This window comes from Trachurus trachurus, assembly GCF_905171665.1.
Source record: "Trachurus trachurus genome assembly, chromosome: 11".
In the NCBI taxonomy this organism is placed as follows: domain Eukaryota; kingdom Metazoa; phylum Chordata; class Actinopteri; order Carangiformes; family Carangidae; genus Trachurus; species Trachurus trachurus.
Window position 1 is genome coordinate 10,053,567 of NC_139904.1, and position 60,948 is coordinate 10,114,514.

At 42.0% G+C, this 60,948-nt stretch overlaps 1 protein-coding gene across 2 annotated transcripts; it reads left to right on the plus strand.

The window, feature by feature from the left end:
- Positions 1-40,192: 40,192 nt before the first annotated feature.
- On the plus strand, positions 40,193-56,687 carry LOC310993620 (uncharacterized protein). Of its 2 annotated transcripts, none has more exons than XM_083982025.1 (15): positions 40,193-40,441; positions 42,342-42,657; positions 42,819-42,923; positions 43,014-43,124; positions 43,603-43,668; positions 43,770-43,910; positions 44,001-44,325; positions 46,158-46,443; positions 47,354-47,587; positions 47,761-47,846; positions 48,170-48,274; positions 49,547-49,740; positions 50,464-50,628; positions 51,058-51,179; positions 55,592-56,687. In XM_083982025.1, exons 2-15 carry the CDS (start codon positions 42,428-42,430, stop codon positions 56,617-56,619), a joined length of 3,198 nt encoding a protein of 1,065 aa, XP_083838151.1. In that variant the 5' UTR covers positions 40,193-40,441; positions 42,342-42,427; the 3' UTR covers positions 56,620-56,687. The 2 variants fall into 2 exon arrangements, with proteins under 2 accessions (XP_083838151.1, XP_083838150.1); XM_083982024.1 differs by lacking the exon at positions 40,193-40,441 and adding an exon at positions 41,641-42,195.
- The last annotated feature ends 4,261 nt before the right edge of the window (positions 56,688-60,948 follow it).

Consider the following 60,948-nt stretch of genomic DNA (forward strand, 5'->3'; position numbering starts at 1 on the left):
ATATTGCTGAAAACGTCCCATTTCTCAGAGAAAACATTTCTGTTAAATGACTAATGTAACCACATTCTACCTTGCATGTTTATTGTGTGTTTAATGTAAAAGAATGCTTTCAGAATTCACAATAATTAAATAGATAAATAAATAACACTCTGCGGCATTATGCTAACAACCAACAATGGAGATCAGTCCTTGAATGGATGTATAGCTAATTATTTTTCTATTGATAAGTTATTGCTTTTTGTTTTACAACCCTTAACCTGTATCTTAAAACGTCGTTATTTTGTGGTACAGTAAATAAGATAATGAAACCGTTTGCATATGAAGTTTGCATGTACCACGTTGTCAAATTGCTGCGGTTTCCATGGTGATCAGCACCACGGACAGTCCCGTCCCCCCCCCCCAGAATATCAGAATACTTTGTTTTGTTTCCTCTTTTGTACTGTTTTTCTATCTTGAATGTAATAACTGAAAACATATAACTACGCCCTATGTCTATGGTGCATGTTCGACTAAAACTTCCTCACCTGTTGACCGATTTTCAAACGGTTTGGTTTTTATGAACTTTAGAAATGCAGTTATGATAGGCTACAGCATACCCTACTTACAATCACGATTCACTAATGATTTAATCATGTACTAACGCTAAGGTAACATTCACAAATAGTTAAAGTAATATACGGACAAAAGTAGTTATGAAGTTATGAATTAAAGTTATGAATAGTTTTTTTTAGTGCAGATGACTGGATCCATGGACGAAATTTTGATTTTAGAAGTGGGGGGGACATATTTTTAATAAAACCCAAACTCTTTCAGTTTCTTACAGTTTTCTAGCAGTTCTTTTAGTTTTCTACTAGGGATGCACAGATACCATAAAACAATGACTGAACAATGACTATGGCTGTGACTATGAACACTAGAACCGCCAACTGCAGTTCATTGGACGACTTTGATTTTCATTTGTGCATAACTTTATTTAAAAAATACATTGAAGTCCACCAGTCTGTGACTTTTCCTAAAATGATGTTGGGCAGCACCCCGTTTTGTTAAATACAATTAATATTACTCACACAAAAAAATATCGATCATGTTTTCTCATTTTTACCTATAACCGCCACATTCGTTCATTGGACGACCAGAGAATTCACCGATTTGCGCCGGCATTATTGGGCTTATGCGCTCTCTCTCCCCCTCTCTCTCTCTCTCTCTCTCTCTCTCTCTCTCTCTCTCTCTCTCTCTCTCTCTCTCTCTCTCTCTCTCTCTCTCTCTCTCTCTCTCTCTCTCTCTCTCTGTGTGTGTGTGTGTGTGTGTGTGTGTGTGTGTGTGTGTGTGTGTGTGTGTGTGTGTGTGTGTGTGTGTTAATGTGTATCTCTGTGTGTACACGTGCGCAGGCTGCGCAGATGCACACTCACGTCCACACTTCACACACGCACGGTGCAGAAATTATTTTCCAGACTGGACAGACTGGTTGTTGAAGAGGTGTAGCCTACATTCAGGGGGGAAATATCAATATGATATCAAAAGAAAACGAAATTCGTTTTATAAAGCCAGTATTTAGGAGCAAACTAGTGTAAAAACAGAGTCGCTGTGCTCTTCATGTAAAGCGCCGTTGGTATGATGGGCAGCTCCACCTGACATATCAAACAAAGATCGCTAAGGACTATGGATGTTGCGGTAAAAGAGAGAGAGAGAGAAAAAAAAGGTCGTTTATACGGTGGAAACCTGGTGGAAACCCTGCCTCGCGGAGGCTGCGGGGTGCAGCCTACTTCATGGCCCAGAGTAGCTGTTAAAAGACTACGACAAATGTAACACCTATACAGCTCTAATTAACGCTTTATTACAGTTCGTCCAATGAACGACTCATGGCGGTTATAGGTATAGTGTGCAATGGCGGTGCTAGTGTTAATACAGTGTAACATAGTTTGTGGACGGTAAAAACAGCGGGGGACAAAAACGGCGTTTTGAAAAAGTGGGGGGGACATGTCCCCTGCGTCCCCCCCTAAAATTACGTCCGTGACTGGATCACCCATTTGCTGCAGTCAGACCAAGTTGCCCGACCCAATATGGCCGCCGCCTCTGAGTTACACGTGCGCGTAGTCCGATAATTCATCCCCTTGGTCCAAAAAACCTAAACACCACCAACATTTTTCGCTACGTCAAACAGAGACAACCTGATTCTTCGTTAATAACTGACCTGTTCTCTGTAACAAAACCCGAGGGTTTAACAAAGCGTCCAGTTGTTTCCTCTGTCGCTGCTTCTCCTGCTCTGACCGACATAGCTCCTCCTCGTACTCCGCCACGATTCTTTCAATCAGGACAAAGATCTCTTCGACGGCCGAACTCAGTCGCTGCTCCACCAGCGCTCTCAGCACCTGGACTTTAGCCATGTTCACTCAGACACACACATACTCACTTTTTTTTTTTTTTTTTTTTTTACACACTCACTCCCCCCGAAACAGTTGCGAGAAGGAAGAAGAAGATCCACGACGAGTCTGTTTCCTGTAGTGTCACATGGGTGTCACCGTCACCACCACTCAGTCCGCACCAGTCTTTAGTGCACTCTAAACGCAAACACCAAATCACTGGTTAAAACTGAATACAGACATGTTTATGCCCTCTGAGGTTTGAGGCCATTTTCTCGACTTTTACATATTTTCTTAAATTTATCTTTTTAAGATACTTGCAGATGTAACAATACTCAAGTGTTTTATGTCTAAATATTAGAACCTCCGCTGTAAGCACACTGATGCCAATTTGTCCTAGAACACTGTATAAAGAAATAATTTAGGCCGAATGCTGGAAATTTGAGGTCTGCTTTTTGAAAAATTTCAAATCCCTTGTGAAAACACACTTTCAGTCATGAGAATGAACTGTTTTGGTGCTTGAAATAGGATATGAATACAGTAATAGATAAGTGTAGAAAACAAGACCTAAAATGACATTTTGTAAGATTGCTTTTTGAGCACAAATAATAATAATAATAATAATAATAATAATAATAATAATAATAATAATAATAATAATAATAATAATAATAATACATTTTATTTATAAGCGCTTTTCCAAAAGCTCAAAGACACTTTACATACAATAAATGCAGTTAAGAACACAAGACATTCAATTAAAAGCAGCAGAGACAGTATAAAACATAGAGAACAATATAAAACACACACAGAAATTATGTATTAAAAGCTGATTTAAAAAGGTGTGTTTTTAACATTGTCTTGAAAGTTGGGAGGTGAGTGCAGGTGCGGATGGGTTTGGGGAGTGAGTTCCAGAGGGAGGGGGCAGTGATGGAGAAGGCTCTGTCCCCCCAGGTTCGGTGCTTGGTCCGTGTGGGTAGTGACAGGATGTTTCCTTCGGATGAGCGGAGGTCGCGGGAGGGGGTGTGGTGATGGAGCAGGTCTGTGAGGTAGGGGGGGGCCAGGTTATTAAGTGCTTTGTGTGTGAGGAGGATGATTTTGAACTGTATGCGGTGAGTGATGGGCAGCCAGTGCAGGTCACGGAGGACGGGGGTGATGTGATCTCTGGAGCGGGTGTGGGTGAGCAGGCGTGCGGCTGAGTTCTGGATGTATTGTAGTTTATTGAGGAGTTTGGATGGTGAACCATAGAGGATGCTGTTGCAATAGTCCAGTCTGGATGTGATGAATGCATGGATGAGGGTTTCTGCAGCAGAGAAGGTGAGTGAGGGGCGGAGACGGGCGATGTTCTTGAGGTGGAAGAAGGCGGTCCTGGTGATGTGATTGATGTGGAGGTCAAACCTTAGCTTACTGTCGAAGATGATTCCTAGGTTGCGGGTGTGGGATGAGGGAGACAAAGTGCAGTTATCAAAGGTGAGGGAGAGGTTGTGGCTGGCTTTAGTGCGGGATGTGGGGTCAATGATGATTATGTCCGATTTGTCACTGTTCAGTTGAAGATAGTTTGTTTGCATCCAAGATTTAATTTCTGTGAGACAGTTGCTGAGGGTGGAGTGGGTGTTGTTGGTGATGGCTTTGGTGGAGATGTACAGTTGGATATCGTCGGCGTAACAGTGAAAATGGAGTCCATGTTGACGGATGTTGTCATTCTGCCATTCTATTTTCACCAAATGTCTCAAATGTGAGATAAAAGAAGCTGAATATTGACTTCAAATTACATATAAAGCTCATAGTGTGCGTGCAGACCTCAGGATGTTTAAAATGACTTTATGAGCCCCGGTACCTTTCTGATCATGTGGCCCCCCACCTAACGGCTGTGGCCCTAAACAACCGCATAGAGTGTTTATGCCAGCGGCCGGCCCTGCTTTAGTGTATTGACTCCAATGGGAGAAGTGAACGTGAACACAGATTATGGTCGATTATTCGCTCCATAGTCAATTAATTTAAATACTGGAGTCATTTTACACAAGCCACATCTCTTCTGAACATGTCGTCACGAAAATAGTAAATTTCAGACGGACAAATCAGGACAAAATTAAGTTTGTTTAAGACCAGTCATCTCAACAACACACTCTCGCGAGATTTGGCACAGATCTCCTACGCCCATGCTAAATAATATTTGCAATGCTAAATAAGACTGTTAGCTGTGTAAATATTCAATCACAAAAAAATATGAATACTGTAGCTCGCTTTCCTCCACCGACAACTTTCATAAGTCCATTGGCGCAGCTTGTAGCCATCTTGTCATAATAGAGTATCTTTGACAGTAGAAAATGATAAATAAAGAAGAGAAAATTAAATAAAAAGATAAAGATGACACCTGCAGTTCAAATCACTTACTGTATCTGCGTCACACGAGGTTCACCACAGCGGGAGATGCCTCTATTTATCACAAATTATCACAGATTCTCTCTCCACAATATTCAATAGAATAACCATTGGGCCAATATTAACAAGCCACAGATCCAGCAAACAGTTTGATATAAATTTACATTTTTCAGACTTACTGATCAAGTACGTAACTTGATTGTGATCCATTTCACTCGGCAGCAAATTTTCACATGATCTGAAAACATCTCTGTGGTAGTATCTTTAATCACATCAGAATGAAACATGTGCATCTTAAAGAGAGCAGAGTTATCAACTCTTCATTTAAACATAACAGGAAGACAAAATACATAAACCAACAGGTTCCTGCAAAATAACATCAGTTATGGAACTGACTTTTCACCTGCAAGAGGACAAATCTTAACACTAATTAAATCTGTACCAAGACTCAAATCATTCCAACAATATACTATATTTACGACCTAGCAAAAATCTATCAAAATGGCCAAACTTATGAACACCAGACATAAAAACATCTACAATGTTTTCTAGAACCAATTAACAAATTAGTGTTAGTACTTACTACAGTGAAAATATATTCCTCTCTTAAGTTTATTTCTCAAAGTTAAACCTTTTGCCAGTTTTGGATTCATATGACAACATTTCCATTCAAAAGCAGTGCATTTAATTCTCCAAACTGATCTCCTGTCGCTGCCAAGACAGTGCCTCCAACGTCATTTGTTTCTTGATCATCTGGAAACCTTTTGGCTTCGCACAATTGGCAGCTAAACAGTTTCTCTTCTGCATACGCTCAGGAGAAAAGTTAGACCGTCACTCCAAGTGAAGAATCAGTTCGCGGTGGACAGAAACTATCAAGCTGTTCAGTTTGTGATTGTCATGTGCAACCTCAGTCTCTCACCACACACAGAGCAGCTAATTTGTTCCTGTTCAGTTTGTTTCACATCCAATAATTTTTGAATGTAACGTGACTGAGGTTCTCTGGTCGACCTCTGACCTGTGAGGACTCACCAACACACCTGTGGTTTTTGACCTGATGAAGCCCGTTGAAACTTGTGCCACAAAAGATGCACTTTAGTGATGTTTCGTCTCTATGTGTGGCCAAGTGTCTCGTCAGATTTCCGCTCTGTGTAAATCCTTTACTACAAATTGAGCAGCTAAATGGTTTCTCTCCTGTGTGAGTTCTCATGTGTGTCGTCAGCTTTGACTTTGTTACACATATTTTATTACACTCAGAGCAGCTAAGTAGTTTCCTGTTAGTATTATAGCCATTATTTTCAGAGTTCAACCCAGACTGATGTTCTTTTTTCTCTCTCTCCTCATCTCCACTGTCTTCAGTCTCAGATGAATCGGAGGTCTTGTCATTAGTATCTGGTTGTAAATGTCTGTCTGAACATGTGTTTCTGCCTGGTTCTGGTCCTCCATCAGTGTCTGTTTCCATGTGTTTAGGGGAGCTGCTGGCTGGAGGCTCTGCTCCTCCGTCCTCCTCAGTCTGACCCTGTTGAAGCTGTGAGAGCGGAGGTTTCCCTTCATTATCATCATGTTCACTTTTCACAGGTAAAGGAATGACTTTCAACTCCTCTGGTCCTTGAAGCTGCTCTCCTCCATGAGTGGTCCAAGCGTTCTCCAGTTCTTCTTTTACACGAGGAGGCTCAGAGTCCCTCTGGTCCTGACTGGAGCTCCACTCCTGCTGCTCTGTGGGAACTTCCTGCGCCCTCACACACTCTGAAATAAAAACATTATATACAACTTAAAACCTACATGAATTGTATGGTCACACGTCACAGTTTATGTATTGTTGTTGTTTTATTGTGAAAGTCATTGCTGAAAAAAATGAAATCCCAATGTATTAAAAGGAACCAAATTGTCAATTGTTGTTGTCATTTAATAGAGTGCGATTGCCTCCTGTTAGTTATACTAAAAAAACTGAGCTCTAGCTCAGTTGGTAGAGCATGTTGAGGCTATAGTCCTCACTGTAGGCGGCCCCGGTTCGAATCCCGCAAAATGACGAAACTTGGTCCAAAAATTGTCCTACCAATCAAATTAGTCTCAGACAACTTTGGTTGGATGGCCCGTCTGTCAGTCAAACTTCCAAATAATGGGGGGCTTATCAGATGTGGAGGAGAAAACTTTTCTCGTATCCTACAAGTTTTATCCAATGAGGAGAGAGAACGGCATGAAGGGCTGTGTGTGCAGCCAAGGGATGCGCCTGAATGTGGTGACGTAGGGACGAGGACCAATAGATCCATGACGAGGGCGGGGGCTAGGGATGGGCATGATTAATCGATGATCGATTATTGATCGTTAAGAATTTTATCGATCACGTTAATTTTTTATCGATTTATTATAAGGGATCATGTAGAGGGCAGATGTTGTTATGTAGAAATATTTCTTTTCATAACAACCAATAAACTCTATATTATTATTATATATTATTATTATTATTTTTCTTACATGGTTTAAGAGTGAAATCATTCATTAAATATGAAGGGGCGCTTGTGTCGCGGACTCGGTGCAACAGAGACGTGAGCTGTGACACCGCGGCTCCGCCCGCTCTGATCAACAGGTTTGGTTTTCAGCAGCAGTGTGGAAGGAGCCTCCACTCTCTCTGTAAGTTACAAGCTACAAGTCATTTATCTAACATCACAATTAGTCCGAAGCTGTTTAAAGCAGAAGTAAGCGATCCGGTCGTTTTGGCTAATGCTGCGTTCCAGGCAGGCTTTTGAAACCGTAAATTACAGCTTCAAGTCACAACTTACGACTTTGTAGCGTTTCAGGCAACCCACTCGTGTTTTTCCGACCTGTTTTACCTGTGAAAGTCACTATAACGGCCACTCGTAACTTCCGACCCGTGAACTCGTACCAGATTGAACTGGTATGACTTCACAGGTCGGAAAAACACGAGTTACGAGTTTCCTTGAACGCACCATAACAGTCCTCGTCCCTACGTCACCACATTCACGGCGTCCCTTGGCTGCACACACAGCCCTGCATGCCGTTCTCTCTCCTCATTGGATAAAAACTGTAGGATACGATAAATGTTTTCTCCTCGGCTCAGAGCAGAGCAGATTGACTGACAGACCCGTGATTCAGACCAAACACTCTATGTAAGTGATTGCTGTCGGAAGATATAACTATTTAAGACTTATATTAACACAAATATATCACTTACTTCTGCTTTAACTACGGTTAAAATGAAACTTAAGGTAAATATCCTGCATAGTTAGTTTCTCTTTTCTGTGCTCCTGATCATCTGTTGGCTACAGAAATAACAATAAAACACACGCTTTCACATTTTGAAAGTGCTTGCGATTTCTTTCGTACAAGTGCAGCCAAACACGAGGCTGAAGAGAGAGGGACAGCAGAGCTGCTCTGACGGCTCAGCTGCAGGTGAGCCAGGCAGCGCAACGGTGCTTTTTTTTTTTTTTTTTAAATGCCGGTGTCGGCACTGTCTCTACAGGTGAAGCACAAGCACAAAGACGTCCGTGTACGTTGTTGTCTGACCTTCCTAAACGGGGACTGCCCTGGATTACTGGCACACGCCATAGCCGCACGCATTCTGTTATTAAATTGAAAATTAATATTCATATTAATATGAATATTAATATTAACGATTAAATCGATAATTGATCGTTAATTTCCCCGATGATCGATCAAAAAGATTTCTTCAAATGCCCATTCCTAGCGGGGGCTGCTAACTCCATCGGCTGACAAGACGTTATGGTGCGTTCAAGGCAACTCGTAACTCGTGGTTTTCCGACCTGTGAAGTCGTACCAGTTCGATCTGGTGCGAGTTCACGGGTCGGAAGTTACGAGTGGCCGTTATAGTGACTTTCACCGGTAAAACAGGTCGGAAAAACACGAATGAAATGCCTGGAACGCTAGAAAGTCGTAAGTCGTGACTTGAAGCTGTAATTTACGGTTTCAAAAGCCTACCTGGAACGCAGCATTAGCCAAAACGACCGGATCGCTTACTTCTGCTTTAATGTGTAAAAAATAAATAAACACTGCATTATTGAGCTCTCATTTCCCCAAGCTTTTGAATTAATTCATTATCAATTTATAACCCTTTTTTTTTTTTTTTAATTGTGGCACAGTAAATAAGATACAACTGTTTGAAGTAGCAACTTGTCAAACTGCTGCAACGTTGACGGTTTCCATAGTGATCAGCTGCAACTTTGACGGTTTCCAGTGATCAGCACCAGGGGCAGTCCCGTCACCTCGCAACCGTCAGTATACTTTCTGTTTTGTTTACTCTCTTGTACTGTTTTTGTGTCTTGAATGTAATGACTGAAACTATAACTATACCACCCCAAAAAATCTAAATTATATCACGGCCATAGTGTCTTTATCGTCTGATGGCGCCTGTAACGGCTGGCGTGGTTTTGATTTAAAGCAGAAGTAAGTGATATATTTGTGTTAATATAAGTCTTAAATAGTTATATCTTCCGACAGCAATCACTTACATAGAGTGTTTGGACTGAAACACGGGTCTCTCAGTCCCTCTGCTCTGCTCTGAGCCGAGGAGAAAACATTTCTCGTATCCTACAGTTTTTATCCAATGAGGAGAGAGAACGGCATGCAGGGCTGTGTGTGCAGCCAAGGGACGCCGTGAATGTGGCGACGTAGCGACGAGGACTGTTATGGTGCGTTCAAGGCAGCCCGTAACTCGTGTTTTTCCGACCTGTGAAGTGGTACCAGTTCGATCTGGTACGAGTTCACCGGTCGGAAGTTACGAGTGGCCGTTATAGTGACTTTCACAGGTAAAACAGGTCGGAAAAACACGAGTGGGTTGCCTGGAACGCTACAAAGTCGTAAGTTGTGTTTCGAAGTTGTTTCAAAAGCCGGCCTGGAACGCAGCATTAGCCAAAACGACCGGATCGCTTACTTCTGCTTTAACGGCGGATTATCCACAAGTTTACGAACGTCATCTAATGGTCAAAACCAGCTTTCGGTTTTGCCGGTTTTGGTGGAATTGTACGTTTACGTTTCCATGGTTTTCAGTCGTTGTCATAGTTGGGGTAAACACATAGACCAGAGCGGCTTTTTTATGCAAATGAGAATGACTGATGCATCCTGGGTAATTTAGGGGCAGCACCCGGCATTTTTTACATTGCACTCAGTGGCTTTTTGTGTTTTGATGGAGCGTAGACTAACTAACAATCAATTTGAATGTTTTATTTTGTGTTTCTTTTGTAGCACTATGTCTCATAATTATTTTTGACACCCTCTTTGAAACCCACCGTTCACGCTATCTTGAAAAATTACAATTAATTAATCTACCGGTATGCTCCTTTAGCCTCCCACAGTGATCAATGACTCCACACAGTGGCCAGAAATGTCTGACCCAGACATCTACACGTATTTGGTGGAATCACCAGGTAGGTTTTGGCTAAGTGTTGTCTGTAAATAGCCTGTTAATAGACAACTTGTTGCTAGTTAGTTTGTCAAGCCAGTTAGGCTGAACTTTTCAAGTCATTCATGCCCAGGATGCATCAGTCATTCTCGTTTCCATGGTTTTCAGTCGTTGTCATAGTTGCGGTAAACTTAACGCTGGCTTTTAACACGGATGTCAATTGTGATATCCACTGTTAAAAGCTGCTGTGATGATCCATGCGTTTTACAGATTTTCATTGAAAAAAGAAAGAAAGAAATCCATGCATTTACCACGACTACCGAAACCATGGAAACGTAAACATAAAATTCCACTGGAAGAGCAAAACCGGCAAAACAGGCTTACGTTTTTGACGTTCGGGAAAAGGTGGATAACGGTACGTTATACGCTACGTCCGCTACGTCAAACAAACAGAGACAAAATGTGTCAAAGCAAAGCCAGAACTGACCTGTTCTCTGTAACAAAACCCGATGGTTTAACAAAGCGTCCAGTTGTTTCCTCTGTCGCTGCTTCTCCTGCTCTGACCGACATAGCTCCTCCTCGTACTCCGCCACGGTTCTTTCAATCAGAACAAAGATCTCTTCGACGACCGAACTCAGTCGCTGCTCCACCAGCGCTCTCAGCACCTGGACTTTAGCCATGTTCACTCAGACACAACCACAACCACACACATACACACACACTTTCCTCCGAGACAGTAGCAAGAAGCTCCACGACGACGAGTCCGTTTCCTACATCCGTGTCACATGCCACAGCCAGCCAAGTACCCGTATGCAGCCTGCGGAAAGGGGCGGGAAGGTCGCCTGTGATTGGTTGGCGGGTCTAAAGATCGCCTGTGATTGGCTGAAAGTCGAATGTGGACGGTGCTAATGCTGCGTTCAAAACAACTCGGAGGTCGGAATTCGTTTTTTTTTTTTCGACTTCCGAGTTGTCTTGAACGCAGCATAAAGGTCGGTCACTGAAAACTTTTTTAAAATGTATTTTTATTGAATTAGAGTCATTGTGAATTGGGAAGTACATTGTGGGAATGAGGGAGGAGGGGGTTACAAATCAAAGTGGATTAATGCCAGCAAGTTCAGTTACATACATAGTATCATGAAAGGCAGGAGAAGACAAAAAAAATAGGTACATTTCATGTTAGGCAAACATAGGTCTATTCAAAAACGTGGAAACAGAGAAAATAGTAGGCTACTATCTTTATGGCTTTCTTATTTTCAGATTGACTAATTAGGTTGATGTATTGATGATGATGGATTTTGTTTTTGAAATGGTGTGTGCAAAGTATTTGATTTGTAAATTTGTGGTTGTGAATATGAGCTTTGGTTAAAAATGGTATCAAATTAATTACATAATATTGGTTTAATTGGGAAGCCGAGACTGTAAAGAAACCAAACAATACATTTTGATAGTCCAAAGCAAAGTTTTTGTCGAAATGTTGACGGATGAAAATGGTTACATTTTCCCAAAAGGACTGCAGATGAGGACATGACCAGAAAATATGTTGAAAATCTTCTGGAGCCTGTTTACAGAATGAGCAGAGTTCGTTAATTTCTTTTTTATACCTTTGCATGAATAAATTGGAAGGATAGATACGATGGATGAGTTTAAGGGATACTTCTTTGATTTTATTTGTGATAAAATATTTGTAGGGGAGGGACCATATGTTTTTCCAGATCAGGTTTGTGAATAAATTATTCCAGTATGAGACAACATTGGGGGTACTAACGTTTCCTTTTTGAAGTAATGCATGTAAGGCAAGGCAAGGCAAGGCAATTTTATTTGTATAGCCCGTTTTTACAAACAGTTTGTCTCAAAGGGCTTTACATGGCATCGTAGCAACATCCTCTGTCCTTAGACCCTCACATCGACTGAGGAAAAACTCCATGGAAAACCCTTTTAACAGGGAAAACCAGGAGAAACCTCAGGGTGAGCAACAGAGGAGGGATCCCTCACCCAGGACGGACAGACGTGCAATAGATGTTGTTACAGACAAGAAAACAGTTTACAGTTTGTCACAGAATGTGCGGAATATGGAAATGTTAGCAGGGGTTGATGAGGGCAGTCTCTGGTGAGGGGAGGGGGGGGGCAGGGAGAGCCGGTCAGCTCGATGGGAGGACTGGGTGGTAGACTGGACCATGGGAAGGGAGGGGATGGTTTGTTTTGCTGAGAAGCAGATTCGACCAATTTAAGTCTGTACAGGCTCCAGAGGTAAGGGGTCAGACTCAGGTAACAAAACATTTTTTAATAACATAATCACTCCAGAGGGTATCGCATCAAATACTATTGCATATTCTTTCAGAGGAATAGGAAGTGTATATTTATTTAAAAATTCTGAATATGATAATAGTGTGCCATTAGAGTTGAAACGCTGACTAACCAGAATAATGCCATGGGTGAACCAGTTCTCCAGAAAAAGTGATTTGTGTTTATATAGTACGTCCCTGTTATTCCAAATATAATATCTATGGGGGGGTGAAGTTATGTTTGTAAATCAAAGACCAGGAAAGAAGTATCTGTTTATGAAAGTTGGCTAGTTTTATGGGAAGTTTTTCAATATTGTAGGTACAGAGTAACAGAAAATTAAGGCCAACGACTTTGGAAAATATATAGTTGGGAATGAAGTTCCAGATTGAAGTTGCGTTTCTGATGAATTGTTTGATGTCGGTCACTGAAAACGGTTGGAGTAGAGCAGAGCGATTGATATAACAGAGTGGCGACAGCTTTTGATGTTTTTTTTTTGTCTTTGTCATATTAGGTTATACTTATAATTTGTATATTTCAAAATTTAGATTGTAATGTAGACGACAGTTTTTTTTCTTACTTTGTGTTAATATTTATCTGTAAGAGGTCCATGATTATGCTATTAACATGGATGACCTAGAAATTTCCTTAATCAAAATACCTCACTTCCTCGTTCACCAACAATGCACAATAGGGGTGTCACGATTTCGATTTTTTATCGAAATCGATCGAAATTACGTCATGGTCTCGAGCATCTAAATCAAAGAGAGGATCGACTTGCCACTTTTTGTCGATGTATTATTTGCGGGGGCTTCCGGGGGATCTGGTGCCCCGCTGTCTGTCACATGACTCTCCGTATCAGCGCAATCTCGTTTACATTACATGAAGTCGACATCAGGAGATGACGCGACGGTAAATTAATGAAAATAAAATTATGATAATGTACAGATATAAATATATTTGTTTCAAAACCTTGGGGGCAATTTTGGCCCCTGGATCATGATTTTGGGGGCATTCTTGGTAAAATTGTTACCTTTATATTGTAAATAAATTATTTAAATGTGACCATTAATGCCTAATGTGATACAGTATGGAAATGGCATCATTTATACGTAGCCCATCTTTTGAAATAAGATTTAATGTACAAAATTTGATGAATAAAACCAATGATCTTAGACTAGACTAGTCTGAAAATGGCATAGACCTCTGTGCTGTAAGAAAAAGAAGAAAAAAAATCGAGAATCGAATCGTGACCCTAAAATCGAAAATCAAATCGAATCGAGGATTTGGAGAATCGTGACACCCCTAATGCACAGATGTCAAGTCACACCTGTGATTTATGACCTGAAGAATCCAATTGAATTTTTTGCCACAAAAGATGCACTTTAATGATGGTTCATCTCTATGTGTGGTCAAGTGTCTTGACTTCCCGTCTGTGCAAATCTTTTACGAAAAAATTGAGCAGCTAAATGGTTTCTCTCGTGTGTGAATTCTCATGTGTTTTGTTATGTGTGACTTCCTGCCAAATGTCGTATCACACTCAGAGCAGCTAAATGGTTTCTCTCCTGTGTGAGTTCTCATGTGTCTTGTCAGATGTGACTTCCTGCCAAATATTTTACCACACTCAGAGCAGCTAAATGGTTTCTCTCCTGTGTGAGTTATCATGTGTCTCGTCAGATGTGCCTTGGTGCGAAATGTTTTATCACACTCAGAGCAGCTAAATGGTTTCTCTCCTGTGTGAGTTCTCATGTGTATTTTCAGATGTGACTTCCTGCCAAATATTTTACCACACTCAGAGCAGCTAAATGGTTTCTCTCCTGTGTGAATTCTCATGTGTTTCATCAGGTCTGTCTTGAAGCCAAATGTTTTACTACACTCAGAGCAGCTAAATGGTTTCTCTCCTGTGTGAATTCTCATGTGTGCAATCAGGTTTCCCTTGAAGCCAAATGTTTTATCACACTCAGAGCAGCTAAATGGTTTCTCTCCTGTGTGAATTATCATGTGCCTCGTCAGGTCTGTCTTGTTGCAAAATGTTTTACCACACTCGGAGCAGCTAAGTAGTTTCCTGTTAGTATCACAGCCATTATTTTCAGAGTTCAACCCAGACTGAGGTTCTTTTTTCTCTCTCTCCTCATCTCCACTGTCTTCAGTCTCAGATGAATCGGAGGTCTTGTCATTAGTATCTGGTTGTAAATGTCTGTCTGAACATGTGTTTCTGTCTGGTTCTGGTCCTCCATCAGTGTCTGTTTCCATGTGTTTAGGGGAGCTGCTGGCTGGAGGCTCTGCTCCTCCGTCCTCCTCAGTCTGACCCTGTTGAAGCTGTGAGAGCGGAGGTTTCTCTTCATTATCTTCATGTTCACTTTTCACAGGTAAAGGAATGAATTTGAACTCCTCTGGTCCTTGAAGCTGCTCTCCTCCATGAGTGGTCCAATCGTCCAGCTCTTCTTTTACATGAGGAGGCTCAGAGTCCCTCTGGTCCTGACTGGAGCTCCACTCCTGCTGCTCTGTGGGAACTTCCTGTGCCCTCACACACTCTGAAATACAAACATTACACACAACTTAAAACAACTCACATCACTTGAGAAGCAAGGGACTGCTTTTCTAATACGCTTTGAGAGCACAAACATGACTGCAGTGTTCTCAGTCTGACTTGTAATTATGGCCTTTAATGCATGTTTGGTCTTATGGTTTATCAGTTCACTCATCAGAAATATATTGTTTCATATTACTGAAAACATCCCATTTTTCAGAGAAAACATGTTTTGTTAAATGGCTAATGTAACCATATTCTACCCTATGTATTTTGTAAAATGTAAAATAAAGTAAATAGATAAATAAATAACACTTTGCCACAATACTGAGCTCTCATTTAAGCTAAACTAACGCCCCCAGAAATAAAAAAAAATCTTAACCACTAGTATCTTTAACGTCCAATCACTACATTCAGGGCTTAAAGTATTCCGGCCCCGTGCCGGATCTCCGGCGTTTGAAAATTTCAGAAAAAAAAAAAAAAAACACACACACACACACACAATATTTGGCTGCACACAGAGAAGTTCATGGCTGGAGAAGACGGAGGACAAAGACAAAGCTAAATGTGTCGTATGCAAGACAACCCTGGCCTGCCTGCGCGTAGCTACTGTATGAGCCTGGAGACGTGACTCAGTCACTCGCTGGAGGCAGTGATACGCCAGGTAGCGTCGGGTCTCTTGCCGCTGTTGACGTCGGCACAAACGAACCTGGTGGTACGAGCGGACGTAACGGCGCGCATTCGATTTCGTTTTTTTTTTTTTTTTTTTTCTCCGTGCATGTCCGCAGCGCAACGCTGCACGGACGTGCCCCCCCCCCCCCCCCACACGCCCCATAACAGAGGAAACAGGCCCTTGAATGGCTGGTCCAGACCCCTAGATTACAATTGTAAGGCAACAAAGCTATAGGACCCTCAGTCAATACTCAATGTGCTTTTTTTTTTTTTTCTTTTTTTTTTATCTGAAACAAATTTTCCCTTCATGTTCTTCTCAGAGTACACCAGAATGCTTCAATGTGTTAAAATCACATTTAATTTTTTTTCTGGGGGGGAATGACCATTGTTGTGAGGTCAGACACACCTGGATTTATCATACCCCTTTCCCACTGGCCAAAAAACCCGTTTAAACCCGCTAACAATCGGCTTTTGGTGGCAGTGGGAAAGGCGCACCGAGCCGCGTCGACGCGGACTCGGCAAGCGACGCGGGTTAAAATCGCCTTTAATCGGCTCGGCTCCGAACGGCTTGCAGTGGGAACGCCAGACCCGCGTCAACCCGCTAATTTACGTGATGACACTGAACGTTACGTGACGCTACGTCATCGCGCCGGTCGCGTCTCATATCACGTACCAAAACAAAGCTCTGCTCCGCTCTGCTCTCATCCGAGACTGGGATCAAAACATCAGAGAACACTGACCAGAAACGATAGAAAAAAAGAAAAGAAAAGAAAAGAAGTGACAGTCTGTTTAACTGACGTGTTGTGCCGCGGACGTCCGTCATCCGGCCGCAGCAGACTCTCTGTCCTCCGCGGTCCTGGTGCTCCAGGTCAGCCAGCCAGAGAGTCTGCCTCGGCGGACGGACACTCCGCGGCGGGCGGCTGTGGCATGACTGTGTGTGTCTCTTGCACCGCGGATGAGAGCGGGGCGACTGGTTTATGCTCTGTCTGATCCCTCAGCGGGGGGGGGGGGGGGGGGGGGGGGGGGTGTCAGACTCGGCTCATTTTGGTCAATGGGAAAGGGGCCAAATGCCGATTGTTAGCGGGTCGACCCGCGTTTAAAAAACCCGCGTCGACCCGCTAATTTTAGTGGGAAAACGGCTTAAGTTTGTCTGTATGTAATAATGAAGTGGGCTTGAGCTCAGGAAGTAGTGGAAAAAGGATAAAGCCCATTGTCATTAGATCTATTTTTTGACATTTCCACTTTTTACACATAGTTTTCATACATTTCATGCATATATTGATGTTTTAGAGGTCTTGTAATGTCATGGTAACTTGTTGCCAAGTCATGGGAAAGTCATGGAAATTTGTACATCACCAAGCACAATGCCAAAAAGTTGTTTTCTAAATTGCCTATAATGTGTAGGCTATGCGTCGGATCCACTGCACCCCCGCTCCTTGGAAAAAAGTTCAGGCTCAGGATTTTTTTTTACTTTAAGCCCTGCTACATTTATGAGCATCCGCACGCACCGTAAAATTCTTTGACCGGCGCAAGACAGACTCATGTTTTCATTCATCAAGAATTAAAGTCAGAGGTTCGAAGACGATCAGATACCGTCGTAGTCCCGACCATAAACGGCGATTCGGCTGCTTCTCATGACTCGCCGGGCAGCTTCCGTGAAACCGAAAGTAAGGAAACGCTGGTCGGCTCGCCCAGCATTTCCGCCACCACTAATAATAACAAAATAACGATAGAGACAAAACGATATATTTATCGAAAATGGGCCCATTAACAAGTGTGGGTAACGTAGATTCATCCACATTAATATGAGACTTTTTTTTATTGTCGCGGAACTTTTCGTTCTGCCGATGGAGAAACTCCTCGTTGTCCCTTTAATAGGCCTACAGCAAAAATCACGCATTAGTGTCCCGGGCTCTTATTTTGAAAGTCGAAGGTCTAACATCCGGTCGTAGCAGCTGCAGATGGCTAAAACTGAAGCTAAGTGTTGAAGCTAAGTGTTAGCCTCGGGTCTGTCACACTGATAAACTCAGCGCTGTGAGTTACATATGCGCGTAGTCCGATAATTCATCCCCTTGGTCCTCAACGCCGCCAACGTTTCCCCGTTACATCAAACCGAGACAAACCGATTCTCCGTTAATAACTGACCTGCTCTCTGTAACAAAACCCGAGGGTTTAACAAAGCGTCCAGTTGTTTCCTCTGTCGCTGCTTCTCCTGCTCTGACCGACATAGCTCCTCCTCGTACTCCGCCACGGTTCTTTCAATCAGGACAAAGATCTCTTCGACGGCCGAACTCAGTCGCTGCTCCACCAGCGCTCTCAGCACCTGGACTTTAGCCATGTTCACTCAGACACACACAGACACACACTCACTCCCCGTGAGACAGCAGCGAGAAGCAAGAAGCTCCACGAGGAGTCCGTTTCCTGAAATTCCTGTATCCCGTGTCACGTGCAAGCCTAGATGACCCCCCCGCCGCTGCTGCTGCCCAATGACACGGCGTAGCCAGAGAGATGGATATTATATCTATCTCTCTGCTTTTATCTAAAGCAGAGAGGGCTTAAGTTATCCCGGCTTACATACACAGCAATATCTCTGGAAGTAAATAAGCAGACCACCACTGCCATTGACAAAATTCTTTATAACTTTGTGTGGAAAAACAAAATCCATTAGGCTACATTAAAAAAATCAAGTTTGGATTTCATTCATTGAGAGCAGACTTTATTTGATCTCACTGGTAATGTTGCTTTGCAATTCGCTCATTTAGTTTCTGACTTGTTTCTGACTAATATTTATATGACGGCGGCGGCTCCCATGGGTTCTGTGTATAGTTACCTGTTCTACTCTTTATTAAGCTGTACGAGAATTTTCCCTAAGTGGCCTAAAGATGATAACTGTGCTCCCGCTGATGTGACTATAACACCAATCTCACATAGTTTATGTTACTACTGGAGAGTGGGACCTGCAGACCCCTGATTTGCGCTTGTACACTCTTTGGACTTATAAGCCCTGTTTGACTGATGTTGCACAATTTCTGTATATAGGCTAAAACAAAAACTGGAATGGCATTTATTTCTGCTTTACTGTTGATGCCATGTGAATGTCTACCTCTGTCCATTCCAAATAATGATACAATAAAAAATAAATCAAGTTTAATGAACTCATATGAGAATGGAGGTTTTTTTTTTTTTTAGATTTCTCCACTCTTAATAACACATTCAAAATCAACTGGATCAAACAATTCATCAGAAACCCAACTTCAATCTGGAACTTCATTCCCAACTATATATTTTCCAAAGTCGGTGGCCTTAATTTTCTGTTACTCTGTACCTACAATATTGAAAAACTTCCCATAAAACTAGCCAACTTTCATAAACAGATACTTCTTTCCTGGTCTTTGATTTACAAACATAACTTCACCCCCCACAGATATTATATTTGGAATAACAGGGACGTACTATATAAACACAAATCACTTTTTCTGGAGAACTGGTTCACCCACGGCATTATTCTGGTTAGTCAGCGTTTCAACTCTAATGGCACACTATTATCATATTCAGAATTTTAAAACAAATATACACTTCCTATTCCTCCGAAAGAATATGCAATAGTATTTGATGCGATACCCTCTGGAGTGATTATGTTATTAAAAAATGTTTTGTTACCTGAGTCTGACCCCTGACCTCTGGAGCCTGTACAGACTGAAGTTGGTCTAATCTGCTTCTCAGCAAAAAAACAATCGTACTGTACGTGCATTACTTCAAAAAGAAAACATCAGTACCCCCAATGTTGTCTCATACTGGAATAATTTATTCACAAACCTGATCTGGAAAAACATATGGTCCCTCCCCTACAAATATTTTATCACAAGTAAAATCAAAGAAGTATCCCTTAAACTAATCCATCTTATCTATCCCTCCAATTTATTCATGCAAAGATATAAAAAAGACATTAACGAAGTCTGCTCATTCTGTAAACAGGCTCCAGAAGATTTTCAACATCTTTTCTGGTCATGTCCTCATCTGCAGTCCTTTTGGAAAAATGTAACTACTTTCATCCGTCAACATTTCGACAAAAACTTTGCTTTGGGCTATCAAATAGGGATGCAAACGGGTCAGGACCAAAAAAGAGAGGAATTTCCCGGGGGTGGGGGTGCTCACCATTAACAAATAATTACATTACAATATCATGGAAAAGTCCATTTCCAGTAGTTCAACCCCAACTAAGTATTGAGTGCAAATAGATGGACATAGTTTTCAGAAGGCCAACATTTCTATAATAAAAAAAATCCTTTGCAATATTTCCATTTTGGAGATGCTGAATTTCAGGTCTTCACTGAATGTTAGTCATAATTATTACTATTAAAATAAACTGAATAAATAAAGACATGGGATGTTTCATTCAGTGTGTTATGGACATATGGGCCTATATAATGTGTTAGTTTCACTTTAAAGCAGAAGTAAGTGGTCCGGTCGTTTTCGCTAATGCTGCGTTCCAGGCAGGCTTTTGAAATCGTAAATTACAGCTTCAAGTCACAACTTACGACTTTGTAGCGTTCCAGGCAACCCACTCGTGTTTTTCCGACCTGTTTTACCGGTGAAAGTCACTATAACGGCCACTCGTAACTTCCGACCGGTGAACTCGTACCAGATCGAACTGGTACGACTTCACGGTCGGAAAAATACGAGTTTCCTTGAACGCACCATAACAGTCCTCGTCCCTACGTCGCCACATTCACGGCGTCCCTTGGCTGCACACACAGCCCTTTATGCCGTTCTCTCTCCTCATTGGATAAAAACTGTAGGATACGATAAATGTTTTCTCCTCGGCTCAGAGCAGAGCAGAGGGACTGGGAGACCCGTGTTTCGGTCCAAACACTCTATGTAAGTGATTGCTGTCGGAAGATATAACTATTTAAGACTTATATTAACACAAATATATCACTTACTTCTGCTTTAATTACACACACATAGTGCGAAATATTAAAAAACAATTTTGCATCTGACAGAGAATTCTGGCTCTCTTGGGATGTGATTGCAGCTGACTGCTTGCAGACTGCGATTTCCTGAACAGGAGAGTTTTTTGTATCTGATTTCCTTTAATGATCCAATTTAATAAATAGTTAACCGGAATGTCGTTGTTTGTCCTCTCTTGGAATAAAAGAACACGCAATGTCAGTTTTCCTGTTTTTTCAACCTGACACTATGTAGGGTTTGCAAGTGCAGACTATATTAAATGGTATCAATTAACTGTTTAACTACACGATCGTGGATCCACAATGTAACAAAACAAACCCCATAATGTTGCTACTGGCTTTGCCTCTGGTACATGAGACATTTATTTTAATCACTTTTAAATGTAATATATTCGTTTTATACACAGTTCTCTGTAGTTTTCTACCTGTTGGAGGGCCGCGTAGTAAGCTACGCGACGAGGAAATAAAATAGACCCGGCGCGAAAAAGAAGAGAGACGCCGCGCGACGGCCGCTGGAGTGCGCGTCACTCACATGGCCGGTGGAGGAGCTTCCATTGACTAAATGGGCTCGAGCTGCTGCGGGTGTCGCGCGACACACATTTCGCGTCGCGGCCGTTCCCAGTGTATTTCAGCCGTAAGGGCTGGGAGAAGTTTCAGAGTCCTCCGTGCCTTCTCTGAGCTGCAGCAGTATTTGTCCATATGACGGTTGCGAACGGAGCTCACTTTTCTTCGTCCAAAAAGACACACCAAAAAAACATCCAAATACCTCCATGCTGCTCGTCTGTAATGTCCCTCTTGTATTGAAGCCCCAACATGAGAAATTGTTCCGAAAAAAATTAAATAAGTCTGTATTTCAAGCTTGAGACACTGGGAGCTTCCGCTACAAACAAGCATGAAATACAGACTTATTTAATTTTTTTCAGAACAATTTCTCATGTTGGGGCTTCAATACAAGAGGGACATTACAGACGAGCAGTGTGGAGGTATTTGGATGTTTTTTGGTGTGTCTTTTTGGACAAAGAAAAGTGAGGCCCATTCGCAACCGTCATATGGACATGCAGTGCTGCACAGAGCCCCGCTGTAACTCAGAGAAGGCACGGAGGACTCTGAAACTTCTCCCAGCCCTTAGAAATTTGAATTTTTGGTGAACTATCCCTTTAAGCCTATGGCGCATGTTCTGCTATAATGACCAGAACTTGCTCACTGTTTGTCCGATTTCCAAACGGTTGATTTTTTATGAACGTTTATGCAGTTATGATGTAGCATACTTACAATCATGGATAATTTTAATCATGTAAAAAAAATAAAATAAAAGTAACATTATAGTAACATTATGCAAATAGTTAAAGTGGCCTAATAGCTACTGAGTTATTTTTCAGAGTTATGAATAGTTTTTTTTAGTGCAGAGGACAGGATCACCCACCTGAACTAATGCAAGTGTCTGTGCGAGTTGCCCGTCCCAATATACCGTGAGTTAGGCCTGCGTGTACTAGTCCAATCAAATTTACTCTAGTTACCAAGATACCCCAGAGGCTGGTAGACATATGGCTCCAATGATAGAAATGGTATACACTTCCTGTCTCCTAAATGGGCGTGGCCAACCTTCCCCCCACCTCCTTCTGAGAATGTGTGTGGATTTATAAAATTTGTAGGTAGATTAAAGTGAGATATTTATATTTTCCTACATTAAATATTTACACTACTAACAGTCATATTTAGCATGACGAAAATTATTTAAAGACCCCCTCTGATGAAAATAGTGTTGTTTTTGTGCTTTTCACATGTTCCTGTGGCATTTTTTCTGATGTTAGAGGACATATCAGCAGAAAAGTAAGTGCAAAATTGCATTTCCGAGTTTTTCTGCTTTCTAATTGCTGTGAACCAATGGCAGACACAAACTGGCAGTTTCAGGGAGACTGGGGTTGACAGCGTCATAACCCCAGGGCGGGGCAAGCTGCTTACAAGCTCCCGCCCTGCTCTGCATCTGGCTCAAAAGTGAAAGGTTGGAGAGCTCGGTGTAAGGTGGCCCGCAACAGTCTGTATGGGTCCGCCACTGTTTCTCACCGGGAAAAAACAAAGAAACGTTTTTTTTTTAACAGCGCACTGTCTTTCATCTGTCAGTCAGCCCCTCATTCAGCTGGACTCGGACAATCTCTCATCATGCGCAAGCGCGCGCACACAGACACAGGCGCACAGACAGACAGACATGCACACACACGGGTACTGTTAGGGTGAAAATTGTCTTAACATTGAATATTTAGGCTACCTTTACTAACTGAAGTTGATATTGTGCCTTACTGACTAACAAATGAAACAGAACACCAATGTTTTACTGACTGATGAGATAAAGCTGAACCTGTGTCTTTACACTGGAGACTGCAAAACTCCAGTTACCTCACCAGAACTAACACTGAACATGTACATGAATATTCTCCACTTTTCCACTTTGACATTACTGATCAACACTGAATATATCTCACTGATGATTGTTTTATTAGATTGAGCACTCACTCATTTTACCCAATTAAACAAGTTAATCCTGCGTGGTGTGAAACATTTGCCTTTATGTACCTGTTTATGCATTCACTTTAAGTAGTAGTAAAGTTTAGTCTCATGTTTTAACTAACCTATTGTGTCTTATATTTTTGACTAACCCATTGAGTTATAATATAATGCAATGAGTACCAGTAACCTGTTTGATCATTCAGAGGCAAAGTTGAGAGCACACAGAGCCACAGTGAAATCAAAACATCTCCAAGGCCGAAGGGAGGAGAGGATGAGAGGCCTGTGGCCCGCTGAATGAAGCATTGTGAGGAAGAGTTTTAATGGTCTGTATTATCTGCCCTGACCCCTTAGACACCTGGGATGGAAAGTTATGTCAATGTAGGGAGGGTTTGTTGTGTTTCAGGCCCAGAGGTTCGTGTGCTGGAGAGATGGGACCAGCCTGTGCCAGCCAGAGGGCACCAACGAAGGGAGGGCTAAGTTTAAACCACAGCCACTCCCCACCTGTTTTGACTGTTAGGATAAGTTCAATTTAGAGCCTGATGCTCACCACTGATATACATGTATATTTCAGACATTGATTACTACCTCTGATCTATCCTCTAGTTAGACACTGATTATTACCTCCAATCTATCTGTTGTTTTATCAACCACATATTACCTCAGTGATTAGAAGCACACACACACACCTGCTGTAGAGTAGATGCACACTGCAGATCATAGTTAGTGTACAACAAAATCCTTACCAATGTGAACACAGAAGTGATTGTACACCACATGTCTCCCTCCTTAATGTACATCACATGCATTCCTCTTTTAGACTAACCCCTTATTGACTGTGAAACTTAAATGAATGTATTCATCAACGGAAGCATCCTGGAAGGCATAGCAAGGAAGGAGCAAGTGGAGGTCAGAAGGCCCGGAGGTTAAAAGTGCACACATACACTCATTCTATTAAATATATTAGATCATCATATGTTTCTTCTTTAATTAATCTCTCTATCAAGTACTAATTATATTAAATATATTAGATCATCATATGTTTCTTCTTTAAATAATCTCTCTATCAAGTATGTTAAAGGAATATGTATTTTCTAAGTTGATCATCTGTCAGGCAGAACACTAGAGTTGTTCAAGCTAAGTCTTACAACTCTTGTCAGTTCTGCTTCTTAAAGCCATCACTTTAGCAAGTTATTTTCGTGAGAATCGTTCAGTTTGGGCACTCTCGAAGGTTAAAGGGTAACATCAGAATGTTGTTCATCAGTAGACCCATTCATTCTGCTCTCCCTATTGTAACAGATTTATGATCATCCAACACGAGGAGATGATACAAACAGGGAGCAAGACGTAGGCAGGTGTCCTTGGGGGAGATAAGAAAGCAGGATGCACGAGGGGCCCGAAGCAGAGTAGGGAGGGCTCTTCTCTTTCAGGGCGCTGTCTTCAGAAGATTGGATGGTTCGTGTGCCAAGAGGCTGGGACCAGCCTGTGCACCAACAAGGGAGGACTAATGGCGCATTTCCACTAGCACGGCTCGGCTCGGTACGGCTCGGCTCGGCACGGCTCGGCTCGGTTTGGTTGTGTTTCCATTACAACTGAGTATCACTAGTGCCGCCGTGACGTCATTTACACGGCGCCGAGCAACGCTCTAAACTCTGTAAATATATAACTTTAGCAACATTTGAATCATTTTCAGGCGAGAAAGTAGTCGTTTAGATCCCCAACATGTTGAAAATCTGACAAAATACCAGCTGTTTACAATTTTGTTTCAACGAAGTCGGCGTTACTAAAGCTAGCCGTAGTGAGCAACGCACTTCCGGTTATTTTCACAAAATAAAATACCCGTTGCCTTTTATCATAAGGAAAGCCATTACGATAGAATTGGTGCTTTTACTTTGTAAACAGGAAGTGAACCTACCCTCGCTGTAGCTAGCTTTAAACCGCCGTTTTGACTGCTCTCGTCCCGTTAACGGCATTTAACCGTTCAATATGCCTTACCGGAGAGTCTTGCCAGCTCTGAGATCGACCTGGTTCATTGTAAAACATTTATTTATTGATGTAAATGTGGTGTTTTCAGTGCTGCAAGGCAGTGCAAGGCAGTGCTGCTCTTCTTTCTAACCACAAACAAACTGCTGCTACAGCCACAATTGTTAGATTTCATCAATGAGACCAACATTTAAGAGTTTAACCAGCCGGTGGTAAACCTCTAAAAGCCATCGGGTAAGTTAATTAGCGGTCGTTTTCTCCTCGGGGTGATGGTGGTAGGCTGGCTGGCGGAGCACGTCAGGAGCCGGTGTTATGCCGAGAAATGCCTGCTTGCCGAGATCTGCATGCACAACAAATGTGGACCTGGATCATTCATTCATTACGGGGACGGGGATGCAGTATTCGGCACAGCAGTTTTTGGACCTGCCGAGATTTGCATCCCCTGGCTGTTTTAGCCAAATACACTACTTGCTACATGTATGAAATGCATGTTCGTAGCCTATGTATAAACACCTAAACCGTATTGTGCGTAACCCCAGCAGAGCAGGCACTTCTCGGCATGTGTTGAAAAGTGCCTGCTTGCCGAGATCTGCATGTCGCTCGTGGAATGCCAGGGGATGCAAATCTCGGCAGGTCCAATAAACTGCTGTGCCGAAAACTGCATCCCCGTCCCCGTAATGAATGATCCAGTTCCACGTTTGTTGTGCGGCATGCAGATCTCGGCAAGCAGGCACTTCTCGGCATAACACCGGGCTGCTGCCTCTGTGATGTCGCGGTCGCTGCTCGGACCTGGAGCTTCACTTCTCCGAAAAACATCGGGGCAAACTTCTAAACAGCCGTCGTTTGGATAAACTAACCGCACATGGGGATCTAAACAGTTACTTTCTCGCATGAAAAAATATTAAAACTTAATAAAGTCACGTAATAACAGAGCCAGTCTCAATATTAGAAATTCTCTGGTAATAACAGGCTTCAGGCTTCAGCAGGAACATTTCTGTTGTCGGTCGTCGCTTCCAGTGACGACACTCATCGGCCAATCAGTGGAAGGCAGTCGGCTGACGTCACGTTTTAGTAACGCTTCGGCTCGCTTGGAACCAGGGCTGAGGTGATACCAAAAATGTACCCGGTTGCAGGTACTGCGTGCTAGTGGAAACACGCAATAGCGCGCCGAGCCGTGCCGTACCGTGCCGAACCGTGCTAGTGGAAATGCGCCATAAGTCTAAACCAAAAGTTCCTCCCCATCAGTTTTAACCAATAGAAATGAATTAACACACACATAGTGCGAAGTATATTAAGAGCTGTGTAACGTTTTTTCGACATTCTTCTCTGGGCGGGTGGTTGCAGCTAACTGCTTGCAGACTGCGATTTCCTTAACAGTGAAGATCCTTGTACAAGTCTTTTGATGATCCAACTTTAATAAATGGTCAACTAGAACGTCGTTGTCTGTCCTCTCTCAAATCAACGAACACGCATTTGTTGGTTTCCTCTTTTTTAACGCAACATGACCAATAAGAATTAATTACACACATAGTGCGAATTTATTAAAATTAGTGTAACGCCTTTGTTTTGGGCAGAAGACAGAGAATTCTGGCTCTCTTGGGATGGTGCAGCTTTGCAATACCCATATTCCGCCACCAGGAGGCGCTTCCATTTGACCAATGTGTGTCGTTACTCTCTGGGCCTTGCAGATCCCCGAGCTTTCTTGGCTTTGGGGGCCGGAGGAGAAGCCTCCATGTGGCCAGCCAGAGGGAATGAAGTTTGCCTGTCAGACCAATGTGCCTCAGCACTAATTTTTCTGATTATTTTCAACTCAAGTGTGCAAAATACAAATCATCTGACATTATCTGTGTAGTGTATTATGCTATTCTATTATAAATCATGTATATATCTGCAGGGCTCTCAAGTCTAACACATTGCGCGTGACAGTCACTCTTTTCATTCTTTTGTTACTCACTCCCACCACACATTAGGCGCGTTTCCACTGCAGGAACTTCGGGGTAATTTTATGTGACCGGGACCAATTGGTGTGTGCCTCCACTGCAGGAACCTCCGCCACAGGGCCGTTTACAGGAACCTTTACGGGGCCGAACGGAGTCTCTGCCTGGGGTAGGTATCGTCGGCCCTGAAAAAGTCCCAGTGGGGCTTGAGATTTACTTTGTCCGGTCTTGAACAAACAAATTAAGTTTGTTCAAGACTTGTATCTGTCTTAAAAACACACTCTCGCGAGATTTGGCACAGATCTCCTAGGTAATGCCAAATGACGTTCAGGAACGCCAATGTTAACTAATTTTTATAATGCTAAATAAGACTGTTAACTGTGTAAAGTATTTAATGTTATCACAAGAAAATATGAATAGCTTACTTTCCTCCACCGACAACTTTTATAAATCCACACACGTTCACACAACAGGAGGTGGCTGTATAGGTGACCACGCCCACTTAGGAGACAGGAAGTACATTTCATGTCATTTGCGCAGCTTGTAGCCATCTTGTCATAGTAGAGTATCTTTGACAGTAGAGAAAGATGGTGCATAAAAAAAAAAAAAAAAAAGATAAAGATGGCGCCTGCATTTCAAATCACTTACTGTGTTTAACACAGCGGGAGAGGCGTCTATTTATCACAATTACAAATTATCGCAGATTCTCTCTCCACGTAGTCAACAGAATAACCGTTGGGCCAATACTAGTTTAGTTTAGTTTAGTTTAATAAGTTTATTTGTATCAGGGACAATGTACAAAATAACATTAGTCTCGAAATGAGAAGAGATGCCTTGTACTGGATTTAGCTTACGAGCTACTTTCCATCCGTAGTCCCTGGGGGGGTCAGCCCAATTGGGCAGGTGAATACCAACTACTAACAAGCCACAGATCCAGCAAACAGATCAAATTTATGCTGCGTTCACACGGAGTCAGGTAAACGGCAGACGGCATGAGTATATTGATGTTGTCATAGCAACATGGTGCCGTTTACCGGACTCCATGTGAACGCAGCATTACACATCAAAATTACATTCTTCAGACTGACTGATCAGGAAGTAAACTGTAACATAAGTGGAAGACAAAATACATAAACCAACAGGTCCCTGCAGAAATAACACCAGGGAGGAAATTGACTTTTCACCGGCAAGAGGACAAATCTTAACATTAAGACTCGTATCATTTCAACATTTACATCCTAGCTACAATTTATCAAAATGACCAAACTTATGAACACCACATCTGAAAAGGTCTACGTTGTTTTCTAGAACCAATTCACAGATTTGTGTTAGTACTCGTATTACTACAGTGAACTTTAACCCATGTCCAGACAACAGCAGAGCATTGAATCCTTCAGACTGGTTTACTGTCGCTGCCAAGACGACGCCTCCGACGCCGTTTGCCTATTGGTCGTCTACGAACATTTCCGAATGTAATGTGGTCCTTGCATCCATGGACTCTCATGTGTGCCTCAAAACTGCCTTTCCATCTGAAACTGGCCTCACACACTTGGCAGTTGAACCGTGTTGTCATTGTGATGTTTTCTCATGTGTGCAGCTAAACTTTCACTCCAAGTGAAGCGTCGACCACAAACTGAACAGTCATGCTGAGTGTGGGTTCTCATGTGTTTTTTCAATTTCGATTCAAATCTAAAAGGTTCGTCACAAACTGAACAGCTGTATAGTTTCTCTCCCCTGTGAAGTGCCATGTGCAACCCCAGATGTGTCTGAGAGGGAAGTCTATCACCACACACAGAGCAGCCAAGTTGTTTCTCTTCAGTTTCACATCCAGCTGTGACTTGTGAGGACTCACCAACACACCTGTGGTTTATGACCTGATGAATCCAGTTGAATCTTGTGCCACAAAAGATGCACTTTAGTGATGGTTCATCTCTATGTATGGCCAAGTGTCTTGGCAGATATCCCTTTTGTGCAAATCTTTTACGACAAATTGAGCAGCTAAATGGTTTCTCTCCTGTGTGAGTTCTCACGTGTCTCGTCAGCTGTGACTTCCTGCCAAATGTCATATCACACTCAGAGCAGCTAAATGGTTTCTCTCCTGTGTGAGTTATCATGTGTATTGTCAGATGTGACTTCTGGGCAAATGTTTTATCACACTCAGAGCAGCTAAATGGTTTCTCTCCTGTGTGAATTCTCATGTGCCTCGTCAGGTCTGTCTTGATGCCAAATGTTTTACCACACTCAGAGCAGCTAAATGGTTTCTCTCCTGTGTGAGTTGTCATGTGTCCTGACAGATGTGACTTTCTGCCAAATGTTTTATCACACTCAGAGCAGCTAAATGGTTTCTCTCCTGTGTGAATTCTCATGTGCCTCGTCAGGTCTTTCTTGTAGCCAAATGTTTTACCACACTCAGAGCAGCTATGTCGTTTCCTGTTAGTATCACAGCCATTATTTTCAGAGTTCAACCCAGACTGAGGTTGTTTTTTCTCCCTCTCCTCATCTTCACTGTCTTCAGTCTCAGATGAATCGGAGGTCTTGTCATTAGTATCTGGTTGTAAATGTCTGTCTGAACATGTGTTTCTGTCTGGTTCTGGTCCTCCATCAGTGTCTGTTTCCATGTGTTTAGGGGAGCTGCTGGCTGGAGGCTCTGCTCCTCCGTCCTCCTCAGTCTGACCCTGTTGAAGCTGTGAGAGCGGAGGTTTCTCTTCATTATCTTCATATTCACTTTTCACAGGTAAAGGAATGACTTTCAACTCCTCTGGTCCTTGAAGCTGCTCTCCTCCATGAGTGGTCCAAGCGTTCTCCAGCTCTTCTTTTACATGAGGAGGCTCAGAGTCCCTCTGGTCCTGACTGGAGCTCCACTCCTGCTGCTCTGTGGGAACTTCCTGTGCCCTCACACACTCTGAAATACAAACATTACACACAACTTAAAACAACTCACATCATTGTGGAAGGGACTTCACACTGGGACATTTGATAAACAGGAAAATGAGGGAAATCTCTACTTGTGATACAGGCTGACAACAATCACTTGATTTTCGAGGGGAGCTAATATAAGGTCTTACAGTTTCTGACACACAACATGTTGTATGTCAGAACCTAGAAATTTCTACAATGTTTTCTAGAACCAATTCACAGAGTTGTGTTTGTATTAGTATTACTACAGTGGACTTTAACCCATTTCCAGACAACAGCAGTGCATTGAATTCTTCAGACTAGTTTACTGTCGCTGCCAAGACGACGGCTCTGGTGCCGCTTGCCTATAGAGGGTATGCATTTACGTCACCTTAACCTGGGACACGCCCCTTTAATTCGGATTGAGTGGCAAAATAGACTTCCGTAAACGTGGCGAAGGATAGAGGGGGACACAGCGAAACCAGGTAAAATATGTAGTATCAAAACAAATTGAGGATCATTTCAAAATTAATTTATTCAGTCAGTTCATTCGATTTCAAGAGAAACCAAAGCTAACCACTGATCTGCCCTCCTCCTGCAATGTCTACATATATGTAGATATTGCAGACACACGTCAACAATGTGACTGTATGCTTGCACCGACCATTAAAGGTAACAAACCTACTGATAAAACTATACGGATTATGGCAATAGGCGAATTTACCAAAATGTTGAAATATCCCTATGAACCTGACTTGCTTCAATACTGAAAAACTCTGACATGTCAAACTTTAGGATGTGTTAAAGAACTAATTCATCCGTCTAACCATCATAACTATGACACCTGAAACGGTAAACCCAGCTGATCAATCGAAAATAAAATAATTTCGTCATTGAAAACAGGTTCTTGAATGTAACTCAAAGTAAGACGTATCTCTTCTGTTCGGTCATGCCTGGTGCACATGCTGACAAAGTTAGACATATCAGACTTGTATGGGCTCAGAGAAAATCGCTTTGTTACTTTCGTCGATTTTAAATTTTGGCGACTTTACCACTCATCTTTTTGCCACTCGGTGGGTTAACTGCAGTGACTTCCGAGTACCGTGACATCACATGCATACCCTCTATTGGTCGTCTATAAACCTTTCTGAACGGGTCCTTGCATCCATGGGCTCTCATGTGTGCTTCAAAACTGCCTTTCCATCTGAAACTGGCATTGACACTTGGCAGCTGAACGTGTTGTCTTCGGCATGTTTTCTCATGTGTGCTGTTAATTTGTCGCTCCGAGTGAAGCGTCGATCACAAACTGAACACTCGTATGGTTTTTCTCCACTGTGGGTTCTCATGTGGTGTTTCAACTTCGATTTAAATCTAAAATGTTCCTCACAAACCGAACAGCTGTATAGTTTCTCTCCCCTGTGAAGTGCCATGTGCAACCCCAGATGTGTCTTGGAGGGAAGTCTTTCACCACACAGAGAGCAGCTTATTTGTTTCTTTCCAGTTTCACATCCAGCTGTGACCTGTGAAGACTCACCAACACAACTGTGGTTTATAACCTGGTGAATCCAGTTGAATCTTGTGCCACAAAAGATGCACTTTAGTGATGGTTCATCTCTATGTGTGGCCAAGTGTCTTGTCAGACCTCCCTTTAGTGCAAATCTTTTACTACAAATTGAGCAGCTGTATGGTTTCTCTCCTGTGTGAGTTCTCATGTGCCTCGTCAGGTCTGTCTTGATGCAAAATGTCATATCACACTCAGAGCAGCTAAATGGTTTCTCTCCTGTGTGCGTTCTCATGTGCCTCGCCAGTTCCATCTTCCTGCAAAATGTTTTACCACACTCAGAGCAGCTAAGTAGTTTCCTGTTAGTATCACAGTCATTATTTTCAGAGTTCAACCCAGACTGAGGTTCTCTTTTCTCCCTCTCCTCATCTCCACTGTCTTCAGTCTTAGACGATTCGGAGGTCTTGTCATTAGTATCTGGTTGTAAATGTCTGTCTGAACATGTGTTTCTGTCTGGTTCTGGTCCTCCATCAGTGTCTGTTTCCATGTGTTTAGGGGAGCTGCTGGCTGGAGGCTCTGCTCCTCCGTCCTCCTCAGTCTGACCCTGTTGAAGCTGTGAGAGCGGAGGTTTCTCTTCATTATCTTCATGTTCACTTTTCACAGGTAAATGAATGACTTTGAACTCCTCTGGTCCTTGAAGCTGCTCTCCTCCATGAGTGGTCCAAGCGTTCTTCAGCTCTTCTTTTACACGAGGAGGCTCAGAGTCCCTCTGGTCCTGACTGGAGCTCCACTCCTGCTGCTCTGTAGGAACTTCCTGTGCCCTCACACACTCTGAAATAAAAACATTACACACAACTTAAAACAACTCACATCACTTGAGAAGCAAGGGACTGCTTTTCTAATACGCTTTGAGAGCACAAACATGACTGCACTGTTCTCAGTTTGACTTTATGGCCTTTAATAATGCATGTTTGGTTTTATGGTTTATCAGTTCACTCATCAGAAATATATTGTTTCATATTATTGAAAACGTCCCATTTCTCAGAGGAAACCTTCAATGAGTTTAGAAAAATTATTTTAAGGTTGAAAAACTACATAGTGGGGCTTTAAATCAGAAATCAGTTGGGCCATAACACCGGAAATATTGCTAAACTCTGTTGCAAGCGGTGTAGGGTGATGGACTCTCCACCAGGTAAATGTAAGCATCATCAAATACACGCTTCGGCAGGGACTTGGCAGTTTTTAAACGGATACTTTACCAAAATCGTTAATTCACAAATTTTCTACTCACCGTTATGCCAAGGAAGGATTGGGAGAACTTTCGGATTATCAAAACGCTTTGGAGGTCCGGCTGGCAAACGGATTTTCATATAATGGCGGCGGATTGTGCTAATTTTTGAATCGTCCAAAACACACACTATGAAACATCCAAATACCTCCATACTGCTCGTCCAAGTGTCCTGAAGCTGCGACATGAAAAAGTTGTTTGGAAAAAAATAATTTGATCTCTGTTTTTAGCCTTGATGTAGCAGTAGCTCTGTTGATGTTTGTGCACATGCGCGAGATTTGCTGCGAGATGTTCATTCGTCATTGTAAACCATAGTGTGTGTTTTGGACTGGTCAAAAATGAACACAATCCGCCGCCATTGAGTGAGGGAGGATCGGACGGTGGCTCAGGTTTAGTGAAGAGCAAACTGTCACTGTCAGCTGCACATCTGTCAGCAGCTGCTCCAGACAGACACGTCACAAACTTATTTTGAAGGGACAGATTAGATGTTGATTTTGTTAACAGGGACTTTGTTGCACCCAAACATTAAGCATATATCGGGTGCTGTTTTATCTGGTACATTCGACCCCCTCCCTCCCCTCCTCCTCCTGCACGGTGCGGCTTGAAATCCCCTTTTTCTCTAAAGCGGAAGATGACAGGAAGAGTCGGAGAACTACCGTAATTGAAGCTACATTGTTGCGAGTTGGCTCCGGCGGAAGCTCTGTGCCGCGCACACTGTTTCGGCTGCCTATTCTGTCATTGTTTATTTGTAACTATTATGTTACCAAAACTTACCAAAACATTTACAAGGTTACAAGAAGACTAACAAAAGTATGGTACCATTATACAGGACCGATCATCCAGGCCGTGAACCTGTGTGTCTTCTCACTACAGAATACATTCAATACCTACAGAGCAGACTATGGGCCTCTACATCTATGGAGAATAGAGCAGTACGTTTTTTGTGCTCATCAATAGTCAGTTATTTTGAAATGCAATAAAGAACTGTTAACCTCTATCTAACATGAATAGCCACGTTTCCACTACGTGGTACCGGCTTGACTCGACTCGGCTCTGGTAGCAGGTACTATTCTAGAGAGTGTCCCCATTACAGGGTGTAGTACCGCCTTTAGAGTAGCTGGTCGTCATAGCAATGGCGCTTAACAAACTAAAATGAAACTAAGCAGGATTTTTCCTGTGGCTATGCTACATTTATACCTTCATTAAAAAGCTCTAATAATATCAACATATTGAAATTATTTTTGTACTACTAAATATTTACTTATTTATTTTCCCAATAATTTTATTCAGTGAGTAACACACAAGTAGGCTAATATTTTCTAGATCATTGTTATAAAGTAGACTAATATTTCTTGGGAAACAATGGCTTGATATAATGTAACGGGAAATGGACCAATCACAATTTTTCTTCCAATGGTATCTGGGTGGTAAATCATCGACTCCCCCTGCAGGACCTTCGGTGGCTGTAACCGAAGGCCCGTGTAATGCAAGTCAATGTGGGCATGGATTTGAGATTGACAGGTGTCTTAGCCAATCATATTCCACTGAGTTGTGGGCGGGACCATATCACGACATCTTCCGGGTATTTGCGAATACCTAGCAGATAACATAAGCCCAGCGACACGCCAAAATACTGAGGGAGCGAGCTGCGAGTTGCCAAGTTGCCAGGTCTGCTTATTACAAGCGACTTTGGGCTTGTTTTTCTGTGAAGTCGCTTTCAAATATTGGTAGTCGTGACTCGTGGGTTGCAGGTTTTTGGGCTTGTTGTTAAAGTGTAGTTGCTTATTTAGGGCTGCTTCCAGCTCCATGAGTTGTCAAGCAGATATTTTCGACATGTTATTTATGTTCTAAAAATAGATTCAAGCACTCCTTTTTGCCCCCTCTCCATCCACGCTTTAAATGCCACAGAGAAGAGGAGGTAATAGGGTAGGTGCACAAGCTCTACTACTTCCTGACAGGAAGACAGCATTATTTATCTGATTACCACACCTCACACCTGTGGTAATCAGTCTGATGGTACTTATCTCTCACTTCAGTCACCTGTGATCTCACACTGAAAAAGACTTCGGTCGAAACGTCTGTGCTTGCCTGTCCTGCAATAAAGAATCGTCAAAGGGATATTGACAGTGTGCTGGCTTTTCTTTTTCTCCTCTCAACCAACATGTGCCAGCCAGAGGGCACCAACGAAGGGAGGGCTAAGTCTAAACCACAGCCACTCCCCACCCGTTTCTGACCAATAAGAGTAAATTACACACACATAGTGCGAAGTATTACAGTTTTTCGCGATTGTTAAGACACATTTCTTGAAAGTTGCTCTCCTTTTCTGTGAACTGTGAACACAAACCCCAATTTTCAAGCTACATTCACAAAACCTCAGACAGTTTAAACTGTGCTCAAAACTGAACTATGTTGTCAAATCGTGCCCCGAGTGAATCAAAATTAAACCACTACTGAGCAGTCAGTAAACACTAGATAGACAAATAGAAAACACAATGCTCAGGACATGAAGCTGTAGAAATAAATGTTTGTTCACTGTAGGCTAAATGCATGTTGCAAAACAAAAAACCTGTGCATTTAGCACTTCTATCCTTCCCTTTCTTTCACCCTCCTCCCTCCCCACCATTTCATCCCCTTTTCCTTCCTTCTTCTTTTTTCTTCCCAGTTCATCCCTCCCTCCCTCATCCTCTCTTCCTTCACCCTGTCATCTCTCATCTTCTCCTCTTGCAAAACAAAAAAAACAGTGCATTTAGCACTTGTACATAGTAAAAAATAAAAAATAAAGTAGCCTACAAAAAATAGAAATCCTGTGCATTTTACACATAGCACTTGTACAGTACAAAAACAAACAGAAATCTTGTGTATTTAGCACTTGTATGCAGTAAGCCTACATAAAAATAAAGTACAAAAATATACAAATGAGAAGTGCATAACTCAGCCACAGCGTAATTTCTCCGTACTGGGTCAGGCGGGCCACAGGACTTCATCCTGAACTGGCTTATATAGTATGTGCCCTCACATCACTGGACACAAGTGTGATCAATTTTGAGTTGTTGTGTTCAACGGTGACACCCGTGCTTTAGTTGTGTTTGACTTTTGCCACCTGTGCTCAGCATTATCAAAGTCCTTCTAGGCAAGTCAGGCCACTCGGCGGCCATATTGGCGACGCTTCGAAAAGCCCAAGAAGACCAGACCCCTATCTAAATGAATGGAGGGGTGGTCAAATCCACCCTTTAACGTGATAGCAGGGCGGAAAAAACATACAGACGTGCTAGCCAGTGAAATAAGATACAAATAAAAACCAAAAAAACATAAACTTTACCGCAGAATGACGTTTAAATCGCTATTTTTCCACAGGGAGTACTCAACTGCGCATGCGCGTGGATTTACGACACCGCCGTCACTGTACGGCTGTAACGGCTAAATCCGTGATCTAGCAGCAGCCCGAGCATACCTACACCGTGACCGGTCTGCCCCGCTCTACCTGGAGACATATCGGCTTGAGTCTGGAGATTTTTGCCCAAAAATAAACGCTAGACTTACATGAAATCTGTCTTAATCATCACCTATGGGCTCCTAGTTCTGTGTGTGGTGACTGTGTCTGCTCCCCCCTCCCACCCGCTCCCCCGATCCCCACTAACGTTAGCTGTCTCGGATGCTATCGAATGCTAGCATGGATGTATTAGTGCTAGCATGTCGTCTCAGCAGCAGCAGCAGTCAGTTAAAAATAAATAAATACAGTCCGAGTGAACCGCTGGAGCCACGGGCTGATTACCGACCATCACTGACAACTAAAGCCTCGACCGGTAACAAGTATGAGGGGCGTTCGTTGTGCTGAGCTAGCTCGATGCTAACTTCGACTAGCGGTAGCGTTAGCATTCGCCGCTAGCTTCGGTTAGCATCCGCCGCTAACAGCCGCTTCTCAGCTCACAACAAGCCTCTCGTACTCGGTACAATAAAACAATAGAGGCTCTCTTTATGGTGACGGTGTCTATCGGTCCACGGCTCCAGTGCTTCACCCGGACTGTGTGTTTTTTTTTGGAGTGGACTGCTGCTGCTGCTATCATGGACAGGAGGCTAACGCCCCAGGGGAGGGGGCCCAGTATGTTTAGGTTAAAAAATGAAACGAACAAAACTATACATTCAAAAATTAAATTAAAGAAAATGTGGACTGATCGGTTCATTGTAAAACGCTTATTGATGTGAATGTGGTGAATTCTGTATACATAGCCCCGAGGTAGCTCTTTCGTTCATTTCGTTTTCGTTGTTGTTGCCACCAGATAGGTTTGTCTGTCGTAAATCTACTTGTGCGCATGCGCTGGTGCAACAACATGATTGGCCTAGTTCAGCTCTGGCAATGCAGGTGATTGGCTGCTGGTGAAAAGGGGCGGGACATGCGCCATCTTTGGTGTCGCAGCTTTCCCCATTCAAAACGGGCAGAGTGGTCTGTCTCCTCATATTATAACGTCTCTGGCATTATGCAACACAGGTGCATCACAATGAAAATGTGTTGGCAAGTTGTGTCTAAACGGTTGAAAAGGGTTTAGTGTTTTAGCAACTGAGAAAAACTGTAAGAATTCAGGGATGCAAACGGGTCAGGACCAAAAAAGAGAGGAATTTCCCGGGGGGGGGTGCTCACCATTAAAGCAGAAGTAAGTGATATATTTGTGTTAATATAAGTCTTAAATAGTTATATCTTCCGACAGCAATCACTTACATAGAGTGTTTGGACCGAAACACGGGTCTGTCAGTCACTCTGCTCTGCTCTGAGCCGAGGAGAAAACATTTATCGTATCCTACAGTTTTTATCCAATGAGGAGAGAGAACGGCATGCAGGGCTGTGTGTGCAGCCAAGGAACGCCGTGAATGTGGTGACGTAGGGACGAGGACTGTTATGGTGCGTTCAGGGCAGCCTGTAACTCGTGTTTTTCCGACCTGTGAAGTTGTACCAGTTCGATCTGGTACGAGTTCACGGGTCGGAAGTTACGAGTGGCCGTTATAGTGACTTTCACAGGTAAAACAGGTCGGAAAAACACGACTGAACTGACTTGAAGCTGTAATTTACGGTTTCAAAAGCCTGCCTGGAACGCAGCATTAGCCAAAACGACCGGATCGCTTACTTCTGCTTTAACAAATAAGTACATTACAATATCACGGAGAGGCAATTTCCAGTAGTTCAACCCCGACCAAGTATTGAGTGCATATAGATGGACATAGTTTTCAGAAGGTCAACATTTCTATATTAAAAATGCTTAAAAAAAAACAAAAACCTTTGCAATATTTCCATTTTGGAGATACTGATTTTTAGGTCTTCACTGAATGTTAGTCATAATTATTACTATTAAAATAAACTGAATAAATAAAGACATGGGATGTTTCATTCAGTGTGTAATGGACATATAGGCCTATATAATGTGTTAGTTTCACTTTAATTGAACACATTCTACATCGCGGAGGCGACGTCTTTCCACTTAGGGCTTCCTTCACCTCTGAAACGGGGCAGAGCTCCGTGGAAACACCTGCCTGACACAGCAACGTAGGGAACCGTGCATGTCCGCGGCGCTCAGCTCCACATGCACGGGGGGAAAAACGGCGTCGCCGTCACACCGACTGCACGCGGATACGCGCCGCTTTAATGAGCGCGCATGTCGCGCGTCAACATTGGAGGTCGGCTGTTATCAGTATAATCAGAGACAACCATGAATGAGTTCGCCTCAGTTTCACGTGATTGTCACTGTCAACCTGTTAGAAAAACATTTTACTGAGCCCAGCTGAGACGCTGAGACGCTGAGACCCCCCCCCCCCCAAAAAAAAAAAAAAAAAAACTCTTCGGATCTGAACGATTCACACAAGTCACCTAATTGGTCATGAAAAAAGCGAGTTTCGCTTTTCGGCGCGCTGTTTGCATCCATGAGAATTAGTGTAACGCCTTTGTCTTGAGCAGATGACAGAGAACTCTCGCTCTCTTGGGATGGTGATCGCAGCTAACTGCTTGCAGACTGCGATTTCTTGAACAGGAGAGTTTTTTGTATCTGATCCCTTTGATGATCCAAATAACGTTGTTGTTTGTCCTCTCTTGGAATAAACGAACACGCATGTCAGTTTTCCTGTGTTTTTTTTTTCAACCTGACACTACTATTGTATTGTATTGTTTTTGTATCTTGAAAGATCAAAATTATAACACATCCAAGTCTGTTTTCACACATGTTTAGTAATGATAAAATGATACATGTTTAATTTTTCAGTTAGTGCGGTTGCTTTCACAACTTGGAGAGCGTCATGTCTCCATGACTACCTGTTGAAATCTGGAAGCGCTGATTGATAAAACTTTCATGATGGAGACTCAAGAGCCGGTTGTTAGTAGCTCTGGTCATTTATTTCTATATTTTGTAGGTATAACTCTTGGCAAACGATAGTTCCGATCTACTTTTCTAGTTTGGTACTTCCGGCTGGTTTCCGGTTGCGTTCACCCAGCTCGGTCCCGTTAGTTCCCGGTTAAACGTTAAACACGGGCGGACCTCTGCTGCTCGGTAACCATGGTAATCAGCTGCTCCGCGGACACAAGGGACGGACCCGGCGACCTGTCCGGTGTCTGAGCGGACTCAGCGGACACGCACCGACCGGCTGCCCCGCTGCTGCTGCTGGCGCTGCTGCTGCTGCTGCTGCTGCTGCTTCGTTTGTGGGGACATAGCTGCGTAGGACCGGAGCACCGGGCGGTCTCCCCGCTGTGTTAACCCGTTGTGACTACGGGAGCCCTTTTAGCTCAAACCTGTTGAGTTCGCCTGGCAGTTGGCTCGCAGTTCGGCTGGAGGTCTGGTTACGTTTATAACGGTCAGTTGGTCCGTCCTCAACGCCACCAACATTTCCCCGTTACATCAAACCGAGACAAACTGATTCTCCGTTAATAACTGACCTGTTCTCTGTAACAAAACCCGAGGGTTTAACAAAGCGTCCAGTTGTTTCCTCTGTCGCTGCTTCTCCTGCTCTGACCGACATAGCTCCTCCTCGTACTCCGCCACGGTTCTTTCAATCAGAACAAAGATCTCTTCGACGGCCGAACTCAGTCGCTGCTCCACCAGCGCTCTCAGCACCTGGACTTTAGCCATGTTCACTCAGACACACACAGACACACACTCACTCCCCTTGACACAGCAGCGAGAAGGAAGAAGCAAAGACGGTGGTTTGATATATCTTTGCAAGAAGCTCCACGTCCGTTTCCTGTATCCGTGTCATGTGGGTTTCTCAGGACTCCTCCCCTTAAGAGAACAGCTGCAGTGAAGCTAAAAAAAACCCCCAAAAACAAACAAGGTCTTGAGTATATTGACTCAGATTATGGTCGATTGTAGTGATGGAGAAACCGAAGCAATTGTATTGAAATGGTTCAGTGTTTCAAAGAGGCTTTAAAATATAGGCTATATTTTACTGAAGAAGACCTGTAGGAGGCGACATTGCAGCTAAACGTGAATGATGGTCTATGACAAAGAAGAAAAGGCAGCTCGGCAGACGACATTTGGAAAACAAGAGCGCTTGAAATGGGACGATGTAAAAAAGGACAAAAGATACGTAAAAACACCGACCTCTGGCAAAAAGCCGGGGGTAGGGATTTGATCATCAGATCGTTCATTTGTCACGGTTTTACAGACGTATCTGAGCATTGGTCTGCTATTTCAAATGCTTTGTTTAAAAGCAACAGCGAAGGGTTTGTCAAGTGGTTAAAAGTCATTTGGCGTGAGGACCGACGAGGAGTTCGGGAGGAGGTGCTGCGTTCAGGTAAAACAGCTGTGTGTCTTTGAAATGTTATAGTCCTTTTTTTTTTTTCTCTCAAGCATTTGTAAACAAAGGAGACTTCCTGTATCTGTGTCACGGGGTTCGTCACAGCGGCAGAAGCGATCACATCTTCTCTATAAGGGTATTTTGTTATTTTATTTCCAAGTGCAAGTAGGGGACTTTTATTTTGAAAAAAAAATCCCAGTGTGTTATTCCATTGCAATGTAACCCGATGTATGAGTGCCATATGAAGCCATCGTGAATGCATTACGAACACCTAATGAAAGGTCTCTTATGAATGTGCTATGCACCCACCCGTCAAGTAAAGTGATACCAAATTTTCTATATAACACAGTAGCACACCAGGTCCTTCCTTTCGTCCCTTTCCAGCGTAGCACTTCGTCAGCTTTTTCCCGTTATATTCATTGCCATGGAAACAAGGTCACCAGACAAAAGACTGATATCAAAAATACATTAAATCTAAATCTTATTATTAAAAAAATGTAGATGCATATATTAAAATATTATGCATATGGATATGAGCAGTATTAACAATATTAAACAATATTATTAATAATAAATACATACAATTACATGTGGGTAAGAAGAAAAGGAAACAGAGTAGACATGTATTACTCCTCGTTGAAAAGATTCCCATATAGATTTGTAGTTGTGATGCTTTGTTTAGTATCAGTTAGGTTTTAATATAATCCTTAAATTCACATAAAAAATGCATGAAGTTGGGTGAGACTTTGGGATGTTTACATTTGTGAAACCTATATGGAATTTGCCGTATAAAAAAAACAAATAGATTTGTGATATAAGTAATATCATTTACCATTATACGCTTTTACAGTCAATTAAAACGTTAATAATATTAATTTTACACACTATATAATTCTCAAATTGAGTCCAGAAATTGATTGATTGATTGAGTAGGCTACAATAATACTCTGATAAATGAGAAAGGGATTCTGGTTCCATATTTACAGAAACTGCATTTGTTTTCAATATTAATACAATTGAGAAATATACATTTGTTGGATAAATACTGCTGTAAAATTTTCGGGACAGTCAGATGGACAAACCTGGTTGCAGCCAGGGTTGTAGTGAAGTGAACTCATTCAACCACACGGGGCGACACAGCGGCGGCACGAACCGGAAATCCCCGAATAATAATAATAAGAAACTGTTGAACCAAGATGGCGGCGACGGGAGTTCCGCGTTAATAGCGTCTTTGAGAAACAAACATAAAAGACTCGTCACTGAGCCTCTAATCTGTCTTGATATAACTTTATGGACGGACAAATTCTCTCCCAGTGGGTCCATCGCGTGGATCTATTATAAGACCGAATACATCCACGGTTCATCTCCTGGTTTCCTACTGAGCTAATGGAGTTAGCTTAGCATGTTAGCCGCCGGAAACAGCCCCGACAGAGAGAGCGTCATCAGGTCTGGACAGAGTGACTGAGTTAGTGCTTGTGGGGAAACCACAGAGTCAGCGACGGAGAAAAGTAAAAGTAAAAGTGTAGATGTGTAAAAAAGAAAAACCACGTCGGAGGTGGTCCACGTGCTGAGAGCGACTGACCGCGGGTGGAGCAGCGGGACTTGGGACACAATTTGCAAAACTCATCCGCTCTTCTTTTTTCTTTTTTTCTTTTTCTTTGCAAAACCTTAAAGGGATAGTTCAACGTTTTTGTCAAATTGGCCCATTGCCATAATCCCTATAGAGTAGGTTCATTACCTTTAAAGCAGAAGTAAGTGGAATGTTTTTTGTTAATATAGTAAGTCTTAAATAGTTATATCTCAATCACTTTTATAGAGTGTTTGGTCCGAAACACGGGTCTGTCAGTCACTCTGCTCTGCTGTAAGCCGAGGTGAAAACTTTCCTTGTATCCTACAGCCTTTATCCAACGAGGAGAGAGAACGGCATAAGGGGGCGGTCCTCTCTGTGTGCGGCGCACACGTCACGCATACACCAAAACCAACATGGCGGAGAAAGGAAAGCTACCGATTCCAGCGCTGCCGGAGACGGCATACACTATAAAACACACGAAACGCAAAAAAACGGATGAAGAAAAACAAGAAGAAAAGAAAAAAAGGGCCGACATGATGAAGACCCGCATTTATATTGGTGACGCTTTCGACCGGTGGAGAGATCTTAAAAAAACCACGCGTGCAAAAAGCGATGCGGACCTAGCTTTTCTGCTACTGGACAGGTAAGCAACATTTTACGCAGTAGTAGTAGTAGTTATACAATGTGGTTTTCCATCAAGCTAGCTAGTTATAAATCCCCAGCCGTTGTACAGTTAGTTTGCCATTAGGCATGTTGAAATGTGCTCCATTTTGTAGCGATAACTGCACATCTATCATCACCTAGATATGACAAATACAACGCAACATCGAAGCCTCTCAAGATCCGCAGAAAGCGTGCCCGTCCCCTGTCATCGGGGTCCAGCAGCGGCAGCAGGAGTTCCCCTGAGAGGTAGCTGCCTGTAGTTTCTTGTGAATATGTGGCTGCTACGGTCACTTCTGATCTGTCAGAATATCAAATTGAATTGTTTGTTTTCGCCAGGGATGATGATGACGACGACGACGACGACGACGGTGATTTCGCTCAAATAGAGCAGGTGATAGAGGAAGACACCCCCACTGAGGATGCTCTTCTTCGATTGGAGGACGCGAGGTCTGTGTGCATAATGTTGTTGTTACCTGGTGAACTGGCAAGCTAACTTGTCTGTAGGCAATGCTCAAACATCCAGAGTTGTTACCTATAAAAAAAATGCAATCTGTGTTTGCTGGTAAGAAAGATAGTTGCTTGCTTGCACTATATATCTTGGTGTACATTTTATTCTTCAATGACTAAGTATTGCAACCTTCACTGTATGGATACTAATATTTTATTTAAAAACAATATCTCTACTACAAATCTAACAGCTGCTCTATTCTGATTTTAAGGTTCACATAAGTCATTATTACCACCACATACATTCTTTTTCTTATTATTTATTCAGAATATGGAAGTAAGACAAGGCTTGCTGATTACTACTAAAGAAATTATTAGCACAATATAATATAGAAATTAAAATTGACATGTCTTAATTGCATTTTTTCTCTGTAGTATGCATGACACATTGACCCTCTTTTTTGGTTATTTTTTCCAGTATGTCCTCAGTTGATTTGGATGAGGTCTTAAATGTAGAGGAGTTCAACAGCCTCCATAATGCAACGTAAGTAACTGTATGAGAGTTATATAAAAAAATAAAAATGAAGCCATAACAACTAGATAATTTTTTGCTGAAGTATAATACGCCTCTTCTTCTTTCTTTAGCATTGACTGGGAAGACAACGTTTGGCTTCCAGAAATGGAAGATCGGCCACTGTCGTCTTCTGAGCAAGATTTTACGCGGAAAGCCGACAGTGAGGCAGAGGATGACGGTGATGATCATTTTGTGCCCCGCATTTGTGTCAAGTAGGTTATCGTGAATGCATATATGGGATGGCAGTCTGTAAGATGAGTATGATGTTGTGATTGTTTGTCGTGTGTCATTCATTCCTACAGTTCTGGTGGAGCCCTGAGGTCGAAGATGAATATCGATCACGTTCCAGAAGTCGGTGTTGACGAAACCGTCCTCGATGTGGCCGAGGACGGCCCAGATCACGTAGCAGCTCCCGATCCAGACACTGATATCACAGTTGAGGACGACATCGTTGGTCAGCCAGCCTACATCGCTTACGACAGCTCTCTGCAACAGTTAGTCGACCATCTTGAGCTACCAGAGGACGTGTGTACAGAGTTCAATCCCAAGACAAAGGCAAAATGTGGAGCCCCCAAACCTTTTGATGTTCGTATTACATCAAGGGGCACGGCAGCCAAAATTGAATGGGTGAGTTTTTATTGCCTAGTTGAAATTTTTACTTTGCATACACCGAGTCGGCAACCAAGGAAACGTCACTTCCGGTCAGAGCCGTAGGGGAAAACAGACCATTCCCCCATAGACATACGTGTGAAAACGTGGCATTTTAAACCTTTGTCTAACGCTTGTCCGCTGTCATGTCTTAGTTTGAATCACTTGTATACAGGGTTCAAACTTAACTTTTTTGCTCACTGGCCAACTGGCTAGTGAGCTTTAAAAATCTACTGGCCAGAAAGATTTTTTACTGGCCAAAAATGATTTATAGCTGTTTTGTATATTTTTCATTGTGTTGAACTGTTATAATACACTCATAAGCATTTTTAACACATATCATAGCTAGCATATTTTTGTCTGGAATAAAGGAGTCAAGTTTGCCTTTTTTTTTTCCTAAAAGGTTTATTTTAGGGATGCACATGGTCGTTTCTAAGGCTTTTTGAGCGAAGTTGGAGTGAACAGCTCTGAACTTGTAACCATTAACCTATAACAAGAACTTGACCGAATAATACTATCAGTTATTTATATATTTTTTTTATTAGCTCCTTATGTCGTCAACTCATGGGGGCGTGTCGACACGTGCAAACTTCCACTGCCTTCAGTCATATTTAGTAGCTAAAAGTTTCACAGGAGGACTGACACTGTGCACCATGAAGGAAGATCAGACAATAAATGTAGCCTACATGGACATAGATGTGCATAACCTGTAATAACGGCGCTGCAAAAAAAAAAAAAGAAGACGTCGCAGCTCTCCTGCAGCTCCACAGAGGAGCTGTCAGAGGAGCTCTGCTGTTCCTCTCTTCAGTCTGGTGTTTGGCTGCACTTTCAATAAGAACATGTCCATATGAGCGCGATCAGCTGACACAGAGCACAATGGATGTGGCATTGATCAGATATCGCAGCGCACATGTGTATTAACGGCAAAAAAACAAGAAAAGAAAATCGGAGCGATCTTTTTTTGCCGTTAAATACTTGGATGTATTATAATTGATCCATGTTAAATACACACGTGCGCCGCCAGCATTGTAATCGGTCACAAATCATTGCTATACGGCATGTTGTGAGCTTGAAGATCTGCATGACACCGGTTCACAACCCAAGCGTCACAGCCGGGTCGGGAGGAACAGTAACAACAACGAAGTAGTTGGATTTTTTTTCACTCGCCAGAGTGGCCAGTCAGCCGGCTTCCTTTACTCGCCAAAGCATCAAAGTTAGTCGCCACTGGCGACCGCTAATTTTGAACCCTGCTTGTATATGCTGACAAAGAGCTATCAAAAAAATCATCACAATCCGGGTCGATTGTTGTCCGTACATTTTAAAATAGGCTATTGGGTCGTTCACAGTCAGTCACATACTGTATACACCGAGTCGGCAACCAAGGAAACGTCACTTCCGGTCAGAGCCGTTACACGGTTGGGTAAGATATAAAAGTTCAGGTTGTGGTTTTTCTTTTTCTTTTTTGTCATTTAAGTTTTTATTCAATATTTTATGCCAACATCATACAAAAAAAAAATACAGTATATACAGAATCGACCTGGATCGTGATGATTTTTTTGATATATAGCTCTTTGTCAGCATATACAAGTGATTCAAACTAAGACATGACAGCGGACGAGCATTAGACAAAGGTTTAAAATGCCGCGTTTTCACATGTATGTCTATGGGGGAATGGTTTGTTTTCCCCTACGGTTCTGACCGGAAGTGACGTTTCCTTGGTTGTCGACTCTGTGTATGCTGCGATTCTAAATATGAATGTCTTCAATTTGTTAATTTTTAATTTGTACTTATGTAATACTTGTGAATTTCAGGTTTGTGCCCATGGTCACACCGTGTGGAAATGGACTTCCCAGCCCTATGTTAATTTTGGAATGCTGGTTGGAGACTTTCTTTTGTCCTGTAATTTGCTCCTCTCAGGAAACAATTACGCTCAGATTGCTCTCTTATTCAAATTCATGAATATGGGCATGGTGAACAAGACCACCTTCCACAAAATCCAAGGCCTGTACTGCATCGACACAATTAAAGATGTTTACAACCAAAAGAGGAGTGAGATAATCACTCGACTCCAAAAGAAAGCCAGTGTTGTAGCCCTTGGTAAGTGTCTCTTTCTCTCACAATGCACAGGCCAAATAAATGTGTACAAGGTATCATGTGAATCCAGGTCAATACCTTGACAGGTCTTTCAGAGAATATCTGATGTGAATATGACTTAAAGGGATAGTTCAACATTTTGGCAAATTGGCCCATTGCCATAATCGCTATAGTCATAGCAGTAGGTTCGTTACCTTTATTTGTCGGTGTAAGCTATGTTTAGAACGGCCGAGTGGAGCAGCAGGCTGCTCAGAGTTACGGTACGGAGGCTAAAGGAATTTCTTGGTTTCCCTCATCAAACTCATCAAATACAAAATCCCAAAACTCCAAAACGCTTTCGTGGACAAGTTGTGAGCTGCACATTCACCACGCTATGAGATAATAATGGAACGTTACGAGACAGAGTTTTAGAGGTAAGTATAGAGTCTGTTTGCTGAAAAACTGTCCCTGAAGGCAACGTGCATCAGCGGTTTTGCATGAATTTACCTCTAAAACAACTCTTGTCTCGTAACGTTCTGTTATTATCTCATAGCGTGGTGAATGTGCAGGTCACAGCTTGTCCACGACAGCCTTTTGGAGTTGTTGGATTGTGTATTTCATGAGATTGATGAGGAAAACCAAGAAATTACCTTAGCCTCCATATCATATCCCTGAGCAGCTCACCGCTCTGCTCTGCCGTTCTAAAAATAGCATACACCGACAATTAAAGGTAACGAACCTACTGCTATGACTATAGCGATTATGGCAATGGGCCAATTTGCCAAAATGTTGAACTATCCCTTTAATATAAATGTAAGAGTTTTGATTGCTGTAGATCCTTGAAAGCATTTTCAATTTTTGAGTAATGACAAACAATTTCAGAAATTAGTAGGCTTCAACATACTTTATTTCTTTTACACATTTTTTTTGACAGGTGATGGTCGAATGGACAGTCCAGGTTCCAGCGCACAGTACTGCACGTACACCGCCATGGATAACGACAGCAAAGAGATTATCAGCGTGGTCAACATGTACAAAAGGCAGATTGCAAGGAATCCTGTTGTCATGGAGAGAGAGGCCTTCATCCGCACATTCGACGTCCTGTGTCAAGAAGTGAAGCTGTCAGAATTCTGCACGGACGTCCATGTCCAAATTTCATCTCTTTTTAGTAAGACACTTGGTGCTTAAATTCTTCATTTTTCCTGTTGCTCTTGCTACTAAAGAGCATTAGATATTAAACACAAATCAAGCATACATTGAATGATTTGCAGTTACAACTAGTATGGATCCCAAATGTTATAAACACAAACGTTGTTTCTTTTCTTTTCTTCTTTTTTTCAGAGAAGGGCAAATACAAAGACAGTCGAGTTCTTCATTCATTCGACATGTGGCATGGATCCAAAAACTTGTCCAAAAAGATACATGCAGTAAGTGATATGTGTCCAATGTAGTGTAATCTGAAATTGTCAACATGTTGACATCTTATCGTATGCACTTATGTTCACTTGAAATTGTGTTTTGCATTCATACAGTATCTTAGATGACGTAAACAATCTCTCAGGGAACATTGACATTTATTAACCTAATCAAACACGGAACGTGTAGCATCCAGAGCCATGTTTACTAACTTTACAGTAGTAGGGCTCCCTCACATTACAAATTTGGATGCTTCAGTACTGCAGTTATGTATGGCAAAGGCAGTATTGCTAGTTATTGGTTTTACATTGGTTTTACTAACTTCTGATTGCAGGTAGGTCAGCTCAAAGACTGCACAATCCTCCATGAGTGGAACCGGGACATTTGCAACCACTTTTGGTATTGTTGCAAGCTGGCCGATGACTACGACACTTTCTTTGTAAGTATTCTACAACCCTTGTAAAATTAACAGAGGTGTATAGTAACGAAGTAGATGTACTTTGTTACACTACTTAAGTAGTTTTTTGAGGATTTGTACTTTACTGGAGTTCTTTTTTTAATCAGGACTTTTACTTTTACTTCACTACATTTAAAAGTTAAAAAATATACTTTTACTCCGTTACATTTACGTTTGCCACCTTGTTACTCGTTACAAATTAAAATAGAAATATAATTACCTGTAGGCTATATGACCAAATAATCGCCTGCGTGCAAACATGCGCTTGTGCTCTAAAAGCCGTCGGGGGTCCGACCTCATTCAGTAAAAGCCTGTTTAAGTGCCTGGGTGATTACTAGGCTAGTATTAGAATCTGCGATAGTGAAGCATTCATACAGTCTCACTACGACCTGCTGCTGCTGCTGCTGCTGCTGCTGCTGCTGCTGCTGCTGCTGCTGCTGCTGCTGCGGAGAGCTGCTGTGGCCGCAGACGGCTCCAAAGATCCTCTATGCGTAACAGGATCGATCACTCTCATGCGCTGATTGATAAGTTTCGTTTTTACCGCGCACCACTGCCACTGCGTGCCTGTTGCAAATACCCGCCTGGCTGGTTCTTATAAACACCTGGGCTCCAAGGTGATTTAGCGTATTAAACGCCCGGGCCACTAATGATCATATACGGTACAGACACAGACAGACGCTTTCTTTATGTTCTCAGACAGTCACCAGGCACTTGATTCACTCACTCTACATGTTTGCTCAGGTGTTTTTTGGTTTTATCATTCCACATCTATTCACCTGAAAGTGAAATAAAACAACAAACAAGCAAAACAAGTGGTTGTTTTGCTTCTTTTTATGATAAATACTTTGTACTTTTGATACTTGAGTTTTTTTTTTCACAAGATACTTTTGATACTTAAGTACATTTAATGTGAGCTACTTTAAGACTTTTACTCAAGTCATTTTCTTATGGGTGACTTTTACTTTTACAAAAGTAATTTTCAGTTATGGTATTTCTACTTTTACTTAGTTATTTTTTTCAAGTACTTTATACACCTCTGAAAATTAAAAAATACCATTGACAGATTTTAGTTATGATTACTGTCACCAAAATTCTTTGTATAATGGACTTTGACCAGGCAAATCAATGTGGTTGCTTTTGATGGAGTGAAGTATGCGGCTGATGAAGCTCATTCACCATTTGTAAATGAGCCATGCCTTTCTGGTGCAGTTTTGTTTTATTGAGTGCTCTCCTGACTTTTTTATTTATCTGTAGGATATGTGGAGTGGAGTTTTACACCATGTGACAGGACAGCAGTCCTTGGTGTTTGGTGCCTGTGAACACAACCACTTGACAGAAAGCAAAGACAAGCCCTTGATTGAGAAGGCCTCCATAGCACACCAGAAGCTGGCCGAAGTCGTTCTGAATGAACGCTGGCTCAAGTCTGTAAAAAAGTACTTGACTTTCAGGTAAGTTCATCTGTGTATTTTTTGTTCTACCAGGGGGAAAAAACACATTTTCTGCAGGAAATTGTTCGAGTCTGATAATTAAAGGTATAATATGTAAGAAATCTAAAGCAACTGGCCGTAAAATCCTCCTAATATGTCACAGAGACTCAGGAATAATGTTCATATAACATGATGAACTCACCAACAACAATATTACAGCCAGAGTATTTGCATTAAAAATCTTTTTTTGCAGACTGCAAATCATGTTTATGTTTTGAATTTACGTGTTTACATGTTGCGCCACCTAGCCCTCTCTGCCAGTCACGGCAGCGTCAGTGGCATTTCAGCCTCCGGTCTGCTTCCACTGAGCTGCCGCTACGACTTGGAGAAAAAACCAGATCACTGTGTTTTGAATTTGACTGCAGTAACCGTTTTTGGCCACATTCTTACATATGGCACCTTTAAAAATGTTTAAAAAGTCTTTGGGTGGCCACAAAAACAAATGAACAAAACAAGACCACTATCTATATGGCTTTGATTTGATTGTTGCTTCACATGATTTTTTTCTCTTTTACAATTGCTCGAGGCACATCTTACTGTGCTCACCTTTTGGGAGAAAGAGAATTAAAATATCTGTTGGGAAACAATAGATGTTATATCGTTGGTCTTGCATCTGAATAATTTGTCAGGTGGGTTTGTGTACACATGATCCCCCCCTCTAAAATACTTTACTTCCTGTCATAGGTCAACTGCAGACCTGGAGTCGTACCACAATCACATATTGATGTATGCTGGTAAGCGCTTTGGATTCTCCCCCCCCGTGCATGAAGCCCGGGTCCTGTTAGCTGCCCTAGATTACAACCACCACCTTGGCCGATCACCGAAAAAAACATCTACAGGAGAATATCAGTAAGTTCAACATGAAGCCATCGGATACTTCAGAAATGTAGTCAATAGTGTTGTGACAAGAATTTGTGATATTCAAACGTTATTAGACTAATTCTCAAGGTGATAAGCTGTGTCATGATATCAGTATGTAAAAGAAGCAGAGCAGCATCAGCATTACGGTGTCTGACGGTGAAATTTGCAATAAAGATTTTCATGTCTCTTTTAAAACATTTTTGTTACTAAAATAAATTTGCGGTACCCTGTTGAATACATTGACAGACAAAACACAAATGACTTCAGTGAAAATGTGTATAACATATGGAATTTCCTTACTCTGATTACAAAAAAATAAACCTTATGAATAATTGTAGAAGTGTTTATCAGAGCTATAAGACTCATTTGAAATTATTTATGTTTGAGCTCAATTTAACCACTTTTACGTCCAACTAGGTACCGCAAGCTGTTCAACAAAAAGTCAAGAAAGTGGATCCTGCAAGTACTGAAGGAAAAAAAGGACTACAGCTACATTCCAGCACTGCAAAGAGCTGTCCTGCTGAAAAGCCTGTCGTCCGGTGAGGGTATTTATTTTGAGGAAATCTATCCAAACGAGATACACCTCGCTGATTAACATGTAGACATCCATGTCTCAGATTTTGGTGGATATTTCAGATAATGTATGCTGGTAGCAGCTATGGATAAGCTGACCTGGATAATAACAGCATCCATCTGAACATTGTTATTCACATGAGCAAGAAGTGTTAAAGGGGACTTGTTATGTTTTTCCAGCTTTTTATACTTTTATTATGTTTAAAATGTTGGATAGTAGTTCTCGAGGCCGTGGAAGTGCCATATCACGAGGTTAATGCATTTGGAGGTGAACCCTGCGAAATGATTGGGATTTCTCTGCACACCATGTTACACTCGGTTGCACAGACTTTTTTTTTTTACATGAGGTCACGTTGACTTGACCTGTGTGAGCAGCGACGTTGTTCGCCAGACCGACGTAACGCTGGACCAACGGAGCGTCGGAGCGTCGGAGCTGCAGCGGCTCCTCACACAGACAGAGCCCGTCTGCAGGCCTCTTTGGCCGGGCATACTTCCGTCGTCGTCCCGCTGGAGAAAACGATCGCTAATAAACATACAATTTTTAGAGTTTTACCACCGTGTGGTTATTCTGTATTATTCCTTTTAGGAGATAAATGTTGGTCTCAATCTTTCAATTGTGGCAGTTGCATTAGTTTGAAATGAAAAGTGAAGCTGTGAGAAGGAGGAGGAGAGGAGCAGTGCTGCGGAGCTCTGTAGTCTGTGCACAAATCACCACATTTACATCAATAAATAACTGTTTTACAATGAACCGACCAGTCTGCATTAATTTTAATATATTACATGGTTACGGTAGCCTACATGGCAAAGACTACTCTATACCATCTTTGGTTAGGGTGAGACTAGGTCATGGGCACATTTCATTACACAATGTAGACTGGTCAAATGCAGACTGGAGATCTGGCAATTTGCCTACTGCAGATTTAGCTTTTGTTTGCATACTGCATACTACATACTGCATTTTGGCCAAATCTGTACTTGCTAGTAGCAGACATCGTCATGGTAACGCAATGCTGAGGGAGTGGCTCATTTGCATTTAAAGGGAGGGGCCACTGAAACGGACTGTTTTGAACAGGGCTGTTTTGAGAGGATGAACAGAGTGCTGTGATGTTTGATCTTTGGGGTATTTTGACCGAAGCACGTCACAGACATGTCTTTAAGACACCCAGGAACTATTTTAGCTTGTGGAAAAGGAGCATAATAGTTCCCCTTTAACACAGAGTTGCTCTACCATCACATGTAATTGTGTGTCTTCGAAGGGAATCACATTGTTTATATTTTTCTGGACATAACTTCAAATTTACTTTTACATAATAAAGTTTCTTAGACTTTTCAGACCTGTGTAGAGTCTATGTATGTGGCAGCATGGAAATGCACCGTGGTGGCCGCTGAGAACAGCACAGGTTTTCCATGTCTGTTGGCATCTCTTGGCACTGCTCGCAGACGCACCAAGGTGGGCGGCCGGGTCTGGGAGGGTCTGGTCGTGCTGCTTGCCCGGTGTTATGGCGGAGAGCCAAGTGTATTAGCCCAGGGTCCCGGTTCAGACAGTACATGCTGATTTCCATCAGCTCCTCTCGACAAAATTTTATATATTTTATGCAACTTGTAACTTTGATTTCAAAGTGGTAAGTTTCTTTACAATATAACAGTCAGTGTAAAGTAATAATTAGTTATTACAAACTACTTTTGTGTCACTTTCAGCACTATAAGACCCTAAAATTTTCAGACAAGCTTTACTAGACTTGTTTTTCAGTCCCACATCTCACTCTACAGATCTAATACACTTTGATTTTGACTTCATTGTCTCTACAATAAGCACATAATACAGATGTTGATGTTCCAGAAAAACACATTACATCAATAGATTTATCTTCATTTTGTGACATCGAGAGGGCAGCTGCAGTCCAGTGAGATGCAGCTTTACTTTCACATTATAATACATTACTGCAGAAACAGAACTGTAATAGAATTACTGGTATTTTATTTGTAAAGTGTTACATTACTTAGCTATTGATTTTTTGAGTATGTTTGTTCTCTACAAAGAAAACCCCAAATATATAAATTGTGAGGAAACGGGTAATAAATTACAGTAATGTATTACTTGTAAAAAATAATAACCTCCAACACTGCATGTAAAGCTTTCATGTTCTAATGTACATATGTATTACAAACGACATGTCATTCATTACACATGAAGAAAAACAATATTGCAAGTTAGCAATTATCTAATCTTATAAATACATACCCTATCAACCGCAACCCTGACAGATTGGATGTCTTGCACACGCCGGGCATCGTCCACAGGTATACCCAGGGCACCAGCGCCTCTTCCTCTGCCTCGACCACCGCGTCGTGGCGAGGTTCCTCCTCTCCTCCCCCTCTGTCTTCCCCTGGCGCGTCCCACATGTTCATCTGATTCATATGTACTGTAACGGAAAATCGTAACAGACTTACAACTAATATTATTTTAAAGACATGTCACACTGCAATCTGCTGCAACATTATTTTCATCACAAAAGTTATCAGTGTGAAACTGTTATAAAGGTTATTTTGCGCTTATCAGAGGAAATAAAACATATTTTGATCCAACTAGCAAAGCAGTATTTTGCTATAAAAGAACGTGGATTGTTTTTATCTCTTGTTTCTCAGTGATGCTATCCTGACTGTTGATCTAAATTTTCCGAGCCGCTGTCAGCTTTATAACCTTATAGATAGCTAGGTTACGACAAAGCTATCATAAGCTAATATTTTCAAACAACATATTTATACAAACGTTTGCCTTGATTTCAGTGTACGGCCAACTATTATCACTCCCAGTGTTTGTTTTTAATATACATACGGGTCTCGATCTGAAGGAGATTAATCGGCGCTTGCCATCACCTGTAGCCATGGAGGACGATGCGCGTGCATGTGGTGACGTAGGGACGAGGGCGGGGACTGCTAACTCCATCCGCTGACAGGAAGTTAGCCAAAACGACCGGATCGCTTACTTCTAGGGGTGTGACCACAGAATATGGACCATAGACATATGAAGAGTGTGTAATCTGTTTGGTAGGTGCAATTAAAGGATCATAGGGCAGGATTTGTGAGAAAATACACATGCGTTTTATGTTTTTTAAATAATAATGGGTGAGAAGAACGAGCCCACCTGCGTATCTCTCCATTGCCTTGAACCGGGTCACTCTGTGCTGCTGCAATTCAGGGGGTGAATTTCGCGTGCTGGCCGGCGGAGCTGACGTCAGATGAGGCTGCATGCGCGTCCCCGACTGCCTTCGAATCGAATGGATACATGAAGAGGGCAACCGCGGTGGATCCAAATTACTGTTTGGGAAGCAATGGACTCAAACAACCCAGCACAACTGAAAGCCCTGTTAAGAGCCATACTAAAAACCATCTATCACCTGTCTATCTATAAAAAAGAAAGAAAGATGAAGACAAAAACATTTTAGGAAGTGTTATATAACACGATTGCAGCAGAAACAAACGACCTCCTAAATCTCTCAGTTCTGCAGGCTTTACTGCGGCAGCTCCTCTGACCTGTGAGGGTTTTGTGTAGTCAGGGTTCCCCAATTAGTTTTAGGCAAGGGCCAAAAGATGTGAAGTGTGCCAAGCCGAGGGCCAAAACGTCAATTTTTTTTTTTCCATCGTGCCAGTAAAAGTTGATTTTTTTTTGTACAGATAATGTTGTTATGTATGTTGTTATGCTGTTATGTACCTCTCCCGCTCCGGTAAAAAACCATTTGCCCACCCAGGTGCATGCTGGCCCCTTACCGACCAGCCTACCTATATAATTTCAGGTGCCCTCCTACCGTGCCCAAATGAGAAACACCTAAACTAAACAAATAATAAACTAGAATAGGCTACTACTATTTACTCATAATGAAATCAAATAAATTGATTGAGAATAACAAAAACTAAATACTCACTCACTCAAAGCCACAGCTATTCTTCCTGGGGTCCAACAGTATCAAATATACATTTAATAATACAAAAACAGAGACATTATATAAAAAGATACGAAAATTAAAAACAAAGAAAATACAAAAAACAAGTGAGCAATATGCCTCACCTAACAAAACAAAATCAGAGTGAGCGTTTCCACTTTGTTACTGTGCTTTATCCATTTTTTTGTTAGTAAGTCATCATCACATACTAAACGGGTTCTCTCACACACATAATATCTACATATTATATAGCCTATGTATACATTATTTCACAATCAACTCTTCATATCATATTGCATATACATTCATTCTACAGCATATACATTCATTCTGCAGTTTACACATTATAATAACCCAATATTTCTATATATACCATGTTGTGGTTGTGATGTGAAAGCAGTTTTTTTTCACAGAGCTTGTCTCTTGTCTTTCTGCAGATGTCCAGCAGCTGTTGATGACGAAAGAAGAGCAGCAGGACTGGAGCTCCGGCCTGGACCAGGAGGACGATGACCCCCCAGAGCCTCCGCACATTAAAGAGGAACAAGAGGAACTCTGGACCGATCCGGAGGAGAGTGATATCATGAAATTCACATCCACCTCTGTCCCTGTGAAGAGTGGAGATGATGATGATGATGATGATGAAGAAGAGAAACCTCAGTCCTCACAGCTGTATCAGAGTTGGACTGAGAACAGAGAAGCACCCGACGGGAACTCAGATCCACGCAGTTACTTACAACCGGTGAGCGATGAAGACAAAACTTCAGGCTCTTCTGAGACGGATGTCAGTGACGATGATTGCACCGAACCCAGGGAGCCTCAGTGTGCTTTAAACTCTGCGAAGAATATCGAACATGACACTGACAAGGAATCGTTCATCTGCTCGGAGTGTGGGAAAACATTTGGCCTCATGACCAATCTGAAAAGACACGCGAAATGCCACACAGGAGAAAAACCGTTCAGCTGCTCGTTTTGTGCGAAAGATTTCAACCGGAGAGAACACTTGATTGCACACATGAGATGTCATTCGGGAGAAAAACCTTTCGGCTGTTCGGTTTGTAACAAGAGTTTCAGTCATGGCTGGTCTCTGGATAAGCACATGAGAGTCCACACCGGGGAGAAACCGTTCAGTTGTTCATTTTGCAGTAAGAGCTTCAGACAGCAATCAGACTTGGTCGCGCATTTTAGAATTCACACGGGAGAAAAACCCTTTTCCTGCTCGATGTGCAACACCAGTTTCACTCAGCGGCACACTTTGGTTCAGCACATGAGAACACACACTGGGCTGAAACCCTTTGACTGCTCGGTTTGCGGAAAGAGATTCTCGAGAAAGGGACACCTGACAAGACACGTGATGGCTCACAACGGGGAGAAACCGTTCAACTGCGCCGTTTGTGACAAAGGATTCACGTGGCAGTCACAGCTTAAAAAACACGAGTGCAGTGGAGAAAGCAGCGGAAGTAAATGAACCTGTTCAGCTGTAGGCTAATGTTTCTTACTGTCCATCTTTTGATTGCCATGAATGTTGAGGCTTGATCTACATGGATGCGTAATAAATGATCCTTAAGAATCTAGTTTTGTTTTTTTATTCTTTTGATAAGCAAAAAACCTATGAAATTAATGTTAATATATGGCTAATATAGTCAAATTTGGATAAGATAGATGGATATGCTTAAGGTAATTCAGTTTATTGAATTAATAGGAAATATTTTGTGTGTGTGTGTGTTAGCTTGGAAAAGTTAAATGTCTGTCGGTGGAAACCATCCCCACCGCTGCAAAGATAAGGAGGGGAGTGAGAGCAACTAATGCACCAGGTGACAGAAAGTGTTGGCCATATAGACAATCTGCCACGAGGCTGAAAAGCATCAAAGCATTTCTGCAGAGAGCTTGTAAAAAAAAAAACCCCACCAAAGCACCAAAGTTTACTGTGTGCATTCACCAGAACGGTTGCCTGTACAGTTCGATTTAATTTCTAATAATACAACCTGCAGGTGGCTCGAGAGTAACAGAGTCGGCACAACCCGGCACATGGAAATGAAGTCAGAACCAAAGGTAAGCGGCGCCCCACCTGATATTGTTGCATAAAAGAAAGGTTACACCCTTACTTTTTGGGGGGGGAATTTGTATTGGATATGAAAGAAAAGGGGGAAGTATATCCCTTCGTTTAAATAAGAAGGTAGTCCTTTATTTTGAAATAAAAAGAGAGACACAAAGAGCAACAGCTCAGTCTGGTCAAGAACAGGCTCAGGTTTATGTCCATTTTCTTGGGGTAAATTCCACTGTCTGCACCAAACTTTGTCCGCCACCTTTTCTATTTGTGTTTATGAAGTTATTCTGACAATTTGATGTGTATATATTCTGATTTATTGGACACTTTTTAAGAGTGTTGGAAACGAAGGTCCCCGAATCCCCAGCAACTGCCCCCCCTCCAACAATCCTTATTATAATAATAATAATAATAATAATAATAATACCTTTATTTGAACAGGGACAGTGCATATTAATGTGCAATAGTAAATATGGCAGATTACAGTGTAGTTAATTTACATCCCCAGTCCCTAATAAATAAATAAAACACAAATAACAATACACTACATAGAATGAAGACAATTAAAATCCTTTTAACTTAACATGCATTCACTACTTTATGAAATCACGTATAAAAGAAGAGAAATAAGAGGTTTTGATGAGAATAAGATGTTTTACATTCAACAAAAACCTTTTGAAAAGAAAACCAGATTACTGATGTGAACTGTACTGATATGAGGTTTTTCCACAACAGTCTTTCGTTGACGTGTAGTTATAACAATAATAAAAATAAAAATAAACAACAATCTGCATTGTTTGTACAATAATGTTTTCCCGAAAATACATTTATGTAATTTGTTTATTGTTTTAAAGTTAAACAACTCTTCAAATCGTGGACTTTTATTTTGAAAACCAGCGGGAAGCTCGCACCGGAAACGCGTTGGGCGCCAGAAGCGAGATGAACAACAACATGGCTCAAGTCCTGCAGGTGCTGAGAGCGGCGGTGGACGAGATCTTTGTCCTGATTGAAGGAGTCATCGAGGAGTACGAGGAGGAGAACCAGCGACGAAGGAAACACTTTGAGGCTTTGTTAAACCCTCGGGTTGTTTTACACAGAGCAGGTGAGACCTCCTCACTTCAATCAGCAGTCAATTCTTTTTTTTTTTTTTTTATTTAATTAGCAAAAACTGAAAAAGTAAGGCACTCATCTCAATCATCTCAAAAAGTATTTATTTTTTAATTAATAAATTGGCCTAACTAAAATGGCTTTATGTACAGGTTCTGCCCATAGGCCTAAGGCTTTTTATTTTATTTTATTTTATCAAAACATACTTTTTCTGTTTTTGCTACTGATCTAGCCCTGAACCAAGGAGCACCATGTTAGCAACAAAAGTCATTAGTTCCAGGCAGCACCCCTACTCTTCTAGGCTTTTTCCATTTGAATTTAAAGGGTTACTTCACCCAAAATTGATAATTCACCAATTTTCTACTCAACATCATGCCAAGTAAGGTTTTGGAAAACTTTCAGAGTCATCAAAACGCTTTTTTCACTTTTGAATCGTCCAAAACACACACTATGAAACATCCAGATACCTCCATACTGCTCGTCTGTACTGACTCAAGTGTCCTGAAGCCGCCACATGAAAAAGTTGTTCAGAAAAAAATATTTGATCTCTGTTTTTAGCCTTGTTGTAGCAGTAGCCCTGTTGAAGTTTGTGCGCGTGAGCAAGATGTTCGTTCGTCATTGTAAACCATTGGATGTATGATGTAAACACGGAAGAACATCTCGCGCAGCCACTGGGAGCTACTTCTACAACAAGGCTAAAAACAGAGATCAAATAGTTTTTTGATTTTTTGTTTTGATTTTGTTTGGCCAGAAGATCCTGAGCATGCATCTTAAGCAGTGGTTTATGAAACTCTGCAATTTATTAATAATGGTAGTGGTGGTCTTCCAGGTTTCGTCACCATACAGCAGAACAGTCTTAACATTCAAATCAAATCAACTTTATTTATATGGCACTTTTCATACGTTGCAGTAACACAAAGTGCCTCACAGAGGATCAAAACAAAACAATACAAAACATTGTGAAAACCCCAAACCTCCCACCCCCACAAATATACACACAGATACACAATTACATACACACTCACGCACATGCATAGACATACGGAAAGACATACATACCCACACACACAAACATACACACACCCACACACATAAACTATCTGTCGCTGAGGAGACACGGCTGGGCACCGAGATCTGAGGTGAGGAAGAAGGAGTTAAAGATTTGAAGTTTGGTCTTCAGGGAGATGTTTTTGCTTTTAAAACATTGAATGTTGCTCTAGCTTTCCCTATTTTTGACTTCACATCCTTGATACACACAGAAACAGTGTACAGTATTAGGGATGTCACGATTATAGATTTTCTTGGTACGATTATTGTCAGAGAAATAATCACGATATTACGATTATCACGATTATTATGCATCAATAAATTTCACAACACTATGAATGTGTAAAATCAAATATCGTCAAAATATAATACATTACTAATCTCGTAATATAGGACCAGTTATTAATCCACTGGGAGAAGTGTTTGAAATATTTAAGTCATTAATTGTCATCTATATCAAATGTTTACGTTTATTTCAATCATTTTTTTCACAATACAAATGACACGCTAACATTTAAATTCCTACTAATTCAGTGTTACTTTAAATGGACCAGTATCTGTGCATTTACCTTTACATTGGCGCACATCTGCAGATACGGTTCCAACATCATCTTTTTCAGAAAGTGACGGTATTTAGGAATCTTTACGATCAATTAATTGTGGCGTTTGATACCACGATTAGTTGTGAAAACAAGTAATCGTGACATCCCTATACAGTATGTGTATCTGTGTTCCTACAGATGTTGAGCAGCTACTGGTGAGAAGAGATGAGGAGGATCTCGCCCCTGAGCAGCAGGAGTGTAGCTCCAGTCTGAAACAGGAGGACGACCCACCGGAGGAGGAAGTCACGACCGAGTTCACATTCACTACTGACCCTGTGAAGAGTGAAGATGATGATGATAAAGAGGAGGAGGAGGAGGAGGAGGAGGAGAAACCTCCGTCGTCACAGCTTCATCAGAGTCAGACTGAGGAGAGAAAGGAAGCAGAGCCTCCAACAGCCGGCAGCTCCACTCAGAGCACTGAGACAGATACTATAGTGGAGGACTGTGGACCAGACAGGAGCTCAGACCTGGACGGACACGTACCACCTGATACGTCCACTTCTTCCTCTTCTTCTTCTTCTTTGAGAAATACCAACCGACGTCAATCATTTGCCTGTTCGCTCTGTGGTAGAAAATTTAAGCGCAAGGATCATCTGCGGTCACACATGGTCTGTCACTCGGGAGAGAAACCGTTCAGCTGCTCCATTTGCTCTAAAATATTCCCTTATAGGAGATCCTTTAGACGCCACATGAAGAGTCATGCGGGAGAGAAACCGTTCAGCTGCTCGGTCTGTAAGAAAAGTTTTGCACGGGGTAACCATCTTGCGGTACACATGAAAGTCCACTCAAAGAAGAAACCCCGTGTCTGTTCGGTGTGTGGCGTAGGTTTTGCTTACAAATGGAGCCTAAAAAAACACATGTATGTGACTCATAAGATGAGGCAGAGACCATTCGGTTGCAAAGTCTGTAAGAGAAGATTTCTCAGACAGTCGAGTGTCAGAGGTCACATGTGTGTGAGATGAGAATGAGATCTCCAGTGGTGATTTAACACAGA

Excerpts from the sequence above, each read along its gene's own strand:
- LOC310993620 (XM_083982025.1), top strand. The coding sequence starts at position 42,428 with ATGGCGGAGAAAGGAAAGCTACCGATTCCAGCGCTGCCGGAGACGGCA. Across the intron at positions 47,588-47,760 it reads CCAAATTTCATCTCTTTTTA|AGAAGGGCAAATACAAAGAC; the intron begins GTAAGACACTTG and ends TCTTTTTTTCAG. Across the intron at positions 48,275-49,546 it reads ATGACTACGACACTTTCTTT|GATATGTGGAGTGGAGTTTT; the intron begins GTAAGTATTCTA and ends ATTTATCTGTAG.